Source organism: Bufo gargarizans, chromosome 1 (assembly GCF_014858855.1).
Source record: "Bufo gargarizans isolate SCDJY-AF-19 chromosome 1, ASM1485885v1, whole genome shotgun sequence".
Classification (NCBI taxonomy): Eukaryota; Metazoa; Chordata; class Amphibia; order Anura; family Bufonidae; genus Bufo; species Bufo gargarizans.
Genome location: NC_058080.1, coordinates 383,075,346 through 383,147,434, shown reverse-complemented (window position 1 = coordinate 383,147,434; position 72,089 = coordinate 383,075,346). Strand labels below are relative to the sequence as shown.

Sequence of the window (72,089 nt, the reverse complement as noted above, 5' to 3'; positions counted from 1 at the left end):
ACTGGCATTCACATCAGTCGCCGGGATCCACATTCTCTCCTCCGGACCGTAACCCTTCCAATGAACGAGGTATTGAAGGGAACCCCGAAGGACACGAGAGTCAAGAACTCTGAAAATTTGAAACTCCAGATTCACGTCAACCAAAACAGGTGGAGGTGGCAAGGAAGATGGTACAGCAGGTTCCACATAAGTCTTTAACAAAGATTTATGGAAGACATTATGGATCTTCCAAGCTTGCGGAAGTTCAAGGCGATAAGAAACCGGATTAATAATGGCAGAGATCTTGCATGGGCAAATACATCTTGGACCTAACTTCCAGGATGGCACCTTCAACTTAATGTTCTTAGTGGACAACCACACCAAATCACCCACATTCAGGTCCGGACCAGACAAATGTTTCTTGTCAGCCATAAGTTTATAACTATCGCCCATCATTTTAAAATTGATTTGAATTTTACGCCAGATAGATGATAAGGAAGAAGCAAATCTCTCCTCATCAGGTATACCAGAGGAACTATTCCCAGAGAACGTACCAAACTGAGGGTGAAACCCATATGCACCAAAAAATGGTGACTTATCAGTGGACTCCTGACGACAGTTATTCAAAGCAAATTCTGCCAAAGACAAGGAGGACCACTCCTCCTGATTCTCAGCAACAAATCACCTCAAATATGTCTCCGGATTCTGGTTGGTGCATTCAGTTTGTCAGTTCGACTGAGGGTGAAAAGCCGAAGAGAAGGACAAACGAATCCCCAGGCGAGTACAGAAATACTTCCAGAATCTGGACACAAATTGAGTCCCTCTATCAGACACGACATCAGAGGGAATGCCGTGTAATTTCACAATATTATCAACAAATGTCCGAGCCAGAGTTTTGGCATTGGGTAAATCAGAAAATGGAATTAAGTGTGCCATCTTACTGAAGCAGTTGACCACCACCAAAATCACCGTTATCCCCGAAGAACTGGGCAAATCGGTGATAAAGTCCATGGACAAGTGTGTCCAGGGCTGGTGCAAGGATTTTTGCCACCCTAGGCAAAGATCCATTTTGCCACCCTCTCATGTCACTCATTCACTGACAGACAGACACACACTGACAGACAGACACACACTCAGACACTCACTGAATGACGTACACAGAAACTCACTGACTGACAGACACACACACACTGACAGACAGACACACACTCAGACACTCACTGAATGACGTACACAGAAACTCACTGACTGACAGACACACACACACTGACAGACAGACACACACTCAGACACTCACTGAATGACGTACACAGAAACTCACTGACAGACACACATACACTCACTGACAGACATTCACTCATTCAGACACTCACAGACATACAGCTATCCACTGAAACACACACACACAGAAACTCACTGACAGACACTCACTCACTGGCAGACAAACACACACATATACACTCACACAGACACTCACTGACAAACATCCACACACTCACTGACAAACACACAGACACTTACTGACCGACAGACATCCACACTCACTGACATACACACACAGACACTCAATGACAGACACACATAGATTTTTTAAACTTGCTTTATTGAAAAATGGTAAGCAAGTTATGTAACAGTGTTACATTCGAGAATTATTGCATTGAACAAAGTCGTACAGTGTTTTAAAGAGAATATTGCAAGATTATACAGTTCTCATCATTACAGAAAGTAATAAACAGGACCCATTATCCATAGTACATCATTTTGACTGTCGTCTTTAGGCCAAGCATTACAGTTCGTGCCGTGATTCATTTCATTCAAGCAAATCGCGTCAATAGAACCTGATAACGCATAGTTGGACGGGTACACCCCTCAATCCATCGAATGTAGATGGGCCGTCGTAGCAGGACACACATAGATTTACAGATAGGCAGACATACACTCACTCACTGACATACATACACAGGTATACACTCACTCAGTCAAACACTTAAACACTCACCTCCCTGGGGTCCAGTGTGGTGCAGCTCCTCAGTCCTCCAGTGCGCCGTTTAGTATGCCGGGGCCGGAATGACGTCATATTCCGGTATCACAAAGGGCGCGCAAGGGAGAAGTGGGGAGCTGCTAGAACAGCCTCCCTTACCACCCGCCTCCTCTCCTCTGGTAATTTACTGGCAGAGCAGGCACCTGCCTTTAGGGTAAGCAGATGCCTGCTCTGCCATATTTAAGAAGGACTTCCGTCTCCTGGCCCCCCCTGTAACGGCGCTGGGGGAGGCTCTTGAGCCGCTCGCCCAGGGCTGCAGCCACAGACAGGGGGAGCCCACCAGGGCACCCCCAGCAGGCCGGCGCCATAGGCGAATGCCTAGTTTGCCTAATGGTGGCACCGGCCCTGAGTGCGTCCAGGGATGGGATGGACAAAGGAAGAAAAGATTCTTAGGGCCAAGTATGAGTCACCTTGGCACGTGCACAGGTCTCACAAACTGCCACATAGCCCTCAACACTTACATAAACCCGGCCACCAGAATCTTCGAGAAATAAGATCAACATGGATCTGCTCCCAGAGTGTCCAGCAAGGACAGTATCACGATTGTGATGGACTGAACCGTCACTGGGGCTGCTGGAGAAGCCTGAGGGCCAGCCTCCTTCCTACAGACTATAACGCACATTAACCACCTGCCTTGGTTTATAATGTCAATTAAATTTTTTTCGTTGATCAGCTCCTGTATAACAAAATAAGCGTCGTAACGACCGGCATTCTGTGCTATCAACGTGTAGCCGCAAAACTTTCTGTCGATAAAAAAGCGTACAAGATCACGCGTACAGGATTTACCGCTAAATTGCCAGGAATTATGGCCGTATAATGTAGTCGCGTAAATGTAATTGGGTATATGTATGCCTGTTTCTTGCATGCACTCAAAGTCGTAAAAGATGTACTTGTCAGTCGCTTGTTTGGGGTTGTAAGACTGCATGTAACAGACGTGGTCGTCAAATTTGCCAACCAGCCCGCTGCAGACACTACATTTTAGACCGCTACACTTGTGCTCAGCGCCCCAGTCTCTATATCTGTAACAAAAACCGCAAAAGTTTTTTTTCTTACAAAACGCGTTATCGCTAAGTGATGGTTACTATGCCTTTCAAAGCACAACCCTGAACGACAAAGCACCAGGCATATCGGGCACCGTACATTATCGTCCTGATCAACTCGGGCACCGTACATTATCGTCCTGATCAACGCAATCCGACCGCTGACACGCTTTTCAAAACTGTATACAGCCGTGTTGGTGTTTACTGTTGTATACAGAGCGGCACCGGACGCATAAATATTTGGCTCTGATAAAAGCTTTTCGATTTTTAATGCCGTAATAATGATTTTCATGATGCATTATATAAACAGTCTTTTCTTTAGCGGTATTACCTGCATGATAATAATGCCGCTGGCCCTTATTGTGATACAATGTTATGTTATGTTTAAATATTTTTTCAAACTCAACAATTTTGCTAAAAGATACCAAATGCCCTTTGGGTATTTGTAAATCGCGATACAGTTGTTGGGCTTTCGCTAACAACACGGCGTCGCTCAAAATAGCGTAAACACTAGCGGCCATGCAAACGTTATTATCGTAATTGTTAAAGTAGTATAAATGTTTTTTTTGCGTTCAATAATACGGCTATACGCTACGCCGCCCAAACGACTTCGGGCACCACCGCGACGGTCCCTGACAATGATGACGACTAGTTTAAGTAAATTACCGGCTATGCACTCCGCGTTGCTCTGTAAAGTGTTAGTGATATTGTTCAAAAATGTTTCGGCGCTAAATTCATCTCTAGAATATCTATTTGAAAAAACGGAGTCAAACGTCTCGCCATCGTCTAAGCGCAGTTGGTTATAATCACACGGCTCAGCGGCCTGTAAAACTATCTAATAAAGATTGTATAGCAGCGTGTATAGCATCAAGAGCGTCGACAAATGTCGCGCTGTTGATGGAATACACGTTCTAGATAAACAGTTCTAACGTTGACGTATGGTTACAAACTCAACAACGGTAAAACTGTATTTAAGGTTAAGGGTATAACGCTCAACGTCGCTAACGCCCGACTTGTTAATTTTGACAGTTTAAAACACCTTGTACCGGACTACTCACACAACTCCGATCCCGAGACGCAGAAAACAATAGGTATCGAGCAAAACTCAATTTACAGAAACAGAAAACATTAGACCGTAGAGAAAAGACCGTTACGTAAAACGCAAAAGTGTGTCTACCACACAAAGAGACGTCTGACTGACGACTTTACAACGCTACCTTTCGGCTATTAAGCATGGCGGCTTAATTTCAACATCCTTTTTCATGTATTTTAGCAGGCCCCTCAAATTCCGTAAAGAGTTTTTAGTGAAACGTTTGTTAATACAAGCGGATACTTTAATGGCGCACAAACCTGATAACGTCATTTGGTTTTACACTTGCTGGCAGAAATTGCACGATGAACTAACCCGTTTGTTTACAAATATCAGGTTTGTCGAGGTAATACCGCAAAATTGTACAGCCGCTGATCTATTCCCGCCGGACAAGGTAAATTTGACAGTCGTTGATGATTTAATGGTGGCGGCTTGTGAAAATCTTGAAATGCAAAACGCATTCACCAAATACGTACACCACAGAAACTTGACCATTATGTATCTTGTTCCAAATTTTTTTTTGTCAGGGTAAGAAAAGCTGAACCATAAATTTAAACACTAAATACATGGTCCTTTTTAAGAACCCTTGTGATAAATTACAGATTATTACGTTGGCGTGGCAAATGTACCCCGGTAAAACATGTTTCTTTTTAGAAGCTTTTGAAGATGCTACACTTTTGAATGTATATAAAATTTATTTGTATGTAACGCATTATGAATATAAGGTAATGTCGCACTCGTATGAGGTGGGAATCCAAACAGAGGTGCTCCCACTATCAGACAACACCCAGTCTGAAAATGTGGAATAAATAAATAAGATTAAAGTGGGGCACACTCTTTAAAGTAAAGGGATCTTTAATGGTCTATACAATAATACACAGTAGGTTGATAATACAATGATGGATAAAAAAGAAGATAGTGACCTTATAAGACTAAAATAAAATCAAATTAAATTACAATAAATAAGACATAAATCCCATTAAATATGCTATAAAAATTCATATAATATTCAGAAAATAATCGGTGTAAGATGTGTATTGGCAATAAAATCTTACACTGATATTTATAAGTGCATCTGAGAAAAATGAATCTTGATTGAAACCAGTCTTTTGTATCTCTATTGGAAATAAAGCGAAGTCTTTCCTAATATAGATAGTTTGTGTGTGATAGGTTAATAAAGTCGCAACATTGTAGCGATACACTTGTGTGTATTTGATCAAATTCAGAGCATGTAGCTTTCAACAGTTCGGATTGCAGCGTATAGCTACAGAATCATACAGCGGCGTCCCGCTGTGTTTGAAGAGAGCGATCGCTTGTGTGGGATCAATGCAGCCTTACCCGGAGGTCTTGGTACCTGACAGTGAGTCCTCGACTCGGTACAATCGACTTGTAGTATCCCGGTCTCAAGGGCTGTTACTGAGCTGGCGTCAATCAGGTTGTGTTCCACGCGGTCTTTGGCGTCTCCAATGACGCAGTGAGTTAGCTCTTCTTGTAACACTGTCCAGACCTTTACCGGGGGTTGCAGTGTCCTTGCTGTCCTTTAGGGCTAAAGGACAGCAAGGACACTGCAACCCCCGGTAAAGGTCTGGACAGTGTTACAAGAAGAGCTAACTCACTGCGTCATTGGAGACGCCAAAGACCGCGTGGAACACAACCTGATTGACGCCAGCTCAGTAACAGCCCTTGAGACCGGGATACTACAAGTCGATTGTACCGAGTCGAGGACTCACTGTCAGGTACCAAGACCTCCGGGTAAGGCTGCATTGATCCCACACAAGCGATCGCTCTCTTCAAACACAGCGGGACGCCGCTGTATGATTCTGTAGCTATACGCTGCAATCCGAACTGTTGAAAGCTACATGCTCTGAATTTGATCAAATACACACAAGTGTATCGCTACAATGTTGCGACTTTATTAACCTATCACACACAAACTATCTATATTAGGAAAGACTTCGCTTTATTTCCAATAGAGATACAAAAGACTGGTTTCAATCAAGATTCATTTTTCTCAGATGCACTTATAAATATCAGTGTAAGATTTTATTGCCAATACACATCTTACACCGATTATTTTCTGAATATTATATGAATTTTTATAGCATATTTAATGGGATTTATGTCTTATTTATTGTAATTTAATTTGATTTTATTTTAGTCTTATAAGGTCACTATCTTCTTTTTTATCCATCATTGTATTATCAACCTACTGTGTATTATTGTATAGACCATTAAAGATCCCTTTACTTTAAAGAGTGTGCCCCACTTTAATCTTATTTATGTAACGCATTATAATGTTTTTATTTGTTTTACATCATTTTTTTTACTTTGAATGTATATAAAATGTGTCTTGTAATGTTTTTATTAGTTTTACATAAACAGTTTTTTTTATAAAATGTAGCCTGCTTTTTTCTTTTTACAATAAATCCACTATCTTGTTTAGTTAAAATTGTGTAAACAGTTGGGTTGCATTGTTTGATAGACGCTGCTTAAAAACGTTGCTAAAATGACTGGTATTGCTGAGATATTGTGAAAACAGTACAACACGCCGAAAGCTGTCGTCTCTTATGGCAGCGTAGAGCCCTTATTCAGATGAGTACGAAAATTTGTTTGCATATCTTTTTCTGGGGAACATACCGAGAACAGTAATACTAACGTTTGTGGACAACAAGTCATTTTCAGGTCATTACCAAAGAAATTCTTCTTCAACCGTTATAATGCGAATTATGCGGCCTTATATTTGGACAGGGGCAACAGATACCCGCAAAATCGTTTCAACCTAATTTCCAAGACGAATCAGCAGTTCGAGAATATATGTTGTTTGTGCATATTTTCGGGCAAGCATAAGGCTGACAACGCTTTATCCGCGGACCGGTCCGAATTTTTAAACGGCTACACATTGTTCGCTTTTTATTTATCGCCGGATCAAGAACCCGGCGGTCATTTCTCGCTAGTAAAAAGCGGAAATCTCAGAGCTGAATTGTAAACACTATTAACATGATTGTGTATTCAGTTCATGAAAACATTATTGAAATAAATAATAGAAGGGAAGTTTTATATCCTTCTCAATAAAAATGAATAATTATGAAATTAGACGTGTTATTAAAACCGACTTTCATGCCCGTCGCATATTTAAAGGTATTTCCGTTCGATTTATTACCTAAAAATAAAATCATAGACCGCTCGACGGCCTACATTGTAAATACGGACAATTCGTATAAGCAGGGGCGACACTGGATTTTAATTATATTACAGCCCGACGACTTATCTATATTTTTTGATAGTTATGGATTATCGCCGTCGTGTGAGCTATTTCCTGCTGAATTTATAAAAAATGTTTACAAAAATTCTAAGACTATAAGGTATCTAAACAGACAAATCCAGGACATCGCTAGTTCGGTCTGCGGCCATTACTGCATCTATATCTTACATTGTTAAAGGAATACCTTTTGAAAGTGTATTAAAAATGTTTACAAGTGATTTTAGAAACAATTTTCGTGTTGTGCGCTCCTTTTTTTTTTTTTGGTTTTTTTTTCTTTTTTTTTTGTTATAATACAAAACTTTATATCCATATTACTTTGCAATATTATGAAATTCATAAGCCCGTCAGTTCTGGTCTATGAACATGAGTGACATTGATTTCACACCAATGTCGAGAATTATATAAACCTAGAAGAAAAACAAAAACAAATGGAGATCTCTAGCTGGTAAGATCGATAGGATCTACCCGACATCCTGAGCTTACTAAAGGGGATGAGGTAAGCATCCTCTTAAAATTATTATTATTTCATTATTTAATGCCGGGGGGTCCTGCCATCCTCCAGTGTTCCTAGAGATGCTCCAATATAACTTCATATTCTACTCCTTTGTAGCGAAGCGCATGTAACAATTATGTATACGCTGTTGTAATTACACACAAACTTGTGGTTGTTAAAAATGTAAGTTGACATGTTGTAAATAAAGAAAAATTAATAAAAAAATTTAAAATGATTAAAATCTGGTCATCCTTGATTTTTTATCGTTGCTATTATAATTAAAAGACGCCCGGCCATGTACATGTCTTTTGGACATGTTCGGGCATGCCAATATATAAAAAGGCATATCAAAATTATATCAAAGATATATCAAATCACAAAATGACATAAAAGTGGTATAAAACTGTATCAAAATGTTATAAATGGGGTATAAAGTGTTAATAAAAGCTTATCATTTGATAAGAACTTATAAAGTGATATGTAAAGCTTATAATTTGATATAAAATTTATATTAAGCCATTTTTCTTACCATTAGCATATGCAATAGGTGGTGGCGTTAATACGGCCAATCACAATCATTTTGTTTCCTGAACAAAGATGCTCTAAAAATATGGATAGATACTGCATAGTGTTTGCCTCAGCTGTTTAAACGATAACAATAGTTTATGTGTTAACTCTGCAATAGACAGGTCCCGAGAAAATTAACACCTCTAAAGTTGTCACAGCTGCTACCTGAAACTTATGTGTGGGGTCTTGTAGGAAATGAAAAGTTTGATGTTAGGATGTATATGGACCGTGAGTTTCAGGTAACAGTTTAGCAGGAATGTGACATTTCAGGCTTTTAATTCAAATTCAGTGTGCTGTCCAGTGTGGTGGGATTTAAATTACACTCATGTATAAGAGCCTGCATACACTGTAAGCTTGGGAGCTGCAGTTATAAGAGTGCTTTTAATTTACATGGTACAGCATTATAATTAAATTAATAAAACTTTTTAAAATAATAAAAATTCTGTCATCCTTGATTTTTTTGCGTTGCTATTATAATTAAAAGATGCCCGGCTGTGTAGCATACATCTTTTGGACATGTCCTGGCATGCCAATATATAAAAGGCATATCAAAGTGATATCAAATCACAAAATGACATAAAAGTGGTATAAAACTGTATCAAAAGGGCATGCCAATATATAAAAGGCATATCAAAATGATATCAAAGTGATATCAAATCACAAAATGACATAAAAGTGGTATATACCCGTATCAAAATGTTATAAATGGGATATAAAGTGTTAATAAAAGCTTATCATTTGATAAGGACTTATAAAGTGATATAAAAAGCTTATCATTTGATATAAAATTTATATTAAACCATATAAAATTATAGGAAAATCATATCAAAGTGGGAGGCATTTAGGCGTGGTTTTGGGCGGCGAGGGGAGAGAACTGGGTGGATCTGGGCAGGGTTAGGGTGTTTCTGGGAGGGGTTATAGTGCGAAAAAGGGGCAGGGCACCTGTCACTTTGAGTTTGACGAGACATGTCCCACTATACTACTGCCATAGGTGACTTAGATGGTCTGATGTGTCCCTTTGCCAAACTCCCAGTAATATACTTTCGCAAAGCAACTCTTTTGGGTTCAGAAAGATTATACAACCGAGACTTTAGCAACTTAGCTCCGGGAATCAGATTGACCGGGCAATCATATTCTGTATGAGGGAGCATCTCCTGATCCACACTCTCGGTGAACACATCAGAAAAATCTGAGAGAAATGGGGGTAACATCTTAGTGGATATCCCAGCAAGAGATGTGACGAGACAGTTGTCCATACAGTAATCACTCCAGCCCTTGATCTGTCTCGCTTGCAAATCAATGGTAGGGTTATGTTTGGTCAACCATGGCAACCCTAGCACCAGAAGAGACGGCAGACCCTTCATTATAAAACAAGAAATACCCTCAACACGAGAGTCAAAGATTTTTGAGAAAGGAGGCAGAATCAATAGCGAACACTGAGATATGTTTGTTCGGTGCATTAGATTTAAAACCATGCATCAGGACAAACTGATAATCCACAAGGTTAACCCCTCCCCTGCTGTCCAAAAATACCTCCACATCAATATTTTTGGAATCTAGCGCCACCCTGGCAGGCAGGAGAAAACGAGTACTACCAGTAAAAGACAAGAGCATGTTCTCAGATTTCCCAACTACTCCGCCAAGAGTTAGAGAACAAAACTTATTGATAACTCCTTTTTCTTTTATTTATTCTCGCCATGATATTTTACATAGGGACAAACATTAACAAAATGACCGTCTTTACCACAAAAAAAACAAAGTCTCTTTTTAGCCCTGAAGTTCTTATCACCAGGGTCTGGAGAGACCTGTCCTTATTGCATAGGTTCATCTCCAAACATGGGCTTAGGTGTCTCAGTACCCTGGGTGTCCGAAGAGACCGACCTCCCTTCAGGTCATACATTCCGAGAGAACGGAGTCTTGCACCTTTCCCTCAGACGTCTATCAATTCATACCGCAAGAGACATGGCAGCTTCTAATGAAACAGGATTTTCATGGAGTGCTAGGGCATCTTTTAGTCTCTCAGATATCCCCTGTCTAGTGTAGGTGCTCATTTTTTTCGGGATGAGAGGACGGTTTGATTGGTACTATTATAGGGTGCATATGACTTTTTGATCACTTGCTATTACACTTCTTGTGATGTAAGGTGACAAAAAAATAGCTTTTTTTTTACACCAATTTTTTAATGGTATTCACCTGAGGGGTTAGGTCATATGATATTTTTATAGAGCAGGTTATTATGGACGCGGCGATACCTAATATGTCCACTTTTTTTATTTATGAAAGTTTTACACAATAATATCATTTTTGAAACAAAAAATAAATCATGTTTTAGTGTCTCCATATTCTGAGAGCCATAGTTTTTTCAGTTTTTGGGCAATTGTCTTAGGTAGGGTTTTATTTTTGCGGGATGAGATGACTGTTTGGCACTATTTTGGGGTGCATATGGCTTTTTGATCGCTTGCTATTACACTTTTTGTGATGTGGGGTGACCCAAAAATATATATTTTTTTACACCGTTTTTATTTTATTTTATGGTGGTCACCTAAGGGGTTAGGTCATGTGGTATTTTTATAGAGCAGGTTGTTATGGACGCGGCAATACCTAACACGTATACTTTTTTTATTTACTTAAGTTTTACACAATAACAGCATTTGTTAAGCCAAAAAAATGATGTTTTAGTGTCTCTATATTCTGAGCCATAGTTATACGCCTTTTTGATCGCTTGGTGATGCACTTTTAGTGATGTAAGGGGACCCAAAAATTGTTTATTTAGCACATTTATTTTATTTATTTTTTGATGGTGTTCACCTGAGGGGTTAGGTCATGTGTTAGTTTTATAGAGCCAGTCGATATGGACGCGATGATACCTAATATTTTTTTTCACTATATATTTTTTAAAAATTCCCCTTTATTTTGGCAATATCATTTTTATTTTTACTTGAAACTTTACAGTTTTTTGGGGAAAACTATTTTTTTTAACTTTTAACTTAATTTTTTGTCCCACTCTGGGACTTCAACTTTTGGGGGTCTGATCCCCTTTACAATGCATTCCAATACTTCTGTATTGGAATGCATTGACTGTAAGTGTAATACAGTGTGTATTACACATACAGCTTCCTGCCTGTGAGATCCAGGGGGCTGTATCTCACGGGCTCTCCCCTAGAAGGCAGCCCCGATGCCACAGCAGCACAGAGACCCGATGGCAGCTCCAATACCCGCGAGGACATCGCATGTGATGCGGTCAGCGCTGACTGTGGCACATCAAGGGTTAATGTGCCGGCATCTGTGATTTCACCGATGCCGGCGCATGCAGCAGGGGTCCAGCTATCAGTGACTGCCTGACCCCTGCCACGGATCGGGCAGCGCTGTACATGTACAGCACGGGTCCTTAAGTCACGGACATCTGCGCTGTACATGTAAGGCGCGGGTCCTCTACAGGTTAAAAAAGTGAATAAAGCTCAAAATGCTTCTAATAGCTTTTATTTCCATACACACACATGCATTGGGAACACTACACATTCTATTCCAAATCAAAACATGAAGAAAAATATATGAAATTTGTGTAATATGAATATTAGACTGTTAAAAAAAAGCTGTGTTTGTATTCTTCTTTACAAACTCAAACATTCACTATATAAATTGAAAAATGTTTGAAGATTTTGCTTTCCTTCGAATCACTTAAAAAGGGGTAAATGTGCTGACAGACTCCCTTTAACAGTTCCCATAGCGCTGTAGCCGCAACACAGATGATTTAAACGGTACCTTTATATGCTTTTGTGGACTTTCAAAACTGCCAAAAACGAACTTTGATGCATATGTAAATCAGGGCTCGCAAGTGCCCAGGGCGGCGTCCACCGCGTTGGAGTCCAGGCAGCTCTGCCTCTTCGGCTCTTATCCCCGCCCAGCCTCTTCCTCTGCCCGCCCATCTGTTTTCTCTCCCCCTCAGCGAGATCCCGAGCCTACGCGATGACTTCCTTGGCCGGGGCATACGCACTGCGATGTCCATTGCTGGCACGGCATCGCAGTAGCTTATGCGCATGCCCCGACCAAGGAAGTCATTGCGTAGGCGCGGGATCTCGCTGAGGGGGAGGGGGGAGAGAAAACAGATGGGCGGGCAGAGGAAGAGGCTGGGCGGAGATAAGAGCCGAAGAGGCAGAGCTGCCTGGGCTCCAACGCGGTGGACGCCGCCCTGGGCACTTGCGAGCCCTCATTTACATATGCATCAAAGTTCGTTTTTTAAAAGTCCAAAAAAGCATATAAAGGTACCGTTTAAATCATCTGTGTTGCGGCTACAGCGCTATGGGAACTGTTAAAAAGGGGTAAATGTGCTGACAGACTCCCTTTAACTAATATTTAGTTGTATAACCACTGTTTCTGAGAACTGCTGTACATGTGTGTTGCATGGAGTCAACCAACTTCTGGCCCCTGTGAACAGGTATTCCAGCCCAGGATGATTGGACTACATTCCACAGTTCTTCTCTATTTCTTGGTTTTGCCTCAGAAACTGCATTTTTAATGTCACCCCACAAGTTTTCTATTGGATTAAGATCTGGGGATTGGACTGGCCACTCCATAATGTCAATCTTGTTGGTCTGGAGCCAAGATGTTTACTGGTGTGTTTCAGGTCGTTGTCTTGTTGGAACACCCATTTCAAGGGCATTTCCTCTTTAGCATAAGGCAGCATGACCTCTTCAAGTATTCTGATGTATTCAAACGGATCTATGATCCCTGTTATGCGATAAATAGGCCCAACACCTTAGTATGAGAAAAATTATATGATGCTTGCGCCACCATGCTTCACTGTCTTCACAGTGTACTGTGGCTTGAATTCACTTTGGGGGTCATCTGACAAACTGTCTCCGGCCACTAGCCCCAAAAAGAACAATCTTACTTTCATAAATCCACAAACTGTCTCTTTAGGCCAGTCAATGTGCTCTTTGGCAAACTGTAACCTCTTCAGCTCATTTTTTCAACATTAGGAATTTGCGGGGACTTCTTGCAGATAGCTTGGCTTCACATAGGTCGTCTTCTAATTGTAACAGTACTCACAGGTAACTTTAGACCTTCTTTGATTTTCCTGGAGCTGATTGTTGGCTGAGTCCTTGCCATTTTGGCTATTCTTCTATCCATTTGAATAGTAGTTTTTCGCTTTCTTCCACGTCTTTCAGGTTTTGGTTGCCATTTTAAAGCATTTGCGATCATTTTAGCTGAGCAGCCTATCATTTTCTGCACTTCTTTATATGTTTTCCTCTCTCCAATCAACTTTTTAATCAAGATACGCTGTTCTTCTGAACAATGTCTGGAGCGACCCAATTTCCTCAGAATTTCAGAGAGAAATGCACTGTAACCAGCATGTACAACATTTGCTGCCTTCCTTCCTTAAATAAGGGCAATAATTGCCACCTGTTTTTCAAAAAAATGAATGACCTCACTCATTGAACTCTACACTGCTATTATTTTGAACATGCCTCTTTCAATAAATGATTGAATTACAGAGAATCAGCAGCATGCATGTCATGACTGTTGGGTTTCTATTACTCTACTACACCTGCTAGAAAATTATTTGCCATGTAGAAATATCATTTCTATCAAAAACAGTCATTGATGAGGTTAGTGTTGTCTGACTACTATTATTTTAAACACAACTGTACCAATATGCCCAGCTCCTCCTGCTCTATAACATACTGCCTGCAGCTTACGTTGCATTTTCAGGGTGACAGGTTCCCTTTAAACCAAAACATGCACAATCTGAAGGATGCTAGTAATTGATCGCCAAATAATATCTACCAACCAAGCTAGAGGAAAGTTGAAGTCTATAGCAGTGATAATAAGTGCACTAATTAAGGCAACGGGTAAGGCTACTTTCACAGTTGTGTTTTTAAATCCGGCAGAGGTACAGCCTGCCGGATTTCACCGTATCTGGCATAGCCAGATACTCCTTTTCACCCCCAGATTCCAATGACCATAATTGAATCTGGCTGTTTTCTGGCATGAGTGCCGGGTTTCGGCCTTACACAGGCAGATAATCGATAATGAGCGTTCCTACGAACGCTTGTTGGCAGTGATTCTGCCCAACCCTTGACCAGTGAAATACAGGCAAATGTACACAGTGGTACAAATGTATAAGTGGTACTACAGGACCACCACATGTGAAAATAGAGCCCTTATTACCACATCCCCTCCAGCAAAGATCTGGTTTAGAAGTCTGCACTGGAGTGAGGTACCATCTAAGCAGTATTTTCCTAGTCCATTTCATGCTGATACACCCCTTATAGAATATTTTTGGCTAGTGTACCTAAACCTCTATGTAGTCTTTAATAAAAACTGTTGTAAATGCCATGAAATACGTTTTTCTAATATACTTTATTTATATATTTTTTTGTGCCTATTGTGCTTCAGGTAATGTAAGTATGGACTCACCTGTAGCTGTAATGAGCACTGTACAGGCTGGGACATCTATGCTCCTGCCTGTACCAGTGCTACCCTGCCAAGGCCTGGCATAGCAGGCTTTAGCAGAGTGGGCACAGGCAGAGTGTCTTATGTGATCTCTTTCCCTGTGCTCAATCTGCTCTAGTAGCTGCACAGCCTATTAACAGGGCAGAGTGAGCTGGTGCTGGGCAGGAGCTCACACAAGTCATCACTTTTCTGCTTGTGCCCACTCTGCGCAAGCCTGACATAGCCAATTTGTGCCAAACTTTAGCCAACAGTGCTGGTATAGGCAGGAGCAGTAATGCTCCGTCCTGTACAGTGCTCAGTATGCCCGCAGGGGAGTCCGTACTCCCATACATTGCTGCAATAGGTACCTGAACTTCAGGTGCCTATTGCGCTGGGAAAATGTAAAAAAATAAATAAAGCATATTAGAAAAATTTTGGAGGGTACTATCTCTTCATGTTATGTCTCAAGGCCTATTTAAAGGGACAACTTATAGGATAGCTGCCATACATCTAGAGGCATCAGAGGCGAGCTTCTTAAGAGCTCATTTGCATCCCTTGAGTAGCATGTATGGCCTATAAGGCTGGGTTCACACAAGTGTTGCGGGTGCGTTGGGGGAACATGCGCGATTTTTCGCCACGAGTGCAAAGCATTTTAATGCGTTTTGCACGTGCGTGAGAAAAATCGGCATGCTTGGTACCCAAATCCAAAAGAACACAGTGGATGAGGTGAGTTAAATTTATTTTTATTTTTTTAACCCCTCCAGCCCTATTTTAATAAGCATTCTGTACATAACTAGGTTATAAGGGAAAATAATAATGATCAGGTCCACATGCCGATCATCTCCTAGCGATTTTTACGCAGCCCAATTCACTTCTATGGGGCCTGCGTTGCATGAAAAACGCACAATATAGAGCATGCCGTGATTTTCACGCAACGATCAAGTGATGCGTGAAAATCACCGCTCATGTGCACAACCCCATAGAAATGAATGGGTCCGGATTCAGTGCGGGTGCAATGCGTTCATCCTCACGCCGATTAAGGCACTCTCCCCCAAGGAGGGATAGAACCCCCCAAATCCAGACTTAGGCCTCTCACCCAGTTAAGGCTACTTTCACACTAGCGTTCGGGCGGATCCGTTCTGAACGGATCCGCTCATAATAATGCAGACGGAGGCTCCGTTCAGAACGGATCCGTCTGCATTATTTTTAGCATAGAACAGCTAAGTGTGAAAATAGCCTAGTACGGATCCGTCCAGACTTTCAATGTAAAGTCAATGGGGGACGGATCCGCTTGAAGATTGAGCCACATTGTGGCATCTTCAAACGGATCCGTCCCCATTGACTTACATTGAAAGTCTGGACGGATCCGCACGGATCCGCACGGCCAGGCGGACACCCGAACGCTGCAAGCAGCGTTCAGCTGTCCGCCTGTCCGTGCGGAGGCGAGCGGAGCGGAGGCTGAACGCCGCCAGACTGATGCAGTCTGAGCGGATCCGCCTCCATTCAGACTGCATCAGGGCTGGACGGCTGCGTTCGGGTCCGCTCGTGAGCTCCTTCAAACGGAGCTCACGAGCGGACCAGCGAACGCTAGTGTGAAAGCAGCCTAAGCCGGTACTCTCTACTCTGCACTGATGAGGGGGAAGTCAACCCGAAACAGCTGTCTGCAGATGAGGTGCTGGCTTATTTAATATCGGAGTCATGTCTCAAGGCCTATTTAAAGGGTCAAACATTGAATTATAGGATAGCTGCCTTACATCTGATGGTATCAGAGGTAGAGATTGTTAAGAGCGGATTTCATCCCTTTCTTCCCAGAAAAATGTATTACATTGCATTTACAACAGTTTATTTTTTTATTTTTATAAAGAACATATAAAGTTTTAGGTACACTTTAACTTCTCTCTTCCAGTTGGAAGTACAAAAGACACATTCAGGTCTTTCTCCCATTTTAACATGTGAGACTCTTTAAGCAAACTCAGGTTGGGATATAAGTGAAGAATAAAATAATTAAATGAAAGGATGTTGAAGAACAGGTTCTAGGCGGTTCACAAGAATGTGTCCCTGAGGTAAATAAACGCTTGAAATAGATCACCCTGTGTGTAATGAATCTATACGAATTTCACTTTTTTAATTGAAATACTGAAATAAATTAACTTTTTATTGAGATGCACCTGAAATGTGTCAGATGTTCAACTGTTCTAGTCATAATTGAATGGATAACCTAGCTTCATATTGAAGAAGTTGCAATAGGTCAGTTGTAATCTAGTAGTCAAAGTTCAGGGTACATATGCAAGGATGAACTGAAAGTTCTTTGAAGTTTTCTTCTGGCTTGATAGCAAATTACTGCTCTAATGAAAAGAGCAAGACAACTTTGGATATAGGCCTAATGAAATATTTGGAGCCACCTTGTTTTGCAATAGTAATTCCAACCGTTTGAACCTTGCTGTCTTTACTAGTAAAGATCTTTAAGATAAATCCCATGGGCCATGCATTTCATTCCAGTATCTAGTCTTTTATGAGAACAAGATCTCCTACTTTTAAGTTCAGTTTGACATGCTGCCATTTTCTTTGTCCTTAAAGAAAGCACTGTCTTCTTTTCCTATCTACTCCAGAAACAGCCAGATGTTAAACCCTGTCTCTGATAGGTTACCAGATGTAGACTCTTCAGGTGGGCTAGGAACAGTTCCAAGTTTCTGAGTGTGAAGAGTCACTGGAGTGAGAATAACTAGAGATTCTGGATCCATGGATTTAGGAACAAGAGGCCCCGAGTTTAAAATAGTGGACATCTCAGCTAAGAAGGTAGTGTGATCAAGCATGGAGAAACTCAAATCCATGAGCATAGAATACAGTAACCTACGAGTGATGCCCATCATCCTCTCCCATGATCTGCCAATATGAGAAACATGGGGGGTAAATACCCATATCTAACCATTGTCAGCCATGTAATCCTGGACTGATTTAGAGATAATTTGCAATTCTCGATAGGGCCCTGTGAAGTTTGTGCCACAGTTAGATCTTAATTGTTTTACTGGTCCCCTGATGGTGAGAAATTGTCTTAAGGCTTATTGATGAAAAAGGAAGTGTCCATGAAGTATGTTGTTGTTGTACCTCTGTATGTATAGCACATACATATGCATGTAAACACTTCCCATTGTTTGCTCTCTTGGTTCTACATGCAGTCACTACCCAAGGTCTAACAACATCTAGGCTGACGTAAGTAAATGGTACTTGTCCCATCTGTAGGCAAATCAGACATTTGCTGTTGTTGCAATTTTCCCCTTGATTTTCGACACTGAATGCAATAGTAAATTAGGTGGGAAATCTCTCTTTTTGTTCCTACTATCCAAAGGCCTACAGTTCTTAAAGCACCCTCAATAAATTGTCTATCTTGGTGCTTGACCCTTTTGTGATAATGCTGTATCGCTAGTATAGTAACATGATGACAGCCAGAAATAACGAGAGGATTCCTTTCTGAATTCTCCAACTTGTCCCTGTTTAAAGAGGACCTTTCACTACTGTCCTGATTTCTTGTAGGAGGCGTGTCCCTTGCTGCAGTGCTGGCCAATCGCAGCACACAGCTCATAGCCTGGCTATGAGCTGTGCGCTGCGATTGGCCAGCAGTGCAGCAAGGGACACGCCTCCTACAAGAAATCAGTCAGAGGGAGCGCAGACACCGGAGCCTATACCAGGCGAACGGAGCGGCGCCCAGGCATACTAGTAAGTGCAGGGGGACCCCTGGGCGCCGCTCTGCCCAATGATCTAGTTAGTTTTTAGTTTATACAGTAGTGAAAGGTCCTCTTTAAGTGATCACCAGCCCCTAGCATGCCATAACTGTCAATTACTGGTTTTAGGTTGGCGATGGTGCCGTTTGTTTTTTTGGACTACCTTGCTTATCACATATACATTTCTGTTCTATGTCAAAAACACTGTGCTGTACATTATGTCTCACAATCAATTCACTTAGGGAAATGTCCTCTGCAGAGAAAGGCTTATGACTAGTGTTGAACCAACTTGCGATTTGCTAAGAATTCCGTAATGGATTCTGTTACCACAGACCAGTGGTGTGCAAACTTTGTCAACTGAGCCAAATATCGCCAAAACCACGATTGAAATTTCTTTCAAGAGCCACATTTTTAAAACTTAAAATATTGCATCAACAGCACCAGTGAGGACTATTAGGGCTCATGCACACGACCATGTGCCCGCCGTTGCCATATTGCAGGCCGCATACGTCAGGTCCGCAATACACAGGCACTGGCCGTGTGTAGCCCGCATCAAGGACCCATTCACTTCAATGGGTCCAGGATCCGGGATATGAGTGCTACAGAGTGCTTCCGGCTGTGCCTCCGCACCGCAAAAAAGTAGCACATGCACTACTTTTTTGTGTGCAGCCCGCATCATGGACCCATTCACTTCAGCATGTGCTACTTTTTTGCAGATCGCGAACCCCATTCAAGTGAATGGGTCCACGATCCTCAGGCAGCTGCCGCATGGTCTGTGTCCATGCATTGCGGACCGCTATTTGCGGTCCGCAGCACAGGCACGGCGCCCTTACATTCGTGGGCATGAGCCCAGAGTGTTTTTACATACTTTTATATGTACTTTCTTTTATTTGGATCTTGATTATTATTTCATTTTATCTTTATCATTTTTTACTTTTATTAACCACCTCCGGACCGCCTAACGCAGATGTGCGGTCCGGAGGTGGCAGGGCTGCGCACAGTCACGCATATACGCGTCATCTCGCGAGACGCGAGATGACGCGAGTATGCGCCCGCGCATGCGCAGTTCGCGCCGGCATTTCATCGAGAAGTATTTCGTCAGCAACCTGCCAGCCAATGATCGTGGCTGGCAGGTTGCTGATTTTTAAAAAATCCAATCAAAGTGCCAGATAGCAGATCATATTAGTAAATATGATCTGTTATATGGCTGCCTGCTCCTCTGCTGGTTCTTTTCGTCGGTTGGATCCAGCAGAGGAGCAGGCTTCACAGTGAGTACACCAAACACTACACAATAGCCCCTGATCACCCCCCTGAACCCCAATTAACCCTTTGATCAACCCTTTGATCACCCCTTTGATCACCCCTGTCAATCACAAGTGAAAAGAAAAAAGTGATCAGTGCAAACTGTCACTTTTTTTTTTCACTGTTATTGACCGTTAGGTTTTAGGTATAGTTTAGGTCCCTTGGTTAGGTAGTTAGCGATCAGTTAGCACCCAGCCCACCGCACCGCAGTCAGTTATTCGCTGATTAGCGTATCGCTAATCAGCATTTGTACTTTTATAGTATCTGGAAGTGATCAAAACTGATCACGGTCAGATCTATAATAGTACTAGTGTCACTTTAGTTCGCCCTCCACCCAAAACGCAGTGTTTGCCCGATCAGGCCTGATCGGTCGCCCACGCCCGCCCCACCGCAGTGACAACATTTTTTTATTTTTTTGATCACTGCACATTCACTTTACACGCACTGCGGCGATAAAAAAATCAGTTTTGATATTTTTTATCAACCGCAGCGGCCTCCGGTACTTCGCTAGCCTCCCCTTTGTAAGACAGGCTTGCTTTTTTTTTCTTGGGTAGTCTCAGGGAATACCCCTAAATTTAGTTGCCCACATGTCTAACAGGGGGTATTCTTCTGAAGAGGCCTACAGGCTTCTGACCCAGTCGGATGAGGAGTGGGAACCCTCATCTGATGAATCCAGCGGGTCAGAATACGAACCTGTAGAAAGCAGTGGCTCTCTGACCCAAAGTTCGGACGAGGAGGCTGAGGTCCCTGATACCACCAGGCGTACCCGGCCCCGTGTCGCTAGACCGCAGGTTGCGCAGGATCCGCTTCAAGAGCAGCAGAGTGGGGCTGGTGCTGTCGGATTACGTGGTGAGGCATACACCAGCAGCCCAGCCCTCCCTGGACCTAGTACCAGCACTGCCGTACAACCTGGTGAAGTAGCGAGCACCAGAAGGGCAGTTGAAGCTGGTACGGTGGCACGTGCAGTAGTGACCCCGTCGCAGCCACCGCAAAGACGTGCCCGTAGAGCCCCTAGAATCCCAGAGGTGCTGGCAAACCCTGATTGGCAGTCCCCAACTTCAGCCGCACCTGTAGTTTTCCCTTTCACTGCCCAGTCTGGAGTTCGGGTTGAGACGGCTCAGATCGGTTCGGCCCTGGGATTTTTTGAGCTGTTCTTGACTGCGGAGCTTTTAGACATAGTTGTGGCCGAAACAAACAGGTATGCCACACAATTTATCACCGCTAACCCGGGAAGCTTTTATGCCCAGCCTTTCCGGTGGAAACCAGTCCAAGTTTCCGAACTTAAAACTTTTCTGGGCCTCCTCCTCAACATGGGCCTGACAAAAAAGCATGAATTGCGGTCATATTGGTCCACGAACCCGATTCATCACATGCCCATGTTCTCTGCTGCCATGTCCAGGGCACGTTTTGAGGCCATCCTGCGGTTCCTGCACTTTAGTGACAACACCGCCTCCCGTCCCAGGGGCCACCCTGCTTTTGACCGGCTCCACAAAATTCGGCCCCTCATAGACCATTTCAACCAGAAATTTGCAGATATTTATACCCCAGAGCAAAACATCTGCATAGACGAGTCCCTGATACATTTTACCGGGCGCCTTGGCTTCAAACAATACATCCCAAGCAAGCGCGCCCGGTATGGGGTCAAATTGTATAAGCTCTGTGAAAGGGCCACAGGCTATACCCACAAATTTCGGGTCTATGAGGGAAAAGATCAGACCCTGGAGCCAGTCGGTTGCCCTGACTACCTGGGGAGCAGTGGGAAGACAGTTTGGGACTTGGTGTCACCCTTATTCGGCAAGGGGTACCATCTTTATGTGGACAATTTTTACACAAGTGTGGCCCTCTTTAGGCATTTGTTTCTAGAACAGATTGGCGCCTGTGGTACCGCGCGAACTAGTCGCGCGGGCTTCCCCCAACGGCTCGTTACCACCCGTCTTGCAAGGGGGCAGAGGGCCACACTGTGTAACGAAGAACTGCTCGCGGTGAAATGGAGAGACAAGCGTGACGTTTACATGCTCTCCTCCATTCACGCAGACACGACAATACAAATTGAGCGAGCAACCCGTGTCATTGAAAAGCCCCTCTCAGTCCACGACTATAACCTCCACATGGGAGGGGTCGACTTCAATGACCAGATGTTGTCTCCGTATTTAGTTTCCCGACGCACCAGACGCTGGTATAAGAAGGTGTCTGTATATTTAATTCAATTGGCTCTGTACAATAGTTTTGTTCTCTACAGTAAGGCTGGGAGAACTGGATCCTTCCTCAAATTTCAGGAAGAGATCATCGAGAACCTCCTGTATCCAGGAGGTTCCGTGGCCCCAACCACCAGTGTAGTTAGCCGTCTACACGAGCGACATTTCCCCAATGTCGTTCCTGGTACCTCAACCCAACAGTCACCCCGAAAAAGATGTCGTGTCTGTAGCAGGAGTGGAATAAGGCGTGACACCCGCTATTTCTGTCCCGACTGTCCGGACCACCCTGCCCTATGCTTTGGAGAGTGTTTCCGGAAGTACCACTCACAGGTACACTATTAGCATAGGGATCATCTCACCAGGACAGGCACACAGGGCTATTAGGGCCCATTCACTCACTGCTGCTGCAAACGTCTCCTTTCACATGGGACAAAGTGCATAACGCACTTCGCCACATCTTTGGGCGATTTGCGCTTTGCACATTGACCCATGGGGAAGGAGAGGTTTGTTCTATAAAGGTAAAAAAAAAACAAAAAAAACAACAACAAAAAACACACCAGTAAGCAAACACGTTAATGTTCAGTTAAAAAAAGTTAAAGTTACATGTTCGGTTGCAAAGTTAATAAAATTATTGCGTTGCGGCCTGTTTTTTTCTTTTTTTTACCTTCCAGGTGGACCAACCGATTGACTAGCTGCAGCACCGATGTGCATTCTGACAGAAGCATTGCGCTGCTGTCAGATTACACGCAAGTCGGTGTATGCGGCGCTGCAAGATGGGATTTTCTCCTCTGCAGTGACAGATACGTTTGCCGAGGCATACGAGCTGAGGAGGAGGCGGCGTTCCTATGCTTTGGCAAGGTGTGTGTGTGTGTGTGTGTGTGTGTGTGTGTGTGTGTGTGTGTGTGTGTGTGTGTGTGTGTGTGTGTGTGTGTGTGTGTGTGTGTGTGTATATATATAAAAAATCCCGGCAATGATTTATTCATCCACATCGATTGATGTGAATGGAGAAATCTGGTTTGCCAGGGCATACGAGCTAAGTGGGTATGGATGTAGGGCGGAGCTCCTATGTCCTGGCAGACGCCTTTCCCCTCCATTTTTTTTTGGCAGAGATTTTTTCATCCACATTGATCGATGTGAATGAAGAAATCTGTGCCGTTCATTTTTTTCTTTCAGCCCAGAGGCTGAACGGAAAAAAAAATCTCATTACCTGTATGCTCAATATAAGGAGAATAGCAGAAACTCCTAATGCTGGCCATACATGTAATGATTGCGGAGACCCTCAAATGCCAAGGCAGTACAAACACCCCACAACTGACCCCATTTTGGAAAGAAGACACCCCAAGGTATTTGCTGAGGGGCATATTGAGTCCATGAAAGATTTAAATTTTTGTCCTAAGTTAGCGGAAAGTGAGACTTTGTGAGAAAAAAAATAATAATCAATTTCCGCTAACTTATGCAAAAAAAATAAAAATTCTATGAACTTGCCAGGCCCCTCATTGGATACCTTGGGGTGTCTTCTTTCCAAAGTGGGGTCACATGTGGGGTATTTATACTGCCCTGGCTTTTTAGGGGCCCTAAAGCGTGAGAAGAAGTCTGGGATCCAAATGTCTAAAAATGCCCTCCTAAAAGGAATTTGGGCCCCTTTGCGCATCTAGGCTGCAAAAAAGTGTGACACATCTGGTATCGCCGTACTCAGGAGAAGTTGGGGAATGTGTTTTGGGGTGTCATTTTACATATACCCATGCTGGGTGAGAAAAATATCTTGGTCAAATGCCAACTTTGTATAAAAAAATGGGAAAAGTTGTCTTTTGCCAAGATATTTCTCTCACCCAGCATGGGTATATGTAAAATGACACCCCAAAACACATTCCCCAACTTCTCCTGAGTACGGCGATACCAGATGTGTGACACTTTTTTGATGCCAAGGTGGGCAAAGGGGCACATATTCCAAAGTGCACCTTTCGGATTTCACCGGTCATTTTTTACAGATTTTGATTGCAAAGTACTTCTCACACATATGGGCCCCTAAATTGCCAGGGCAGTATAACTACGCCACAAGTGACCCCATTTTGGAAAGAAGACACCCCAAGGTATTCCGTGAGGGGCATGGCGAGTTCCTAGAATTTTTTATTTTTTGTCGCAAGTTAGTGGAATATGAGACTTTGTAAGGAAAAAAAGAGAAGAAAAAAAAAAAAAAAAAATCATCATTTTCCGCTAACTTGTGACAAAAAATAAAAAATTCTAGGAACTCGCAGTGCCCCTCACGGAATACCTTGGGGTGTCTTCTTTCCAAAATGGGGTCACTTGTGGCGTAGTTATACTGCCCTGGCAATTTAGGGGCCCATATGTGTGAGAAGTACCTTGCAATCAAAATGTGTAAAAAATGGCCTGCAAAATCTGAAAGGTGCACTTTGGAATATGTGCCCCTTTGCCCACCTTGGCAGCAAAAAAGTGTGACACATCTGGTATCGCCGTACTCAGGAGAAGTTGGGGAATGTGTTTTGGGGTGTCATTTTACATATACCCATGCTGGATGAGAGAAATATCTTGGCAAAAGACAACTTTTCCCATTTTTTTATACAAAGTTGGCATTTGACCAAGATATTTTTCTCACCCAGCATGGGTATATGTAAAATGACACCCCAAAACACATTCCCCAACTTCTCCTGAGTACGGCGATACCAGATGTGTCACACTTTTTTGCTGCCAAGGTGGGCAAAGGGGCACATATTCCAAAGTGCACCTTTTGGATTTCACCGGTCATTTTTTACACATTTTGATTGCAAAGTTCTTCTCACACATTTGGGCCCCTAAATTGCCAGGGCAGTATAACTACGCCACAAGTGACCCCATTTTGGAAAGAAGACACCCCAAGGTATTCTGTGAGGGGCATGGTGAATTTTTTATTTTTTGTCGCAAGTTAGTGGAATATGAGACTTTGTAAGAAAAAAATAAAAAAATAAAAATCATCATTTTCCGCTAACTTGTGACAAAAAATAAAAAGTTCTATGAACTCACTATGCCCATCAGCGAATACCTTAGGGTGTCTACTTTCCGAAATGGGGTCATTTGTGGGGTTTTTCTACTGTTTGGGCATTGTAGAACCTCAGGAAACATGACAGGTGCTCAGAAAGTCAGAGCTGTTTCAAAAAGCGGAAATTCACATTTTTGTACCATAGTTTGTAAATGCTATAACTTTTACCCAAACTATTTTTTTTTTGCCCAAACATTGTTTTTTTTATCAAAGACATGTAGAACAATAAATTTGGCGAAAAATTTATATATGGATGTCGTTTTTTTTTGCAAAATTTTACAGCTGAAAGTGAAAAATGTCATTTTTTTGCAAAAAAATCGTTACATTTTGATTAATAACAAAAAAAGTAAAAATGCCAGCAGCAATAAAATACCACCAAATGAAAGCTCTATTAGTGAGAAGAAAAGGAGGTAAAATTCATTTGTATGGTAAGTTGCATGACCGAGCGATAAACGGTGAAAGTAGTGTAGTGCCGAAGTGTAAAAAGTGCTCTGGTCATGAAGGGGGTTTCACCTAGCGGGGCTGAAGTGGTTAAACTTGTCTGCAGATGTGGATGTAACGTGGATGACGCACTTATGGGGGATATCTGTGGATGACACATATATAGCATAAGATGCTATATATGTGTCATCCACAGATATCCCCCATAAGTGCCTTCTAGTAAGTAAAGTAATGTATTAGTGGGGGGAAGGGAGGAGGCAGGGACACTTGCAGCAGGGCCGGTGCAGAGCCCGGTGCTGTGCACACACCGGGGTCAGCTCCTACCTTTCTGCTGCAGGACATTTCACTCCTCCTGAGCGGCGGCCTCTTCACCACTCCTCACATGGCCGGCAGTGGGCAGCCAAACTAAAGCGCCGCTGCCCGCCCTTCTGCTGATGTGCGCAGCGTGACATCTCTACCTCCGTCATGCGCCTCCTGCCCCGCCTGCCTGATTCATAAAGTGGAAGGAGCAGGCAGACAGATGGGGCAGGAGGCTCATGACGGACATTTTGAAAGCAGCTTGAGTGGCGCAATATGGCTGCGCGACCGCCCACCCGCATTAAAGAGCCGCACTTTGCCGACCACTGCCACAGACCATAACAGAATTCTATGACTGCATGCACCACGGAAGCCTCTAAGAGGCATTCCGTCATAATAGAAGTCTATGCTGGCCAAAGACTTCTATTATGACAGAATGCAATAAGGAATCCTAGATTCAAAGTCTATTCCAGGGGTGGCCAACCTTACATACACAAAGAGCCAAAAAACAACAACGTATGACTACCAGGAGCCACAAGCTATACATTTACACACGAGTCACCGTATTTTTCACCCTACAAGATGCACCTAGGTTTTAACAAAGAAAAATAAGATAAAAAAATATTTTTCATCCGATCTGAGGTCTGCTAAAAATATTTTTTTCTTAATTTTCATTAGCAGAGAAAAAAATAATAATATTTTTCATGAGACCTTAGATCAGACTCCTAAATCATATCCCCAATCCTCATCTGACCTCCAAAATAAGACCCCCAATGCTCGGATCAGACAACACAAAAAAGACTCCCAGTTTCAGACCCTCAGTGCTCAGATCCCCCCCCCCCCCCCCCCATGCTCAGACCTGACCAACCCATGCTAAAATCTGAACCCTCATGCTCAGATCTTCCCACTCATGCTCAGATCAGACCCCCATGCTCAGATCAGGACCCCCCCTCCCATGCTCAGATCAGAACTCCCATGCTAAGATCAGACCACCATGCTCAATTCTATCATTTAAAAAAATCTTTTCCCTCTCCTGATCAGGCACTGGGCTCCTGCTCGGGCACCTGCTACTCTGCAGGTCTGACACTCTCCCCACTGTGACCTGACGAGCACAACGTAAGGTCATAGTGCGTATCTCCACATACTACGTTCTCACACTGTGTGCATCAGGACGTAGTGGAGAGTGAGCTGGAGCTGCAAAGTAGTAACAGGGCCTGATCAGGAAAAGAGATCTGAGCATGGGGTGGAGAGTGAGCCGGCCTGACTGCTTCCCGGCTCCACAGCTAGAGCCGCACTTGAAGAATCAAAGAGCCGCATGTGGCTCAAGAGCCACAGGTTGGCCACCCCTGGTCTATTCGCTCAAAACTGTATGGGCTCCGGCGAGGTGAACAGAGTTATAACTTCGACCATCGATTTTTAAACTTTAAAGAGTAACTAAATTTTTAATTACTTATTTTAATTTTTTAAATGTCCCAAATGCCCTAATACTTTTTCTTCTCCTTACAGTATTAATCCGAAGTTATGAACAAAGCGACTTCGGATGTAACATCCAAAGCTCGCTTAGCTTACTATTGCAGGCTGTCAGGCCATGCCTCAGACTCTACTTCACAGGCAGTTCGCTACAATAGGCCTGGAAGCCTTTACAAGCAACTATTCAGAGCCACACAATTTTGCAGTTGGGGCTGTGGAGTCCATAAGGAGCCCCCTTCCCTCTGTCTAACCCCCACAGATGCTGTGGTCACTACTGACAGCAGCGTCTGAGCTGTTAAATGAGCAAGATCAGAGTCGACTCCTTTCCCAGTCACTGCTGCGGGTACCTGCTTTATTATACAGCCGTCACATGCAGTGTATGGAGTGAGCCCAACGCGTGAACCCACTCCATACAATCCCTTCATTCCAAATGACAAATGATCGTGATCATGCATTAAGTGGGTTAAAGGAAATGAATGTGTCATCTGAAAGTGACCCTTTCTTGAAATAAAGCTTTTATGGTAAACTTTTTGGGGGGATTTTTGGAGATTTTTTTTTTTTTACAAATTTTTGTCTCTATTAAAAAAAAATATATAAAAATTCCTAAAATCCTGCAGTTTTCACACTGACCATTAGACCTAAAATATGTCAAGACTCCCTGCTCTTCGAGAGCAGCCACCATGGGCAGAATTGAGAGGAACTGACCCCACTGACTTCGCTTGGAGTTTTCCAGACCTGCACTGTGCCCTGTGAAGAGGTCAGGAGGAGTACCTAAACTTTAACATCACCTATTGTGAATGGTGGATCCTGTTTTATCAATACAAAGGTGATAACTGTCATTGTAATTCTATATTAGAATGAGATGGCTACTGAAAAGTCACCTGTACAGAACAGGAAACGTTGACGGATTTTAGACACAGTGGTTTGTGCAAAAACCCTTCGATCTTAGAAAAAAAAAAAATTATATTATAATTTATATATATATATATATATATATATATATATATATATATATATATATATATATATATATATATATATATATATCCGGACTGCACTCCAAAATAAATGTGAAATAAATGATTTATTCACCCATAAAAATAGCAAAACTTGCGACGTTTCGAGCCTTCCTCAAGAGAGATATATATATATATATATATATATATATATATATATATATATATATATATATATATATATATATATATATATATATATATATATATATATTTTTTTTTTTTTTAAGGGTACTTTCACACTAGATTTTTCTCTCTTCCAGTATTGAGTTCCGTCCTAGGGGCTCAATACCGGGAAAAAACAGATCAGTTTTATCCTAATGCATTCTGAATGGAAAGCATTCCGTTCAGTATGCATCAGGATGTATCAGTTCAGTCCCTCTTACGTTTTTTGGCCGGAGACAATACTGCAGCATTCTGTATTTTTTTTCTCCGGCCAAAAAGCCTGAATACTTGCCGGAATGCCGGATCCGGCATTCATTTCCATTGACATGTATTAGTGCCGCAGTGTATTAAAATTGCCGCATTGACGGATCTGTTCTTCCGGTCCCCGCATGTGCAGACCTTCAAAGAGAAAAAAAAATAAACACCGGTTCCGTTTTTCCGGATGACACCGATCCTGTATTTCAATGCATTTGTCAGACGGATCCGCATCTGGATCCGTCTGACAAATGCCATAAGTTTGCGTCCGAAATGCCGGATAGATGGTGTCATAAAAATAAATAAAAAATTCTAAAAAGTGATTTAGACAATAGGTACTGGTAACCTCCTTACGACACATGAATATGTTAAGAAGTTTTATTGTAAATCTCCCAACCTACAACATAAAAAAAGAAACAAAATGCAATAAATGATGAGGGAGGAGAGAAAAAAAAAGGCCCTGCATCCAGAGTAAAATGTGCATCAGTTATGTTTTTATTTCCTTTGTCAGGATGCAACCCATGAACATAGTAAAAAATAAACACCCAATAAACAGCTTCTCCCAAAATTAATGGCAACCCTCCCACAAAGACAAACCAACCACGCTCATTTTATACAGTCTGAGATGGTCAATCACAGCACACATAGGTTTACTAAAAGGCTTCATTCTCTTCTGTAGGACACATATAATGATCATATATACATTCAGTTTTAGCATTTTATATACATACTCTGCCAATAAATAGGATCATTCTAAATATAAAGCCAGTGTCTTACTTTGTCCAGGAGATGACAGGATGAACATAAGAGGTACAAGTAGTGAAGGCCCCGTATATTGCATGCAGGTATGAACCTTCAGGATGTATTATTACTATTGCTGCCATTGAAACAACTCATATCATTTCCCTTATTTTAGGTAGACATATTTCATTTATAAACCAAATTGTATTTGGCAAGGATTTAACATGAGAACAGATAGGCCAGTGCTGACAAAATCATGGCACCACCACAACAGATCCTCCAGAAATAAGTGCCTCTGGCAAAGCCAGGTCTTCCTAAAGGAAAATCAGAAAGATAATTGTGGAACTGTGTAGGTTGTTAAAATGACACGTTCATGATCTATTTGTACGTTAAGGCAATGTAGAAAGTAGTCAATTACATTTCTCTTTCACAGGTGAAACAGGTTTTAAAAAAAGTTTGACCTGTGAAAACCAAATCCTCAATAAATCACATTACCATGCACCATAATATCGAAACGCGTGAACTAAGCCTAAAACAGAAAAGTTTTGCAACTAGAACTGAAACTGTTACATGATCTGGCCTTTCGCAGGGTTCACGCAAGAGCAGACAGATAGCCAAATGCACTTTTCAATGTATTCAATATAGACATGCGTTTTGCTACTGGTGCTTTGATATTACCACATATCAGCAGGACTATGTACACTGGAATTTCACATTTATTTCATTAGGCCTTCTTCAGACACACATTTTTTGTGAAGCTTTTTGAGGGACTTGAACCCCCCCCCCCAAAAAAAAAAGCATGTTTGTAATGCTTTACGAGATGCCTATAGACTTACAGCCAACATCTGGACATGGCATTTTTTTCCATAATAAAATGCAGGAAAAAACAATAACCCCCCACCACAAAAAAGTAAAACTAGGCTTAAAGTTATTTAAAAAAAAATAGGACTGACCTCTAAAGTACAGTGAACTACCATACTCTTTGTGGGGATTCAGAAATTCTGTTTGGTGTATTATTTGCTTGCAGTTTTGGGAAAATCTTTAACATTTATTTTAGGGTATGCCCACGAGAGTACTCATCCGCAAAACACAAACACATGAGCATCGATGCTGGAACAGAAGGGGTTGGGGAAAAAAAAAACATTTTAATAGCTCCCCCCAAAAAAGTTTCAACTATGATAATAAGGCCTCACACACAGCAAATATCATAGATCAGTACTTTACAGATCTGTAATACTGCTCGGGGTTCTTACTGTATCTCAGAGTAAAAAATGGTGGCATGCTCCATGACATGCCATATAGTAGCGATGATCTGCCCTAGGAGCATTGCTCCCAGTGGACATTACCATAGTTTATAGACAGATCTCAGACAGCTTCACAGTAGAACCATATGTACCTCAATTTTCTAGCATTCAAATAGGATTAGAGTTTATTGTAGCTCCCTCAGTTGGTGCCGAAATGCATATCTGCAGATGTCTACCCTGACCAGATCTGTGCACAGTCTTATAGAACTGCTCCATAGAGAGAAAGTCTGCACACACAAAATATGGGAACAGGGGCTGGTCAGGGTTATATCTTGTCCAAAGCAGCTTAGAACTAACTGTGGGTGCTTTAACCCCAACTTAAAGGAGAATTCTATTCTACAAAAGGACATAACTGTAAAAACTCTCCAAGCTTTTTATATGCCGTTATGTTTGAAATACATTGCCTTAAAAAGGCTCATTCAGACGACCGTAGCAGTTTTTGCGGTCCACAAAACACGGATACCGGCAGGGTTGCCAACCAGATTTTTTCTGGAAAAACGTATCCCTAAATCACGGACAGCCAACATTTTTTATGGACAAATTGGAAAACCAAGGAATGTAATATTATTAGTAATACATGTATATAGCTCAATATACCGATAAACATTATTACCAGCATTTGCTGTCAGATGTAAAATGATGATAATTAGCACCAAAATGATCAAGAACCACCAGGCTTACAAAAAAAATCACGGATGCATCTATTTTTTTTTTTTTCACAGGCACAGGAAAAAAAGTTGCCTATTTTTACGGACTGCTCAGAAATTTCTGGAGGGTTGGCAACCCTGGATACCAGCCGCACGCCTCCCCTTTCGCGAAATGGAAAGGCAGCCCATTGCCTTCCACTAGCAATTGCGGACAAGAATAGGACATATTCCATCTTTTTTTTCCGGGCCACGGAACGGAAGAACGGATGCGGACAGCACACTGTGTGCTGTCCGCATCTTTTTTACGGCCCCATTGAAATGAACGGGTCCGCATCCGACCTGCAAAATTGCAGAATGGATGCGGACTTAAATATACGGTCCTGAATGGGCCCTTGAATGTACGTAATTAAAGTTTACAGTCAATATTCAAAACCTACTTTTGGCCAGCACCCCAATTGGACAGTTCCTTACTAGGTCAAACAATTTACTTTAGAGCTGTACATTATACTCATCTGTATGTACATAAAAAATGACACCTGTTTGGATCTCATACAAAAGCACATGCACACTTATTAGTAAACCGTAGGATAAGCAGATCCACCTCGCCTACACAACCCCAAGCAATGCTGCAGCAGCATGCTCTACTAGCACAGTGATGGTATTTGTTGAAGGCTGACCTGTTCATCACCACAAATACGGTTGTCATGGTCATACCGCATGGTGTCAAATGCATTACATCCTGTCACAAATCAAGGGTCACACACAAAGCCCTACTAGGATTAGAGGAGATTTATCAAAATTGGTTCAAAGGAAAACGGGCTTAGCTGCCCATAGCAACCCCCTTTTAGAGCTCCTTTGGAAAATGAAAGGTGGAAATCGGATTACTATGGGCAACTAAGCCAGTTCTACTTTACACCAATTTTGACAAATCCCCCCCATTATATTTCAATTACACTACACTGGATTGGTAAAATAACTGAATATAGATGGCGGTCATAGAAACCTTATACCAGTGCTTGCAGCCTACATAGGTGGGAACATCACTGATCAGAGACCCCTTTGGCAAGTTCTATGAAACCAAGACGTTTAACCACATTGATTTCACCAGTGTCAAACAGGTTCCTGCCCAAACAATATTACAAATTATAGAATTTTAACATTCACCTTCCTCAACGTATTTTTTTTGTTGGTTACCAAATATAAAGGTTGTTACTTGAAAAAACAGCTTCAGTTTTTTTAAAGTCTTATTTCTATAGTTTTCTAGGTAAAAATGAAGAACACTATCTGAAGATTAGAGCTGTGTTCACACTAGCGGCATAGTTCATACGGGAGCCATGACTGTTATTGCCTATCAGTTTTCAAATGGACTTCATGGGCCCGTTTACACAGCGGACGTTACCACTGAAAAATTTGCTGTCTATTCTGCGGCACTAACCAATGCTTTTACTTTGAATGTCACGGTCTTGCGCATGATTTAGATGCACTGAATGGTGCCAAACTAAAAACGGACACCCGTTATGGCTTCCAGCGGCATCTGTACAGACACCAGGCCCAGAACTCGCAGCTATAAAATGCCAGCTGCGCGAACAGCTGTGCACCACCGGAATTTTGGCAAAGAATCAGAAAGCACATTGGGTTGGCACGCATGGGTTCCACAGTGCGTAAAATGACAAGCACCAAACCGAATAACTAACCCATTAGGCCAGACACACACAAGCGAGTAAACTGCGATAAACTTGCAGAGTGTGTCAGTGAGAGGTCCCGTTCTGACCTCTGACAGGATCACACAGAATGATAATGATTTCTAAGGCTACTTTCACACTAGCGTTCGGGCGGATCCATTCTGAACGGATCCGCTCATAATAATGCAGACGGAGGCTCCGTTCAGAACGGATCCGTCTGCATTAAAATGGCAAAAAAAAAAGCTAAGTGTGAAAATAGCCTCGGACGGATCCGTCCAGACTTTCAATGTAAAGTCAATGGGGGACGGATCCGCTTGAAGATTGAGCCACATTGTGGCATCTTCAAACGGATCCGTCCCCATTGACTTACATTGTAAGTCTGGACGGATCCGCACGGCCAGGCGGACACCCGAACGCTGCAAGCAGCATTCAGCTGTCCGCCTGTCCGTGCGGAGGCGAGCGGAGCGGAGGCTGAACGCCGCCAGACTGATGCAGTCTGAGCGGATCCGCTCCATTCAGACTGCATCAGGGCTGGACGGCTGCGTTCGGGTCCGCTCGTGAGCTCCTTCAAACGGAGCTCACAAGCGGACACCCGAACGCTAGTGTGAAAGTAGCCTAATGCTGTATAACCTGTGGGTCATGGAATGGATGGCATCACACGGACAGCATTAGGTCAGTGTAATTCAGTAGATTTCAGGACTCTAAGAGACCTCGTACTGACACACGCTGCAAGTTTATCCCATTGAACTCGCTCGTGTGCGATGCCGTTGCACAGAGCCCAGGCTCCTACTGTACTCAACATAGCAGGAAATGGCTGGCAATGCCACTCAGCCAATCACTAGCCAATTCCTGCTGTGTCGAGATCAGTACGTTGAGTGCAGCAGGGACCTGGGCGCTGTCAGAATGGCTATAGCTGGAATACCTCTTTAACAGATTCACAGAAAACACAAGCAAAACGTAAACTCACAAGATTAAAATTGCTTGTGTGCAAGAACCCTTAAAGGAGACGTCACCAGAGACACCCAGCGCATTCAGGCAGGTTTTAATGTGCAGTTACCAGTAATCTATTTAGGACTTTCGCCAGCAGGAGAATACTGGTGACTGCCTCGTCACTGCACAAAAGCACTGATATCTTGCAGCCTCCTCAATCAGCATCTTGAGAAGTCATTTCGTGGATGCAAGTATGGCCATTAGATCATTAGAAGATGCAATACCGTAGAGGGCTGGTCTGCGGCAGGTTACCTTTATAATACTGGCCCATGCTTGTTACATAGCTTTTAATTAATTGTTCCATTATTACCTGCACTGCCACTTTGGCCTGGTCAGAACTTCACTTACACATAATATCTAGTCTTAAAAAGTGCAAGCAGAAGGCGCTCAATATTTGCATGAAATTCTTATGTAAACCTTACAATAGTACATGTAAAACCAGACTATATTGTACATACTGCTCCACAGGCGAGACGAGAAGGAATTCTTCTCTCCTGAGCACTTACTATATCAAAATCTAAAGTGGACCTCTCATCAAGAAATCCTAAATACCACCGATTGGGTCAGGGAAGCCCCAACAAACCGTACTCGCGCAATAAATGGTGGCTGCCTTTCTCTGTAGGTCTAATAGGACTAATAAACCTTCTAAACCTTTGCCATTTTTTCTTAACTTCTTTCTTCATGCTGAGGGAGTTTAATAGCTAATAAAGGGGATGTCCAGGATTAGAAGTCTTCCACAAATAGCGCCACATCTGTCCACAGATACTGTATGGTATTACAGCTCATCCCTATTCAATTTAGTGGAGTAGAGCTGCAACGCCAGTCACAACCCATGGATAGGTGTGGCCCTGAAAGCAGCCATGTTTATCTAACCCTGAACAACCCTTGAAAGGGGTGTCCCGTTAAGACACGTTATTTCCAATCACAGGACAGGGGATAAGCATCAGATCACTGGGGCCACCAACAATCACAAGAACAGGGGCCCGTGGTCTTGAATGGAGTGTATGTGTGCGACTTCTCTCAATTCAAACAGAGGAGCATGGGCTCCTGTTCTTGTGATTGGCGGCGGCCCACTGCCCATTAGGCATTTCTCCCCTATCCTGTGGATGAGGGTGTACCCTTTAACTTCTGTTGATGAATTACATAGCCCTAAGAGTTTACTTAACAATAGGAACCCAAGTCAAATTGGCTTGCAACAGCTGTTTAATGATGGGATTTTGTCAATGACAGGCCCAGTTTAAAAGGGATTTATTTACACACTATGAACATATTTATTGTGCGATGTACAGTATGTGTATGCTTCCTATCTTACATTTGTAAAGTGTTCTTATTTTACAAGGGGGACATCTGCAAGAACTATTTACTAGGTTGTTTGGGGACTGTAATCTTCTACTTTTTACAAAATAAAAGTCAGTTTTAATAAATACTAGGTTAAGGAACATAAAAAATATTTGGAAATATACCTTACGTATTTACAATAGCGCAGCATTTGTCCATAGCGGCTAACCAGACTGCACAGGCTGGAAAACACTAGGAGTGATCCGAATTGATGCTATGGGCTCATGCACACAACTGTATATTGCATCCACGTCTGATCCTTATTTTTTGTGGAGCGCACACGGACCCATTCATTTCTATGGGTCCTGTGCTGTCTGCATCGGTATGTCCATTCCTGTAAATTATAGAACATGTCCTATTCTTGTCCGTGGATGAGAATAGTCATTTCTAGTGATAGGAGTGAGCAAAATGCGGAGTCGGAGTGCACACGGAAGGTATCTGTAGTTTGCAGACTGCAATACGGACATGGTCATGTGCATGTGGCCTATTTGATACTATAGTCAACTGAGGGTCAGTATTTTAAGGTCTATGGGGGCCATTTACTATCAGAAATACACCTATAGTAAGCATATTTCTGGGGCAGATTGTGGAGCAAAGGTTATTTGCGCCACAACCTACGACTTTTCTCCAGCTCACACCAGGTCCAAAAAAGTGGGTGTGGGCCGTGAAGGGGACAGGCCAACAGGCCCATCTCTCATCATTTTCTATGCCTATTTTAGTCGTACAAAATAGTCTAAATTTAAGCGGTCTTACATTTAGACTGGCGGTGGATACTTGCCTTAATGGTTTACTTCTCCAAAAATCACATTTTTACTACAGGTCACAACACAGTTGTGCCAGTTCTATGTTTACATCCTATAACCATTATTCTGATGCAACAATTGTGCTGTTTTATGTGCAAAATGTTTTAGGTGTGTAGTAAACTGTGCAAAAACCAACTCCTAGCAATCAGATTTGTTTCCTACATACAGCTACTTCTTTACTCTTCATCAATGGCCTCTTCTTGCTTATCAGAGAAAAATACCCTCAATATAGAGAGCATCCATTTCAACTATCCCTTCTAAATCTGAAGAAATGGGTAAGGTATACTCACAACTATTTTACACTCCAATGTACAATTCTAAAATCCAAGAATGAGCCACATTTGGCATCAAGTCTTTTTATACATTTGATTTGCTAGGGGGGGAAAATAAAAAATAAAAAAAGGCTTACAAGGAAAAACAAAAAACGTATTCCACTCCTTAAAAAGTCACAGAATTGCATGCAGCAGCCTTGATACTTCTGAAGATGTGGGAGGAACGGAATAATTCAATTGATGATTGGATCACATTTGACCATGGCCGATAGAGTTCCTCGTCGTCATTCCTCTGCTTCCAGTGAGCAAACAACACGTCATATTCTAAAACGAGACATTGATCGGCGAGTTGGCCAACGGTGCAGAACACAATCTGCCTTGCTGCATTCGGAAAAAGGGGAATGTGAAGCTGGGATAAGGAGGGACTGCTTGTTAGGAAAGATGCTTCAGACATCATATCTGTTGTGTGTGTTGGGATGATTCTGTCGACTGTACTGAAAGTGATCAGTCAGTACACTGGTCCGACCATACTGATAGTCCCTTCCAGGGGAAAAGGAGGGCATTCCATTCTGCAGCTTTTCAGGAAGATCTCGGTGGTGATCCAGTCCCTGAATTTCTGAACTTTCAAGAGGAAGTAACTGCTTCTTTGCCTCTTTGTTAGCATCATACTTGGCCTGAAACAAGCACACAAAGTAACTGATCAACATAAATGATTAATAGCAGCTAATAATAATATTCACAAATACATTGAAGGGGGCCGTAAAAGGTACTGCAGCGCTGCTCATATTTAAAGGGAGTCTGTCATCAGGTTTCACCATGCTAAACTGCTGACAGCAGTAGTCAGGGCATGGGGAGAGCAGTACAAGGAGACCTTTTGTGAAGCTTTTCTTACCAAAAGTAGCGTAAATATAAAGTTTTATTCTGCCAAAAATCGGCCCTCTCAAGTGCCCAAGGCAGGGCTTCACTGTTAAAGGGAACCTGTCACCGGGATTTTGTGTATAGAGCAGAGGACATGAGTTTCTAGATGGCCGCTAGCACATCCGCAATACCCAGCCCCCATAGCTCTATGTGCATTTTAACGTGTAAAAAATAATAATAATTTGATACATATGCAAATTAACCTGACTCCTCTCACATACAGGACTCATCTCAGGTTAATTTGCATTTGCCATCTAGCAACCCATGTCCTCAGCTCTATTCACAAAATCCTGGTGACAGATTCCCTTTAATTACACCCTGCATTGAGCTGACTCACAGCCCCCCTCTGCTCCGAGTTACAGCCATATTGATCTCCTGGCTGGATACTAGAACTGTCACTCAGATCAGAGGGGACGGCTGTCAAGCAGCTAAATGTAGAGGGCACTTTGTGGTAAAGCCCTGCCCTGAGCAGAACTTCATATTCACACTACTTTTGGTGAAAAAAGGACCATAAAAGATACGTTTATGCGCTCTCCACAGGCCCCCTACCTAGTGCTGTCGACAGTTTAGTATGGTCAAAAGTGGTGACAGACTCCTTTTAAGTGAATAGGAGCAGTACTGTAGTGCCATGAACAGCCCCTACCCAGTATATGGACCTACAATGTTCTGTGCCCGTTACACAGTGCAGCAGCCCACTAAATGGCCAACTGGGTGCTGGGAGTAGGAACCCAACTGATCTGATATGACTTAAAGGGACACTGACAGGCCCAATAAGCATATTTAGCGCTATATATATATATATATATATATATATATATATATACACACATACATACAGGCATAGGTCTAATAAGTATAACCCCTGTCCACCTTGTCAATACAGCAAAATCATGTTTGATAACCTGATGTAAATCGCTCTTCTTTCTGCCCAATGGGTGGCGTTTCAGCACTTTATTTTCAGAACTTTTTCCACCTTTAATGCGACCTATAAACTGTACAACTCAATTTAAAAACAAACTGAAACCTTTTAGGTAGAGGGTAGAAAAAAAAATATAATAATAATGTGGTTGCATAAGTGTGCACACCCTCTTATAACTGGGGATGTAGCTGTGTTCAGAATTAAGCAATCACATTGAAAATCATGTTAAATAGGAGTCAGCATACACCTTGCCATCATTTAAAGTGCCTCTGATTAACCCCAGATAAAGTTCAGCTGCTCTAGTTGGTCTTTCCTGAAATTTTCTTAGTCGCATCCCACAGCAAAAGCCATGGTCCACAGAGAGCTTCCAAAGCACCATAGGGATCTCACTGTTAAAAGGTATCAGTCAGGAGAAGGGTACAAAAGAATTTCCAAGGCATTAGATATACCATGGAACACAGTGAAGACAGTCATCATCAAGTGGAGAAAATATGGCACAACAGTGACATTACCAAGAGCTGGACGTCCCTCCAAAATTGCTGAAAAGACGAGAAGAAAAGGGGTCTGGGAGGCTACCAAGAGGCCTACAGCAACATTAAAGGAGCTGCAGGAATATCTGGCAAGTACTGGCTGTGTGGTATATGTGACAACAATCTCCCGTATTCTTCATATGTCTGGGCTATGGGGTAGAGTGGCAAGACGAAAGCCTTTCCTTACGAAGAAAAACATCCAGGCCAGGCGACATTTTGCAAAAACACATTGGAATTCTCCCAAAAGCATGTGGGAAAAGGTGTTATGGTCTGATGAAACCAAGGTTGAACTTTTTGGCCATAATTCCAAAAGATATGTTTTGCTCAAAAACAACACTGCACATCACCAAAAGAACACCATACCCACAGTGAAGCATGGTGGTGGCAGCATCATGCCAAGGGGCTGTTTTTCTTCAGCTGGAACTGGGGCCTTAGTTAAGCTAGAGAGAATTATGAACAGTTCCAAATACCAGTCAATATTGGCACAAAACCTTCAGGCTTCTGCTAGAAAGCTGAACATGAAGAGGAACTTCATCTTTTAGCATGACAACGACCCAAAGCATACATCCAAATCAACAAAGGAATGGCTTCACCAGAAGAAGATTAAAGTTTTGGAATGGCCCAGCCAAAGCCCAGACCTAATTCCGATTGGAAATCTGTGGGGTGAACTGAAGAGGGCTGTGCACAGGAGATGCCCTCGCAATCTGACAGATTTGGAGTGTTTTTGCAAAGAAGAGTGGGCAAATCTTGCCAAGTCAAAATGTGCCATGCTGATAGACTCGTACCCAAAAAGACTGAGTGCTGTAATAAAATCAAAAGGTGCTTCAACAAAGTATTAGTTTAAGGGTGTGCACACTTATGCAACCATATGTTTTGTTTTCTTCCCTCCACCTAAAAGATTTCAGTTTGTTTTTCAATTCAGTGGTACAGTTTATAGGTCACAATAAAAGGTGGAAAAAGTTCTGAAATGATTTATCTTTGTCTCATTTTTTTACATCACAGAAACCTGACATTTTAACAGGGGTGTGTAGACTTTTTATATCCACTGTAGATAGAATCTAGATTATATACTGTGTGATAACATCTATGAGTGCCCGTAACCATATATATCCAATAGCTACACTTTATATGGAAATATATGCTTCAGTATAACAAATATTCATATAGATATCAACTACTGAAGCATACATAACAGCGATATTGATACAGCCATATTGGATATGGATAGAGAGGAGTATCTAATATTGAAGTTGATATTATTGTTTTTTATTTTTCAAATTGTGTATAGATCATGTTTTAAAATGATTTTAGATTATATGTAATAGGAGAGATATTTTTGGGATATTTTATTTTGTTTTAGGTTATTCTGTTTAGTGGGATATCTAATAAATAACTTTAGAATATTGTGGTCTCTGGGTTATTCCAGATGAAGTGTGCCTGTCTATCATATTAAGTATGAAAGCCATACTTTTGTTCTCCACTCACCTTGTTATAAAGAAATACTCCAAGAATTGCAGTCAACATTCCAAGAACATTGGTTAAAGTCACAGGATTACGAAGCAAAATGAGAGAGACTGTGATGACCATGATCCTTTTGGTGGCATTTGCCACAGAATAACTGAGCGGACTAATAAGGTTCAAAATGCTGAAAGCAATGAGATTCTGGGCAAAGTTGCATGTTCCACTGATCACGAGGAGGAGGAGTGTCCATGACCATTGGGAAACAGAAGCCTGAAGATGAAAAACAGAAGAGAATGGCAAAAATGACAAATTAATAAACCTAAATATTGACTTAATTTACCCAGGTCTTCATTTCTGATGAATCTGCTTCTTGGAACTAAAAGGTCCCCTGAAAAGTAGTCAGTGACAAGCACAGGTTGATATAGTGTTAGCCAAGAGCACCTACTGCAGAGCGGACACTTTTGAGGCGATGCCATTTCTGATATCAAGATTTGGTCATGTGGGAAGAAGGGCTCAAGGAGGGTTTTGTAACAATGAACAGCTTCCTGCTACAACTGTTCTAAGTGTCATAAAGTGAGCGATTTTACCCCAAACTAGTTTAGGTCTTTTAGCGGCTAAAATTTCTAGTGCATCTCCCATCATTTCAAATGAATAATTAAAGGCGTTGTCCACACTTTAAGGAAGTTGGCTACAGAGCACTGTCAACATTGCAGTGGACTGTGCACATCACTGCAGTGCTTCTCCCATTGACTTCAATAGTGCAGTCCACTACAATGTTGACTGTGCAGTGTAATCCCAGTGCTGACTACACCAAAACAGCTGATCAGTGGGGGTGTATGGTATCTGAGTGGTGATGGCTTAGCCTGAGGAAAGACAACCCCCTTTAATGTCATCTTACAATGTTTTCTTTTGGGAGTAGTCAATGTAATGTGAATTACTATTGAGGGTTAACATGCACTTTACTGAAAATTAGGTAAAAATGAGGCAAAGTTGCATGCCTCCAAGTCTCTGAGCAATCATTGCTTATGTGTATTCATGCCATGACAAACCATTAAAAAGTATGGACAAGGATGGCAGAGGACTCTTATTTAATAAAAAAAAAAAGTGAAATTCAGGAGATTTACAAGGTACAATAACCAGTCATCACATGGTGCAAATACAGTATTTTTCGCCCCATAAGACAACCTTTTTTCCCCCCAAAGTGGGGGAAAACGTCACTGCGTCTTATAGGGTGAATACTAATGAGTGCTTCCATTATGGAAGCGCTCATTAGTACCAAAGGGCAGGGAAGCGGTGAAGCCCCTGTCCTCTCCGCTTCCTGGTCCTCGGCTGTACTGTGGCTACGCACAGTGTGAGGGCGCTCTGTGCGTCGGGTCAAAGTACAGCCGCAGCATGAAGATAGACAGCATGCTGGAGGTATGGAGCGGCGCCATTACAGAGCAGGAGAGGTAAGTGGATTTTTTATTTTGTGATCTGAGGCTGGGGGCTGCACAAACATGGCTGAGAGCTGCTCATATATGACTGAGGCTACTTTCACACTAGCGTTGGCTTTCCGTTTGTGAGATCCGTCATGGGCTCTCATAAGCGGTCCAAAATGGATCAGTTTTGCCCTAATGCATTCTGAATGGAAAAGGTTCCACTCAGAATGCATCAGTTTGCCTCCGTTCAGTCACCATTCCGCTCTGGAGGCGGACACCAAAACGCTGCCTTCAACGTTTTGCTGTCCACCTGACGAAGCGGAGCCAAACGGATCCGTCCTGACACACAATGTAAGTCAGTCTGATAGGTGGGTGGTCTGATCTGAGGTTTAATGAAAAATATTTTTTTTTCTTATTGTTATCCTCTAAAACCTAGGTCCGCCTTATGGGCCGGTGCGTCTTATAGTACGAAAAATACGGTATATTTATTAGATTAGTACAAAATGATTTCTGTAAAGACATTTTGATAACAGAGGTGTTCTAATCACACACATATTGGTTTTAAGTATATTATACTGCTATATTACTAATCACAGATATTAGTTTGTTCACAGTACTTCTTAGCTGCCAAAATAAAGGATAGCTCGTCATAAACTCATGTATTATAGTATATATTCTTTAAATGTCAGTGAAATGCTCAGCAAATACACATCAACTCACCAGATCATTATCCACTAAAAAGGATGACAGGTCTAATAACACCCATGTGGGGATCATGAAAAACACAGCATGACAACCTAGGAGGTTGAGTAAGCGCAGGTGATGAATACGAGAGTCTCGGAGCACCTGTAGAAATAAGAGAACTTCTTACATAAGCAGTATTGACATTTTCATGACTACACTAGCAAACATCATAATCAGTTGTTTAAGCACCAAATTACCCAATAACCGTTTACATCTTTTCTATGTCTAGTTGCTCCTCAATGCAGAGCTACGTTTACCGTACTGCTATATAGCTATTCCATGATGAGTTGTTCCTTTGGACACCAGGTACTGTACAGTATCCCTGAAGTCGCTCCTATCCAGTTAGGGAGCAACTGGTACTGAAAGAAGTGGGTGAAGATGCTGCTATCCCCACCTAGTAGTAATGAGACCCCATCAATTAAGAGGCTCAGTGGTTTACAGATACTTACACTGGCAACTTTGTTACAGACCCCCATCCAGTAGCATACTGGACCTCCTTTGCCCTTCAGAACCTCAGCAAATCACTGTGGCATATACTCTACTACGTGTTGTTCTGCAAGAATATTGGCCCATGTGGATAGGATACCATCTTGCAGGTGCTCTGAACAGCCTGTTCTACCTCATCCCAGAGATGCTCTATAGGACTAAGATCTGGGGGCTGTGAAGGCCAGAAAAGCGAGGAAAATGTCAAATGTTCCTGGAACCAATCCAGGACCATGTGACTCCTGTGGCATGACCATTGTACTGCTGAATATGTTTCTTCCATATGGAAAAAAACAGCTGCCATGAAGTGAATTTGGCTGGTCACAATGCCTAAAACAAGCTCTAAAGTCCAGAACTCTTTCCACAGATAGAGGACCAAGGATTTGCTACATGAAACATCTGAAGTCAATTCGCATAAAACTTCGTTCCAATACTCCGTACAGTATTAGAATGTATTGGCTTATATGTGCCAAAGTTATTGCTTCACAAAGTCTCGCGAGATTTCATGTAATAGCTTCATTAATTAATTTGTACTGTAAAAAAAAAAAACATTTCCCGAACTCAGGTTCGGTTCCAAGTTGTACCTTGGAACCTAACCAGAGTTCGGGAAATGCTTTTTTACAGTAGAAAATCATTTATGAAATTACACGAAGGCTCGCGAGACTTCGTGAAGCAATAACTTCGGCTCATCTAAACCAATACATTCTAATACTGTATGGAGCTCCTGCTCCGTACAGTATTGGAACGATGTTTCATGTGAATCGACTTCGGATGTTTCATCCGAAGTCGATTTGCTCATCCCTAGTTGACACCATGTGGACCCAATTACTTAAAATAAAGGCTGATTGGTTTCCCCAAGGTGTCTGGTGTTTGATATAAAGAAGTTATACTGCATGTAGCATTATTTTTCTTGTTAAGCCCCGAGCACAGATGTGAACAGAGCCTAAATTATAAAGTCACCGACACCAACCTTTTTGGAGAAGATGTTCTGCAGAGAAAAGCAGAGCGTTGCAGCCAATGCACTGATCAGACCCCACATGTCAAAGGAGATCTCTGTAACGGTGGCCAGCAGGACCCCTCCTATGATTGGAATCAGGGAGACGTACACCTGTAATAAAGGAGCCAGACATGTTAAACGCGCTATAGACATACAGTATCTACTCAGTAATGTAGAGTCCAGTCAATACTGACCTTCGTAGTCTGTTTTTCCTTCATTATTATCCTTGAAAGAAGCACCACCCATATTGGCATAGTGGCCTTCACTGAAATGAAAGAGCAAAAATAATAGCATTGAAATAACAAAAGCCACCACAAGACGCCAGAAAAAGTTCATTCTATGGGCAGTGGTAAATACGTATAAAGGGGGGTTGCCCATATTAAATAAAAAATGACAGGAAATCTACTACAATAATATAAAAATGTTATACTCCCCATTGTGAACACCCTCTGTTCCAGTGCCACCGCTCAAATCCTCCTCACCGCTGCAACTGCTCATATAACACAACACATGTGACTGCTGCAGCCAATTACTAGCCTTAGAGGTATATGGTACAAGACTGCTGAGGCCAGCAACTGGCTGCAGTGGTCACATGTGGTATATGGGTATGTTACCACTGTAGTCAAGGAATCAAAACCCATCAGGGAGGATGGAGCAATGGTGCCAGAATGTTGAAAGTTCAAGACAGACTATAAATTTGTTTTATTTTATTTCAATAAAATGCATAAGCAGGTCATAGATTTTCAGCAAATGAAATGTATACATTGTATAATGAAAGGCTTGTTCTGTGCTTTCTGCAGAAACTCCTCATGATTAAAGGGAGTCTTTCACCTAACAATCACCATTATAGGACACTAACATCAGGATTTCCATTACATTCCCCATATTAGAATGCTACCTTCCATATTGCTGTCCATTGCCGATTTTCTCAGAAAAACACTTTTAGCCTCTGAAGGTGCCCAGGGGCGGCGTTCATGCGGCCGTTGCCCAGGGCCCTCGTCGCTTTTCATATGAAACCCATCCCCTTTCACCCCTTTGGCTCGCCCTCTTCTCTTAGTGAGAAATCCAGCGTCATTCAACAGATTCGCCTACGCACTTCATTCCCATTATGGGCAGAGGCACAAGGCTGGCTAGATCGGGATGTACGGGCCGGCACATGAGCATTAAACGCTCTTGTGCCTCTGCCCATAATGGGGAATGAAGTGCGCAGGCGCGGTAAATCTGTTGAACGGCGCTGGATTTCTCACTAAGAGGAGGAAATGATCAGAAGAACCTAGGGTGGGCCGGAGGGGTGAAAGGGGAGGGGTTCTGTATGAAAAGCAATGAGGGGCCTGGGCAACGGCCGCATGAACGCCACCCCTGGGCACCTACAGAAGCTAATTAAACATACTGAATAAAAGTGCTTCTCTGAGAAAAATTGTCGATGGACAGCAATATGGAAGGTAGCATTCTAATATGGGGAATGTAATGGAGATCATGATGTTAGTGTTCTATAATGGTGATTTTAGGTGAAAGACTCCCTTTAAAAGATCCTTATTGTTTGTTCCAGGGATAACATCTGTTGTGGTCACTTTAATGGCACAAAGGTGTACGGCCTGGGATTGGAAGAGTTGATGTTGGTTGCTTACTATGTGTGTCCAGTGTGGGGTGACTGCGCCATTCATCTGAATTCCCCACCACTGACGTCCTCATGTCCTTAGCCACTCACTTGCTGAGTTAGGTCTCTGAGTGGAGTTCTCCAGTGTGTCAAGCTAGGACCAGAAAGCAGATTAGCGGGGACCACACAGCTGTTAGACCACAGAGAAGGGGAACTGGTGAGGGCAAGTACTGCTTTTTTTTTGTTCTTTATCCTATTCTGCCCCTTAATTAAAAAAAGAACACCCCTTTAATGTTAGACACTTCCAGAGTGAAATGTCATCACTGCTGCCCAGGGCGGTGGAGTCAGTAAGCCAAAGTTCTGACTCCAACTTCTCCATGTTTTGCTGATAAGAGCAAGACTTCAGCTTCGGAGAGACTCTTAACTGAACTACAGCTTCACTTCAAAGGAAGGTTTATAAAGGATTGAGTTAACATCATTTGACAGCGACATCAGCTGGGATGCCCTTTCAGCAAAAGTAGTCAGAGTTAGGGTTGCAACGATTACTTGATGTAATCGACACAAAAAATCCTCTATGCAGTTTTCCTGCATCGAGGATTCATTTTGATCATGTGACCACGGAGAGCGAGTGAAGTGAAGCCGGCTATCACTCAACGATCCGTGGTCTCCTGTCGGCACCGCGCTGCACTGTCCTGGGTCTGCATGCACACATTGTCAGCGTGCACTGCCTGACGCTGTGTGACATCAGGTCCCAGGGCATGTTGGGAAGAAGATGCTGCGGTCCTTCTCCTGCAGACTCCATATTGGCCAGCCGCGCACCCTGCCAGGAAAAGGTAAGTATTACAGGGGTAGGGGGGGCTGATGGCACTGGGGACATGGCACGGAGGGGCTGATGACACTGGGGGACACGGCACAGAGGGCCATGATGGCACTGGGGGGGGGAGCTGAGGGCACGGGATCTGATGATGTTTACATAACTGTGGAGACTTTCTCAACTCTGACTTATGTAAAACAGAAGACAGAGGAGCATTGCTAAGGCTCAAAATGGGCCACTTTAGTGCTATTTTTCTTAATAGAAATGTACAATGTACAAAAATAAAAAAAAAAGAATGACAGTTACACTTTAAAGGGTTTCTACCACCAGAAATACTGTTATGTAGCTGACTGACATTAGCGATGCGCCCATGTCAGCACTGCATAACAGTGTGTTTCTAACGTTAGTCCCTGCAGCCATTTTTGTTAAAAATTTACTTTTATAGATATGCTAATGAGCCCCTAGGTGCTATGTGGGCGTCATTACCACCTAGAGGGCTCCGTCCACTAACCATTTCAGCCGCCCATCGCGTCCCTCCAGCCCGCCCTGCTCCTGTTTATTGATGTGAAACTTCTCAGTATCGAGTACCAATTCCCGCACTGTGCGCTTCTGTATTCTCCCGGCGCTGGCTTCCTCACTGCGCCAACTACGTTACAATGAGGAAGCCGGCACTAGGAGCGCGGTATTCACTCACTGCGCCTGCGCCGAATACAGAAGCGCAAGGCGCGGGAATTGGTACTCGATACTGAGAAGTTTCATGTCAATCAACAGGAGCGGGGCAGGCTGGAGGGACGCGATGGGCGGCTGAAATGGTTAGTGGACGGAGCCCTCCAGGTGCTAATGACACCCACATAGCACCTAGAGGCTCATTAGCATATCTATAAAAGTAAGTTTTTAACAAAAACGGCTGCAGGAACTACTGTTAGAAACACACTTATGTAGTGCCGACATGGGCGCATCGCTAGTGTCAGTCAGCTACATAACAGTATTTCTGGTGGTAGAAGCCCTTTAAAGTACATGCAGCTGAATAGGAAAAGAAGTGGCTACATCTGATCAAGATGCAAGCAGAAGAGCCCGCAGAGAGCAGCAATGACAGCGGCATTGGCGTAGCCAGGGACAGTTAAGTACTATCTAAAAGATCTTCCTTCCACACGTAAGTAATAACTACAGATTAAAGAGGACCTTTCACGTTTTATTTTTTTATTCTAGATAAATACCTTTACTTGTGGTATCCCCCCCGCTGACGCTGCCACCCTGCTTTTTTTTTTTTTTTTTAATATCACTCCTGCACCCCGCTGTGCCCTGTATTTTTCCTGCTCAGTATATTAATATTGAGCATCGGTACAGGGAGAAGACGCCAGGGTTTATCAATGGGCGTCTCCTTCCTGGCCGTGCCGCGATCCAATCACAGCAGAGAGCGTCACAGCCAAATCACAGCACAGCCAGGGAGAAGGAGACGCCCATTGAGAAACCCTGGTGTCTCCTCCTCCCTGTACCGACGCTCGGTATTAGCATACCGAGCGAGAAAAATACAGGGGGGCGAGGGGGGAACAGTAGGGGCATAGGAGCGATATTTAAAAAATAAAAAATTGCATCAGCGGGGGTACCCTGCAAGTAAAGGAATTTATCTAGAATAAAAAATAAATAAAAAACACATGAAAGGACCTCTAAGTATAATGCCTGAAGAAGATATATCTCACACACAAAGATCACTACTACCACCACCATCCTGAGCTGCTTTTTAAAGGGAGTACCTCGCTTCTATACAGGGCAATACAATCAGCTTTGTATAATATACTATATAGGAAATGGATATTAAAGAACTTCCACCACCTCGAGTTGCTTCCAAAGGGAGTACCAGTGGTTTCCCAACATTCATTTAAAAAAAACAACCATACAATGTAGCGGCATATAGCGCTATATAGGTAGATACCAGTACATTATGTATGTGAAGAATACTATGGAGGTTTTTAGTCAGTGGAAATCCTTTCTGCCTTCCATATAACCGTTCATGGGTTTGAAATCCAGCAGTGACAATCCAAATAAAAAGTTAGATATACAGGGGTATCCCCAAACACTGTCAGAATGCAAAGCCCCCTGTAGAGCACCCCCTTCATTGTCAGAGAGCTGATTGGGACTCCACAGCACTGAGGTAGAACTCCTAGTCAGAGCAAAATGGCTGTCCTTGGGCTCTGCACGGCTTAGCATTGAAAGCCGGAATTAGTACTTGCCGGTAATTCATTTTCCATGAGATCACCACGACGGCCATACAAGATTGACCCCTGACCTCTGTAGGGGCAGGAAGCAGAGAAAGGTTTAAATGCTCCCCTCCCACCACCAAACACCAGTGCTTCCAAAATATCAGAGTAAAGGGTGGTGGATACACACGTGAAAGAATAAGCAAACAGGAGAAGATATTACATCATATCAACCCCCGGATAGACAATGGGGAGGGAAATACGGGCCGTCGTGGTGATCTCATGGAAAATGAATTACCGGTAAGTACTAATTCCGGCTTTCCATATCATCACCACGACGGCCATACAAGGAGGTATATCAAATATGAATCTATGGGTGGGACACAGACTGAAGGACTTTTTGTCCGAATGCCATATCAGTCTTTTTAAAGAGGTCCAACCTATGTTTGGCAAAGGTATGGATACTGGACCACGTGGCAGCCTTACAGATCTCCTCTAGGGAGACACCTGCTCTTTCTGCCTGAGAAGAAGACATTGCCCTGGTAGAGTGGGCTTTGATATTGCCCGGGCCCGAAAGATTCTGTAAGGAATAACAGGAAGTGATGGTAGCTTTGATCCATCTGGCAATGGAGGACTTGGAAACTTTCTGACCCTTGTTTCTTCCTCCAAACTGGATAAAGAGGCAATCTGATTTCCTAAAGTTTTTAGTGGTCTCTAAATAATCCAGTACTGCCCATCTGACATCGAGTGAATGAAGGGTAGATTCCCGATCATTGGATGGGTTGTCAAATAGGGAAGGAAGGGTGATCTCCTGGTCCTTATGAAATTTCAAGACTACCTTTGGTAGAAAACACGGGTCTAATTTTAGGACTATCCTGTCATCCAGGACCTGTAAGTAAGGCTCTCTAATTGAAAGAGCCTGTAATTCACTTATCCTTCTGGCTGAAGTGATGGCAACCAGGAATGCAGTCTTGTAGGATTTGTGCTTCAAGGAGCAGTCACTCAGAGGTTCAAACGGAGGATGAGATAGTCCCCTAAGGACGATGTCCAGATCCCAGGAGGGTACATGAGGTCTTAGGGTCGGACGTAGCCTTGTTGTTGCCTTCATGAAGCGTTTTATCCACCTATGACCTGCCAGCTCTGTGTCGTAGAAGCAACCAAGAGCTGATATTTGTACCTTGAGTGTGGACGGTCTTAATCCCATGTCGAAACCTCTTTGTAGAAAATCCAGAATCATTTGGATGTTTGGGGCCGAGGTATTTGGTGAAGGCGAACCTGACCACGAGCAGAAACGCTTCCAGATCTTTAGGTAAATTGAAAAGGTCACCACCTTCTTGGAAGCCTTTAGGGTTGAGATTACTGCATCTGATAGACCCTGACGCTTTAGGATCTGGGTCTCAGGATCCAGGCTGCTAGGTTGAGGAAGTCCGGGTCTGGGTGTAGGATCGGACCTTGGTGCAGTATGTCTAGTCTCTTTGGCAGGATCCAAGGGTCTTCGCTGGCAAGGTTCCACAGGATTGGGAACCAGCTCCTCTTTGGCCAGTAGGGTGTCACCAGTATGACTGCAGTACTGTCTTGTACGATCTTCTGTACCACCCTCGGTGTTAAGGGAAGAGGAGGGAAAGAATAAAGGAGACCTCGGTTCCATCTGAAAGAGAAGGCGTCCAGAAACCTCAGGCTGTCTCTGGGGTGTAGGGAACAAAAAACTGGCAACTTTGAGTTTACCAGAGTGGCAAAAAGATCTATTGTAGGACTCCCCCACTTGCCTACTATCATCCGGAAGACGTCCTCGTTTAAGGACCATTCCGAGTGATCTATTCTCGCCCGGCTTAGGTAGTCTGCCTCTACGTTTAGAGACCCCTTCAGGTGGACTGCAGATACTGACTGGACGTTCGCTTCGGCCCAGGCGAATATTTTTGTCGACAACTCCAGTAGGCTGCCCAAACCTGTGCCCCCCTGATGGTTTAAATATCTTATCACTGTCGTATTGTCCGACAGGACTCTTACGTGATGGCCCTGAAGATGAATCTTTGCCTGCTTTAGAGTTTTCCAGACTGCCATCAATTCTCGGAGATTTGATGACTGAAGGCTGAAAGATTTGGACCAGACTCCCTGGTAATAAGCTTCTCCGACCTTTGCTCCCCAACCGTACTGGCTTGCGTCTGTGGTGATCTGGGCATAGGGATTCCTTGACCACTGCACCCCCTTGGAGATTTTTAGCTTGTCCTTCCACCAAAGAAGGGAGGTCTTTACTCTTTGAGGGATGATCACCTTTTGGTCTAAGGAAGATTCTCTTCTGTCCCAAACCCTGAGGATCCACATCTGTAAGGTTCGAAAGTGGATCTGACACCACTGAACGGACGGAATGCAGGATGTGAGGATCCCCAGTAGACTCATTGAGTCTCTGATGGAATAGAGATTCCTTGAGCTGAAGATGGAGATCTTCCTCTGGATGTCCTGTATCTTGATCTGAGGTAAGCAGGTTATCTGTTTCTGTGAATCCAGAATAACCCCCAGGAACTGGATCTTTGTTGTCGGATCTAACTGAGATTTTTTTATGTTGATCAGCCAACCCAGACCCTCTAGGGTTTGACGGAAGAAACTTAGATCTTTCAGCAGGAGATGAGCGGAGCCGTTTGAGATCAGGAAGTCGTCTAAGTACGGAAAAAACGTCAGACCTTTCTTTCTTAGATAAGCCACTACCTCGATCATTAGCTTTGTAAAAACTCGAGGGGCTGAAGATATGCCGAAGGGGAGAGAGGTAAATTGGTAATGAAGAATCTTGCCCTGATGGTCTTTGACCGCGAACCTTAAGAACCGCTGAGAGCTGGGATGTATTGGTACATGATAGTAGGCGTCGGTCAGATCGACCGAGCACATTACTGAGTTGCTCTGGAGCAAAGGGACTATAGATCTTAGGGTCTCCATCCTGAACTTCTGGTAGGTGATGTATCTGTTCAGGCGCTTTAAGTTTATTATGGTGCGGTAGGAACCTTCCTTCTTCACTAGGAATAGGTTTGAGTAGAAACCCCCTCCCCTTACGGATTGAGGTACTTCCGTCACTACCCCTTTTGCGAGTAATTCCCGGATGCCCATGTACATGGGACGATTGGAGTCTGGGATTGCCACCTTGGTGACTAGAAACCTCTTTGGGGGAGGATCCGAGAACTGTATTCTGTAACCCGACCTTACAATCCTCAGAGCCCAGGAATTTGAGGATATTTCCTCCCAGCGGGGAAAAAACATCCTCAATCTCCCCCCCACCCCAATGTCATTGGTTTCCATTTCCTTTTTGGGGGACAGAAGCGGGAGCCCTACCTCTCCCCCCCTTGGGGTAACTGAAACGGCCCAACTTGCCTTTACCGGTGTATTGACTACCCTGGTTGGAAGGGGCACGAAAGGGATACTTCCTTTTATAGACCTTTTCCTCCGGAAAACCCTTCTTTTTGTCGGAGGCCCTTTCTAGGATTTTCTCTAGTTCAGGTCCGAAGATATGCTCTCCAGAAAAAGGGATACCACATAGTCTGGACTTTGATACTTTGTCCCCCGACCAGCACTTCACCCACAAGGCACGGCGAGCTGCATTGGACAGACCCGCATCCTTTGCTGAAAACCGTACCGACTCCGCGGAGGCGTCTGCCAAAAAAGCTGTAGCGGATTTTAACAGGGGAATGGCGCTCACAAATTCATCTGTTGAGGGATCACTGGTGGCCCTATTCTCTAACTCAGAGAGCCAGATGAACATAGATCTAGCAAATGATGTGGCTGCTATGTTCGATTTAAGCGTGAGCATAGCTGCTTCCCAGGATCTTCTCAGCAGGCCGTCGGCCTTTCTATCCAGAGGGTCTCTGAGCTGAGAAGCATCCTCGAATGGTAGGCTGGTTTTCTTATTGACCCTAGCTACCTGGGCGTCAATCTTAGGAATGGTATTAAATGTTCTAGCTTCTTCCTGATCAAAGAGAAGCCGGTTTTGGAAAGATCTGGCGACACCTAGCCGCTTCTCCGGATCTGCCCATTCATCCAAAATCATCCCTTTGATGTTTTCGTTAATGGGGAAGACTCTGGATTTCTTTACCCTGAGGCCCCCAAACATTTCATCCTGTACTGATGGCGTAGAAGCCACTTCCTCTACTCCCATGGTAGCTCTGACGGCTTAAGAGCTCGGGCATATCTTCAGAGGAAAAATAAAATTTTCTTCTGTTTTCAGAAAAATCCCGCTCAGAGAGCTTGTCTTCATCCTCCATATGTTTAGAGGAGGAAGCTGAACCCCCATAAACCTCAGAGTCGGATGAGACGTCATCGTCCGGTTTGTGGCGTTTGGCGGGGGGCTCTGGGACCACAGGACAGGGCCGCTCCACAGGTTTCTCTCTTTGAAGAGAGGAAAAGGTCGCAAAAGAAGACTTAATCTCTTCCTGCATCATGGACCTAATCTCGTCCATGAGGGACGGTTGTTCCTCCCGGACAACTTTAGCAATGCAGTCCCTGCATAGTTTCTTAGGGTAGTCATCAGGAAGTCGTTTGAGGCAAGAAACGCACTTTAATGACTTCTTGGGTTTTCTCAGAGGATCTTTTGCAGTCTGGAAAAGCCAAGAGAACCCTCATTAATAATAAGCCCTGGTGAGAGAGGAAGAAAAACTCTCCCCTATGGGGAACTTACAGACGGTAGAGTAGAGGCCTCTGTATGGTCCGATGCAGACATCCTGAACACAGCCCAGAATAGGGAATGTACTCACCGCAGGACGCTGTGGTAGGAGAATCTATTTGAATTCTCCCGCCTCCTGAGACCGGCCCCCTCCGTCCGCGTCACTTCCGGAAATGTCCGGCTACCCGGAAGTGACGAATTTATATAGCGCCGCCCGGCGCTGGGCGCACAGCCGGCATGGTTTCAATGAACCAGCGGGCGTTCCGTGCACCGGGAGCAGGCCCCAGATGAAACCGGAGGCGAGTCTCTCCCTCCCCCCCCCCCCCCTGTCCGGCGTTGGTACGGGACCGCGGGCTGACAGGAGGGGGCCCCGCTGAAGCAGGTACGCGACTCCCACTTCTGGATCTTCATCTCCACGGCAGCTGCCTGCGGAGACCTTTCTCCGCCCCTGTCCTCTGTAGGGACAGGAAACACTGGTGTTTGGTGGTGGGAGGGGAGCATTTAAACCTTTCTCTGCTTCCTGCCCCTACAGAGGTCAGGGGTCAATCTCCTTGTATGGCCGTCGTGGTGATGATATGGAAATACTGGCAATATCAGTACTGAACCGGTAGAGGCATCAAAGTTTTCATGCAACCCTAGTACTAACCACTGCAAACACACTATGGCTAAGAGATATGTCACGTGGACCTGTGGCATCTGAAAATTACTGTCTGTAGAAGAGTGGCAAACACCAGGGGTATGTGTTGGGAGTACTGTGGAACAATACATCACAACTAACAGAGGCTTCTTAAAAAGGACAACACATGGCTTTCCCAAATTCAATCAGAGCATTAGGTTATAGGATGTCTGAACTAGCATTCCTGGAAGAAGACCTTGTCTGAAAGCACAGACTGGTTACAGGACAGTGCAGGTTTCTGTGGGCCACACTGGAGGAGAAGAACATGGCTCTTAGCAAAACTGGGCTTGTGCAGAGTCAGAATTTTGACGACCTATCCTTTTAAACACTTTAAGCTAGGGGTGCACAACCTTTTCTGGTTGGGGGCCACATTGTCAACCTGAAACAATTCCAAGGGCCGAAAATAATCTTTAAAAGGGGTATTACCAAGTGAAATACTATATTTATGGCATATTGAACATACAGTATATATTCTAAATGTCTAGTTACACTTCTAGTACTCCCATCTAATGGGACAATACATGAAAGATTCATGTAAGCAGCCACAAGACACAGACATACATGTCTGCTACCAGATGGCTGGGGCCGCATAGAATGGTAGAGGGCCGCAGGTTGTGCACCCCTGCTTTAAGCCAAAGCCACGAGTGGATTTATCAAGAGTAGAAGACTCAGTATATCCATTATACTTGACTTTGAAAAATCTGATTATGGAAACCCGGCACTAAGTGTCTGTAGCAGTGTCAATAAATGGTGGAAGTGTACCGGGATTCACTTGCCACTATTATCTAGGACCTTGAGAAATCTGCTCCTGTGTGTACAGGTTTATCATAAGTAGAGATGAATGTTTTTCCCAAAATATGTTTGGGGTCCAATTTTAATGAATTAGCCATGAGATTTGATTTGGTCTGAATAAATATGACCTGAAACGAACGTGCCCCAACTGCTCGGAAAAGTTGTGTAGGACACTGAAGTCTCCTAGGACTGTATTCAACCAAGACGTCAATAGTAATCAAAAAGGCGACAGCTCGTTTAAAAACCTCTATACTGTCAGATTTGTAATACCTTTTAAAAGTAAAAAACATCCAAAAAATTACACCGGCAGATGCCTGCCGGTGTTTATACACTCACGGTGGTATCAGAGGCAGCAATGACTTGTTTTGAACTTTGACATAGTTTTGTAGAAAAAAAAAAAAAAAAAAAAAGAAGATCAGCCTTCAGTATAATATATGGCGACTGTGACGCAGACAATGGCTACTTTCACATGTGCGCTACAGCCTTACAGCAGGCTGTTCCAGCATAGTATTAGCGGTTCCTTTCTGGCCAATTCTTGCCATATTTGCAATGCCAGATCCAGAGAACTCAAACTCAGACAGGCTGACTTTTTAAAGAAACTTTGCAATATTTAAAGGGGTTCTGCACTTTCATTTCACTGATGATCTATCCTCTGGATAGATCATCAGCTTCTGATCGGCGGGGGTCCGACACACGGGACCCCCGCCGATCAGCTGTTTGAGAAGGCAGCGGCGCTCCAGGAGCGCCGCTGCCTTCTCACTGTTTACCGCCGGGCCGCCCGCCCACTGACGTCACGACTTGTATCAACTAGAGTGGGCGCGGCTAAACTCCATTCAAGTGAACAGAGCTTAGCCGCGCCCACTCTAGTTGATACAAGTCGTGACGTCAGAGGGCGGGCGGCCCGGCGGTAAACAGTGAGAAGCGCCGCTGCCTTCTCAAACAGCTGATCGGCGGGGGTCCCGGGTGTCGGACCCCTGCCGATCAGAAGCTGATGATCTATCCAAAGGATAGATCATCAGTGAAATGAAAGTGCAGAACCCCTTTAAAACAATGTATTTGGACAGAGTTCAGTACAATACACGGCAAAGGTGATGCTAAAAAATTAGTCAGGAATATACAATGAGCACTAGGGTTAAAGGGGCTGTGTGACGCAAGGGGGACAGGTCAACAGCTTGACCTGCTATTGGCCGCACCCCCCTTGTCAACAGATGTTGTGATCTGCACTGCCGGGGAGATGCAGCGATGGCCGTGGCATCCGGAAGGACACAGGGATCAGGTAAGTATTATCTGCATGAGGAGCCCGGGCATTGTGGGTGGGTTTTTCAGGTTTGGATAATGTGAAAAATCTTTATCTGTGAATTATGAGATATGCATTGATCAAAAAAATAATAAAAATGCATGCAGGAGCATGCTGCGATTTTCACGCAACGCACAAGTGATGCGTGAAAATCACTGCTCATGTGCACAGCCCCATAGAAATGAATGGGCCCGGATTGAGTGCGGGTCCAATGCGTTCACCTCACGCATCGCACCCGCGTGGAAATCTCGCCCATGTGAAAGGGGCCTTACACACAACTCTGGTGAGATTTGTCAGATTTCCCGTCAGGCTACTCAGCCATAATGGCATATCATAGGTGGGATCACACCATTACATCTGTAGTAGAGCGGTGTACTGAGGTCCTGCCCCCTGGGCAGCTCTGTAAGTGGAGGCAACATTCCTGGACAGGTTGCTGGCTGTCATTTCAAATCATTCCAAGTGAACCCCTTTAAAGGGAATGTGTCACCTATAATTATTTCTGATAGCTAAAACTGGATAGTGACAAATCTATTTTGTTTTCTAATCTGTTTCTATTTTCCGATTGTAGATTCTTTTTACATTCTATGTCCTCACGATATATATGTAGGTGGCCATCTTGCCTGAGCTGTTTACAGCATTCCGAGATATGCTTTACAGTAGCCATATGGGCCATAGACACAGACAGGAGGGGACCTCATTGACTTCTACAGGAGTTTTCTAGCCATATTCTGTGACCTGTGCAGAGGTCAGGAGGGAGAAGATGAGCTGTAATATCACCAGTTGTGAATGGTGGACGCTGTTTTACCCATCTGTGATATCTGTCATTCTAATCCTGCCTGTGATAATGAGATGACTGCTGGAAAGTAATCTGTACAGACCAAGTAGTGGAACCTGTTATTAGGCTAGTTTCACACCAGCGTCCGGGAGATCCGGCAGGCTGCTCTGGCTATCAGTATGGAACACACGTAGACTAAGCAAATATTAATTTTCCATTAGGCAGCTTGTGGGAAGTATACCGCTGACTTCCAGGTGCAGAAGTTATCAGGGCTCTTCCTCTAGTGAATGTCTTTTATGGAAGGGCTTGTGTACAGGGCACTACAGTGTGCACGCATGGTACGGAGAGGGCCTACTGACGCTGTGCGTGCTGTTGTACGGTATATTTATTACACGCATATACCCTGCACATGTAGAGGCACTTTGGATTTTTTTTCACATTTAGTACAAGACTACTGATTTGCCTGCTCTTGACATGTGCTCTTTTTACATTAAAATATAACTTTTATTAGTTGTTTTATAAACTTAGTGATACCTTATTTCTATCTAACCTACTATTAAAACTATCTGCTGGGCCCTCTAGTGTGCTGTTTGATTTAGCTGTGCTTGGATTATGATAGCCTGGTGGCGGCGCTCTTGCTCCAATAGCTATCCAATATTTGTCTCGGTGTCAGTGTGATAGTAGGCAGACGCCAAGACAAATATTACCGTAGATAGCTATTGGAGCAAGAGCGCTGCCACCAGGCTATCATAATCCAAGCACAGCTAAATCAAACAGCACACTAGAGGGCCCAGCAGATATGCTGTTGTATGGTGGCTCAGTTAGGACAACTTGGTAACATAGCATGCATGGCAGAGTGGTTTGTGAGATTTTCCACACCGAATCCACGTGTTACTTGCAGATTTGCCCCAGATCTCACCCTCCAATTGACATGCTTTGGATTTAAAAATCTGCACCGCATGTCGATTTCTGACAGGAAAATCTCAACTACTTAGCTGGTACTGTATTACGCTGCAGATTTCCGCATTAAAATCCACACCATGTGCATATACCCTACAGGTAGAGCATGGACCTATGAAGTCTAATGGCGCTGTATTAGGTACAGATGCCCAACATACGCAGGCCTCTTACACATTTCTGTCTAAACTGCCATTCACTAAAGATGGATTTGGGTGATTGACAAATTCCTGGAAATGAGGGACTTGACACAGCAGAATGACCTCCGCAGTTGAAACAAACCAGTCAAAGACGTAAGGATTTTTTCGGTGTAATCTGAACACTGGCGAGGGAGCGGAGGGCATATTGACCATACCGTTTCAATGGCAGCACTTTTATATTGTGACATGTCCAATGCCAGATGTCTTTAAAAACAGTCAGTCCTTCCAGGAGAACCGCGCATGCTACATTGCTTCAAGGGGGACCATTAGAGGGGTTGTCTGAGAAGAAATGCCCCTGACATAGTCACCTCTTTCTCCACCAACTGGTCTGGTCCTTCTCCCGCTATTTGCAGAATGCAGCGGTTAGAGATGAGTGAATTTTAGGTTATGAAATTCGTTGACGCTTCATTGACTGGTAAAAGGTGAATTGCGTTATGGATTCTGTTACCACGGACCATAACGCAATTCTGTAACGGAATGCCTTTAGAGGCATTCCGTCATAATAGAAGTCTATGGGCTGCAAAATGGATCTGTCCCGTTTCCGTTATGAAGGAGATGACTCCCCTGTATAACGGAAACGGGACAGATCCGCTTTGCAGCCCATAGACTTCTATTATGACAAAATGAATAACGGAATGCCTCTAAAGGCATTCCGTTACAGAATTGCGTTATGGTCCGTGGTAACGGAATCAATAACGCAATTTACCTTTTACCAGTAAACAAAGAGTCAACAAATTTCAAAATATGAAATTCGCTCATCTCTAGCAGCAGTCATACTCTTTATACCGGCACCTCACAGACAGTGGGAATGGGACTGGACCAGCGGCACGGGGGAAAAAGGGGACTGGACCAGCGGCACGGGGGAAAAAGGGGACTGGACCAGCGGCACGGGGGAAAAAGGGGACTGGACCAGCGGCACGGGGGAAAAAGGGGACTGGACCAGCGGCACGGGGGAAAAAGGGGACTGGACCAGCGGCACGGGGGAAAAAGGGGACTGGACCAGCGGCACGGGGGAAAAAGGGGACTGGACCAGCGGCACGGGGGAAAAAGGGGACTGGACCAGCGGCACGGGGGAAAAAGGGGACTGGACCAGCGGCACAGGGGAAAAAGGGGACTGGACCAGCGGCACAGGGGGAAAAAGGGGACTGGACCAGCGGCACAGGGGGAAAAAGGGGACTGGACCAGCGGCACGGGGGAAAAAGGGGACTGGACCAGCGGCACGGGGGAAAAAGGGGACTATGTCGTCTTTTTATTTTTATAGCATTGCTAGAATTTTAGATTTTCTCAGACAACGGCCCACATTTTGCGTGTCTGGCGCAAGTTGTGCCTCAAATCAGACAAATGGATTATTCATTTGTTCCTAAAAATAGATGTGGGCGCCTTGCTAGACATCTTTCAGAAGTGACTAAAACAAGGGGCTTAGTTTGAAAAAAAAAAAATAATGCACCAAATTTCTGACACAAAATAATGGCCTAAAACTCAGGTCAGCCATTGTGAAACTACAACTACCAGCATGCACAATTTACTTCTATGGGACTTCTAAGCAAGTGTGCCTTCTGGTAGGATGATGTGAACAATTGGAGTGCCGGAGGTTGCTCACCCCTGGACTAAAGTAAGCCATTTCGCTACTTTCACACTCGCGTTTGGTGCGAGTCCGTCATGGATCTGCACAGACGGATCCGTTCAGATAATACAACCGTCTGCATCCATTCAGAACTGATCCGTTTGTATTATCTTTACCATTGCCAAAACTGATCCATTGAAAGTCTATGGGGGACGGAACAGTTTTCTATTGCACCATATTGTGTCAGTGAAAACTGATCCGTCCCTATTGACTTACATTGTGTGTCAGGACGGATCCGTTTGCTGCAGGCAGCGTTTTGGTGTCCGCCTCCAAAGCGGAATGGAGACTGAATTGAGCCAAACTGATGCATTCTGAGCGGATCATTTTCCATTCAGAAAGCATTAGGGCAAAACTGATCCATTTTGGACCGCCTGTAAGAGTCCTGAGCGGCTCCCACAAACGGAAACCAAAACGCCAGTGTGAAAGTAGCTAAGAGTTGGCATTACTGCATGCAAGACGTGCTAAATCTATCATACAGCGGGCACCACTGTGATAAATTTGGAGCATCTTGGGACTACTTTGATTAAAGGGGTTAACCGGTAAAATGAAACGCCAGGGGCAGAAAGAGGTGTGTGGAAAAAAAAAAAAGCATTTAAAAACGCTGCCCGCTTCGGCGCTGCAGTCCCCACTGGACCAGAAGTGATGGGGACCTATTCTTGGTCACGAGACTGCTGCAGCCACTCACTGACCTCAGTGGTCACATGTGCAGATGTGGTACGTCATAGCACACATGTAACCACTGAGGGCCCCCATCACTTCTGGTTGGCAAGGACAACCAAGTGCCATGGTGTTGGAACGGAGAGCAAAAGGCAAGGGTTTTGTTTGTTTTTTATACCCCACCTGCCCCTATAATTTCAGTCATATTTGCACTGACCATTAGGATAAGTAAACGTGGGCCAATGGCTTGTGGGTGGCAAGGGGTGGGCACCAGATATGTCCACTGTACACACCCATGTTCTAGCCAATAGAGCTGACTGCAGTTGCCTAGACAGGACAGTACACTGACGTGGAGAAATTGTGAGCCATATTCGGCCCATTCCTAACACCTATACAGACCCTGTCGGTGTCTCAGCACAATGCAGACAGAGCAGTCCCCAACAACCAATCAGATCACTGCAAATATACTCACCAGCAGTGGGGAAAAATGAAAGCTGAAATCTGATAGGTCACTGATGGAAGTGGGTAACTCATCAGGGGGTCTGCAGCTGCCCGGGCAGAAGATAGTGGGCTCTCCACCAGTGCCTGCCACTGCACGGTCCTATGGACTACTCACCGGTATGTGCATAAGACACGGGCACTTTCCAGATGCTGAAATGCGCGGACACTGAGGCGAAGTACTTCCCGAAGGCCAGCGGGATTATGTACCAGCGGTAGTATCGGGCGGGCAGCTGGGTGTGCGGGACCCCCCATGCCCGGAGCATCGGTGGGAGGAAGCAGCAGATAGCCAGGATGTGGAAGAGGGACACAGTCACTGGGTATGGGAAGCCGTTCAGTATGATCTTGTTCACCACGTTGCCACCAGAGCTCACCGAGTACCAGAGAATGCATAGCACGGCTATCCGGGCCCCATCTCGTACGTTAGCTGGCGCCACTGGTCCGCCGCCCCCTGCTCCGGACACCACCGCCATGACCCCGATCCTCCTCCTCCTTCCCCCCGGGGAAGCTGCACACCTCACCGGGACACACACACAAGAGAGACGTGGAAGCAGAGACGTCAGGAGAATGGGTGGTGATAGAGCATTTTCACAATGACCTCACTTCCGCTGCTCACTGCTGTCATTTCCGGTGTAGACGTTGACTACCTGGTTTGCTGTTCCTTCTGGTTGGGCTTGAATATGAGTATAGCTTGCACCTTTAGTGCACCGGTTACTCCAACCAATCAAATTATAGCTTCTTCTTTTTTTTTTTTTAAGTAGAATTTAAACTATGGAAGAACTGACTCATTTGGTCTTTCACAAGGGGTAACAGGGCAAAAAGCACACCACAATGTTATACATTTTCTCCTGAATACAGCAACACCTCATATGTAGTAAGGAAGAACTGCCATTGGCTTTTGGAGGGCAGGTTTCACTGGAATGGTTTTCGGGTGCCACTTCACATTTGTAGCCTCTGAGGTACCAGTACAGTGTAAATTGACACATGAAATAAAAAAATACATTATGAAGACTTTGCCTCATATTTCAAAGATACAAAATCCGCGAAAGCTTCAAACTACCTCGACTTCCCCCCTACACAGCTGTCCAGTGCTTTTCCTACATAACCCAGTTTACCACAAAAGAAAACCTTTCCAACTTAATCTCCAAGTCACACCTCACCACTTGTGCCCTTGACCCAATCCCATCCCACCTCACCCCTAACCTAACCACTATAGTTATCCCTGCCCTAACCCACCTCTTTAACCTATCGCTAACCACTGGTGTCTTCCCTTCCACTTTTAAGTATGCAACCATCACACCCATCCTCAAGAAGCCCTCCCTGGACCCATTCTTCTTATCCAGCTTTTGCCCCATCTCACTACTCCCATTCGCATCAAAAACTCATAGAACAACATGTCCATCTCCAACTATCCTCCCTCCTCTCATTCCACTCAGTTTTTGATCAGCTGCAAACCGGCTTTAGACCCAATCATTCCACTGAAACTGCCCTAACCAAAGTCGCCAACAATCTGCTAATTTCAAAAGCTAAACATGCTCCTCCTCCTTGACCTTTCCTCTACCTTTGATACTGTTGACCATTCTTTCCTGTTACAAATCCTCTCTTCCCTCAGCATCAAAGACCTGACCCTCTCCTGGATCTCCTCGTACCCCACCAACAGAACCATCAGTGTTTCCCATTCATCCACCACCTCCTCATTATGCCCCCCTCTCTTTTGGTGTCCCTCAAGGCTCTGTTCTGGGTCCTCTACTTTTTTCCATGTATACATTCGGCCTGGGACAGCTCATAGAGTCTCATAGCTTCCAATACCACCTCTATGCTGATGTCACTTTCCTGATATCCAGAATATCAGCATGTCTGTCAGTTATATCTTCATTCTTCTCCCGCTTCCTAAAACTCAACATGGAGAAAACCAAATTCATCATCTTTCCCCCATGTCACTCTGTCCCCCTACCTGACCTGTCCATCACAGTTAATAGCACAACACTGTCTCCAGTCTCGCAGGCCTGCTGCCTGGGCAGTGGCGTGCCTAGGGTGTTTGGCACCTGGGGCAGGTCCTTTCTCTGCCCCCCCAATACTTAAAAAAATTGTACCCCCTCACAGTAGTATTGCCTTCATTGTACAACCTTCGCAGTAGTTTTGTCCAGTTACGTGTCCCCTCACGGTAGTTATGCCAATATTGTGCCCCTTCACAGTATTTGTGCCCTCACTGTACAACTTTCACAGTACTTATCCCTTCATTGTGCCCCCTTAATGTACTTATCCCTTCATTGTGCCCCTTTCTCAGTAGTTATGCCCACATTGTGCCCCCCTCACAGTAGTTATACCCTCACTGTACAATCTTCACATTAGTTATGCCCACATTGTACCCCCTTAAATACTTATCCCTTCATTGTGCCCCTTCACAGTAGTTATGCCCACATTGTGCCCCCTCAGAGTAGTTATGCCCTCACTGTGCCCCCTTCACAGTAATAATGCCATCTGTGCCCCATCACAGTAGTAATGGCCATTGTGCCCCCTTCATAGTAGTAACGCCCTCTGTGCCCCTTTGTAGTAGAAATGCGCTTTGTGCCCCTTTTTAGTAGTATTGTCCTTTGTGCCCCCTATGCAGTAGTATTGCCCTCTGTGCCCCCTTTGTAATAGTAAAGCCCTCTGTGCCCTCTTTGTAGTAGTAATGCCCTCTCTGCTCCCTTTGTAGTAGTAATGCCCTCTGTGCCCCCTCCATGGTAGAAATGCCCTCTGTGCCCCCTGCATGGTAGATATGCCCTTTGTGCCCCCTCTGTTAAATTAAAAAAAAAAACAAACACAGTAACAACTCACCTTGTCTTGTTCCTGAAGCTCAGATCCAGTTCTCCTCTGCATCCACAGATTGCTCTTCAGCACTGTGTGGGAGGAGCTTAGGCAGATTCCCAGGCTGCAGGCTCCTCCCACACAGGCCGGCAGCGCAATCTGTGTCTGCAGGCTGAATGGTGGAGCAGGTAGAAGTCTTGCTGCTTCACCATTGAGAGCTGGAGAAACGGAGCGCGGGGAGCTGAGTGGTCAGTGAGTGACAGGATAGCAGCTCCCGGTGCTCCAGCAATGAGCGCTTCCTTCTGTACTGATGGAAGCGCTCCCCCCCCCCCCTCCCCAACTGGTTACCACCCCTCAGTACTCTTACTGAAGGTAATAGCAATTCATTCAACACTTCTAGCAGGAATAATAAAGGAATGGCACAACCTACAGACATAAGAATAGAGGCTCCAGAAGTGTTATTACATGGGGGGTGCATAAAGCTATTAAACCAGGCATGTCTGGAGAGGGGACGGGTCCACTTTAGGCCACACATCCAAACCCTCACCTCCACCTGCCGCTTTTAAATTAAGAACATCTCTCGTATTCGCTCCTTCCTCACCCCTGAGTCAACTAAAATGCTAGTGCACACCCTTGTTACAGTCTCCTCTGTGGCCTTCCATCTTGCACTCTTGCTCCCCTCCAATCCACTCTCAACTCTGCTGCCCAGTTAGTCCACCCCTCCCCTTGTTCCTCCTCTGACTCTCCTCTCTGCCAGTCTCTTCACTGGGTCCCCATTGCCCAGCAAATTCAGTTTAAAATACAACTACATACAGGTCCTTCTAAAAAAATTAGCATATTGTGATAAAGTTCATTATTTTCTGTAATGTACTGATAAACATTAGACTTTCATATATTTTAGATTCATTACACACCAACTGAAGTAGTTCAAGCCTTTTATTGTTTTAATATTGATGATTTTGGCATACAGCTCATGAAAACCCCAAATTCCTATCTAAAAAAATTAGCATATCATGAAAAGGTTCTCTAAACGAGCTAGTAACCTAATCATCTGAATCAACTAATTAACTCTAAACACCTGCAAAAGATTCCTGAGGCTTTTAAAAACTCCCAGCCTGGTTCATTACTCAAAACCGCAATCATGGGTAAGACTGCCGACCTGACTGCTGTCCAGAAGGCCATCATTGACACCCTCAAGCAAGAGGGTAAGACACAGGAAAGAAATTTCTGAACGAATAGGCTGTTCCCAGAGTGCTGTATCAAGGCACCTCAGTGGGAAGTCTGTGGGAAGGAAAAAGTGTGGCAGAAAACGCTGCACAACGAGAAGAGGTGACCGGACCCTGAGGAAGATTGTGGAGAAGGACCGATTCCAGACCTTGGGGGAGCTGCAGAAGCAGTGGACTGAGTCTGGAGTAGAAACATCCAGAGCCACCGTGTACAGGCATGTGCAGGAAATGAGCTACAGGTGCCGCATTCCCCAGGTCAAGCCACTTTTGAACCAGAAACAGTGGCAGAAGCGCCTGACCTGGGCTACAGAGAAGCAGCACTGGACTGTTGCATGTCATTCGGAAATCAAGGTGCCAGAGTCTGGAGGAAGACTGGGGAGAGGGAAATGCCAAAATGCCTGAAGTCCAGTGTCAAGTACCCACAGTCAGTGATGGTCTGGGGTGCCATGTCAGCTGCTGGTGTTGGTCCACTGTGTTTTATCAAGGGCAGGGTCAATGCAGCTAGCTATCAGGAGATTTTGGAGCACTTCATGCTTCCATCTGCTGAAAAGCTTTATGGAGATGAAGATTTCATTTTTCAGCACGACCTGGCACCTGCTCACAGTGCCAAAACCACTGGTAAATGGTTTACTGACCATGGTATTACTGTGCTCAATTGGCCTGCCAACTCTCCTGACCTGAACCCCATAGAGAATCTGTGGGATAATGGAAAGAGAAAGTTGAGAGACGCAAGACCCAACACTCTGGATGAGCTTAAGGCCGCTATCGAAGCATCCTGGGCCTCCATAACACCTCAGCAGTGCCACAGGCTGATTGCCTCCATGCCACGCCGCATTGAAGCAGTCATTTCTGCAAAAGGATTCCCGACCAAGTATTGAGTGCAGAACTGAACATAATTATTTAAAGGTTGACTTTTTTTGTATTAAAAACACTTTTCTTTTATTGGTCGGATGAAATATGCTAATTTTTTGAGATAGGAAATTTGGGTTTTCATGAGCTATATGCCAAAATCATCAATATTAAAACAATAAAAGGCTTGAACTACTTCAGTTGGTGTGTAATGAATCTAAAATATATGAAAGTCTAATGTTTATCAGTACATTACAGAAAATAATGAACTTTATCACAATATGCTAATTTTTTGAGAAGGACCTGTATAAGGTCATCTACAACTAGTCTTCTCCTTATATCTCTGACCTGCTTTCTCGATACATCCCCACAATCTCAGATCCTCACAGGATCTCCTTCTCTGTTCTTCACACAGTCGACTACAAGATTTCGTATGTGCATCTCCCGTACTTTGGAACTCAGTAGCCCAGCAGATCAGACGCTCCCCAAACTTCCAAAACTCCCCCAAAAACCCACCTCTTCAGGAAAGCCTACCATCTGCAATAAACATGCTGCCACATGAGTAGCATTAACCCAACCTACTGTGTTCTTCACCCTTCCCTTGTAGATTGCAATCTTTTGCGGGCACGGTCCTCTCCCCATCTGTACCAGTCTTTCAATAGTTCTCTGTTTATTGTGGTTTTATATTATGTTTGTGTAACCCCCTCTTGATGTACACAGCCGTGGAATTAATGGTGTTTTCAGTATACCATATGTAGTTTTAGCCTCAAATATATGGGATGAAATAAAAAAGGGAGCCCCTGAGAAGTGAACCCATTCTGGCAACTCTGCCGCTCAAGGTATTAAGGAGTGGAGTGAGCATTTGGACACCACAAGTATTTTGCAGAAATGAATGCAGTGCGGACCATGCAAAATGAAAATTGCAAGTTTTCCACAGAATACGATAATCAATTTTTTTTCCCCTGCTTCTGCCATCTGAGCCACATCACGTCCCTTAAATTGTCAGGCGGGTTCTGCTGGCTGCTGAAATGCCATAAATGTAAAGTGCTATTTGGTAAGGGGAAGGGCCGCCTTTTGGCTTTTGCAGTGAATATTTTGATAGATTGGTTTTACAGGAGTCATTTCGCCTTTGAACAGCCTCTGGAGACCAGTACAGCCATTTTCTGCCAACCATACATTTTTTTTTCTTTTGATGAAGCTGTGTGAAGGCTTAATTTTTGCAGGATGGGTTATCATTATTATTGGTACTATTTTGGGGTACATACAACTTTTTAATAGCTTTTTAAGGAAAAGGAAGCAATTCTGCCATTGATTTTTGGGGTTTGTCATTCTGGCATACACCGTGCAGGAAAAAAAAACTTTATTGTGGTGGTCAGTACGATTACTGAGATTATTTTATATAGGTGTTTTTTTTAAGCTTTGCAACTTTTACACATTTAAAGCATTATTTTTTTAAAATCCTGTTTTTGTTTTGCCATTTTCTGAAAGCCATATTATTATTATTTTTTCTGGCAATGGTCTTGTGTGAGGGCTTGTGTTTTGCGGGATAGGCTGACTTTCCACTGGTATTATTTTTAGGGAACTAAAGATTTTCTGATCATTTGATATTATGTTTTTTGTGAGGCATAGTTTTTATTTATATTTTTACAGCATTCAACTGAAGGGGTAGATTATGTGATATTTTTATAGTCCGTCATGGACACTGTGATGTCTTTTTTTGCAGTTTTTTTTTTTAATATTGTTTTTGTGTCACCAGCAATATTTTTATTTTATTTTACTTTTCATTTTTGTCCCAACTTTTGAGAGCCTGATCACTGCTTCAATTCAGTACAATACTCGCTGTATTGTACTACATTGAACCTGTCAGTTTCACACTGACAGTTGCCTAGGAGACCCAGCCTGGGGGCTTCATAGCTGCCATAGCAAACATCTGCACCCCATGATCACATCGCAGGGAGTCAATGGATTGAGAGGGGGTGCTCCCTCTCTCTGTAAACCCCTTGGTTGCCGCAGTAAGCATTGACTGCGGCATCTAATGGATTAATCTGCTGGCATCTGAGTTGTCAGAGATGCCGGCGGATACAATAGGAGCCTGGCTGTTAGCAACAGCCGGGCCCCTGATTGTGTGGGCATAGTTCCGCTGCCTGCCTGTGCAGTAAATGTACGGCGCTGATCAGGAACTCACTTCCCGCTGTGCTGTACATGTATGGTGCATATCGTAAAGGAGTTAAATGTTACAATCATTGGGGGGAAAAATGCACCCAGATAGACATATGATATTGCTGCAAAACCTGACATGCAGATTTGTCTCAGGCAGGTATGTAAATGATTACAGGTGTGGTCTGATCAGACACTGGGTCTTGCCACAAGAGGGCATTTAAGTTCTTCCCCCACTCCCCTATGAAAAGGCTCTCAGAGGCTATTTTTGGGTAGTGTACCTCCTTGTGAGCATTTATTGACTTCCAGACAGGCCTGTACGATGCAATTGAACACATTTTTCCCAGTTGACAAACTTTGAGAGAGGGCGCATCAGTGGACAGAGAGAACCAGCATGGTCGTTTCACCTAATTGCCCACCAGCTAGGCCATTCTGTCCCAGCTGTTAGGTGTGGAGAACAGTGGTTACGTGAGGGCGCACACATGGCAAACAGGCTCTGGATGGCCACCAGCAGAGAGGATCGTTTGATTCACCAAAAAGCACAAGTAGCTCCCATAGTTTCATTGTCCACCATCCAGACACAAGTGGCACTTTCATTACACACCCCTGTCTTTGCCTGGGCCATTTCCAGGTGCGTAGCAGAAGGAAATTTGGTGTTATGGTGCCTATTAAGTTTCCTGCCATTAACAGCCAGCCACTGTTGCCTTCGTTTACTTTGGTGTCATGAACGAGAAACCAGGACTTCTATGGACTGGAAACATATCATCTTTAGCAATGAATCTAGGTTCTGTTTGGGTTCAAGTATGGAGGCCCAGGGTGAGCACTAATCCTGTCTTTGCTATGAAGTGACACATTGTCCCAACTGCTGGTGTGATGTTATGATGGACAGTTGGTCTCCCCTAGTAGTGATATGAAGGACACTAACAGCTCAGCGATATGTGCAGGACATCCATGTGTTGCCTTTCATGGCAGGGCTTCCAATTGGCATTTTTCTGCAGGATAATGTTCACCCACACACATTAGGGATTTCTCAGGAATGTCTCCATCAGATTCCAACATTACCTTGTCTTGCACGGTCGCAAGATTTATCACCAGTCGACCATTTATGGGGCCAGCTTCAGCAACCTACAAGTGTTCAGGATCTACAGTCCCAGCTGCCATATCTGTGGGCAAATGTGCTGCAGGCATACCTTCCAACTAGTCTCGTCAAGGGAAAATAATCAATGGTAGTTGTAGAGTCACCTGTACCTCCGAGAGTCATATTAGTTAATTGTATCATTTAACCTGATTTCATTGCTAAGGGACCAATTGAAGGTAGGCTGGATTGGGTCACATGGTAGGCTGCGCAGTTCAGGATTGGTTAATAACATCAGGGACCGCCCCTTAGTGGCTTTAAAAGGAGGTGGGTTTGAATGAACTAATTGGAGCTACATCATTTTTGCCCCCTGGAGCCCCTCAAGCCAGACATCCCTGGTCTGTGATCAGGAACTGGAAGTTCGTCACCAGATAAGTACCATACTGGTCCTCTTCTATTCAGCCCATTGGCTACACGTATATTGTGATACCCCTCGCTGACAAGTACTGGCTTGGGGGTTCTACAGTTTTGTTTTGGTTGTGTTTATCTGTGACACACATTTATACCCCCTGACGAACCTTTTTTTAATTGAAAGGGGAAACGCGTCGGGACAAGTGATGTGATATCAAGTTTTGTATGTGTCATTTATTAGTAATCAGTATATACAAGGACCCTGACATCCATATGGGTTAGTATACCGATAGCAAGGGCATTATAAGGACAGGCAGCCGAGGCACGTGGACAGAGTGCTCCTACCATCCAGGTGCATCTCTGGGCTGAGGATAGTTCGAGGGACACCTTAGGGACAGACGCCAGATACCCATACGTGTTGCCCCTTTCCTCCTCCGTCAGCATCAGTCCTCTGCTTGGTCCTTAGTTGCTCTTTTCCGTGTTTTTCCAAATGGGGTGGAATTTGAAAAAAACGCAATTCTGCCAGTTTTATTGTTTTTTTTTTTCTTACGGTGTTCCCTATGCAGTAAAATTTACCTGTTGCTTTCATTACAACAATACCAAACTTGTATAGTTTTTCTTGCATTTTAACCCCTTAGTGACCACCAATACACCTTTTAACGGCAGTCACTGGGGGGGCCTTAGGCTGGGCTGCCGCCTTTTCACGGCAGTCCATTCTAAGGGCAGGTCACATGAGAGACACACTACTGCTCTAACAGCCTGGACCTACAGGAGTGCCAATCCGGACGGCTCAACCCCTTACATGCTGCAGACCTCTTACTCCCATCAGCACCTCACAAATGCGATCATGGGGTGCCGATGTGTATAAAGGCTGGCTGGGGCCTGGGATAGGCCCAAAGACTGCCTTGAGTATTTTCCAGCAGGCTGAACGCAAGTGTGCACACAAGATCAGGCGAACACTGCGTTTTTTGTAGAGCCTATAGCACATGTCCTATTCTTGTCCGCAATTGCGGACAAGAAAAGGCATTTTCTATATAGTTCTGGCAATGTGCGGATCCGCAAAATGCGGAAAGCACATTGCCGGTGTTTTGCGGATCCGCGGTGTCCGTGTTTTGCGGATCAGTGGATCCGCAAAACACATACGGATGTCTAAATGGAGCCTTACAGGGGGGGTAATCAATGACAGGGGGGGTGATCAGGGAGTCTATATGGGGTGATCACCCCCCTGTCAGGCTCCATTCAGACGTCCGTATGTGTTTTGCGGATCCACAAAACACATACGGACGTCTGAATGGAGCCTTACAGGGGGGTGATCAGGGAATCTATATGGGGTGATCAGGGGTTAATAAGTGACGGGGGGGGGGGGGGTGTAGTGTAGTGGTGTTTGGTGCTACTTACAGAGCTGCCTGTGTCCTCTGGTGGTCGATCCAAGCAAAAGGGACCACCAGAGGACCAGGTAGCAGGTATATCAGACGCTGTTAACAAAACAGCGTCTGATATACCTTTCAAGGGTTAAAAAAAAATCGCATCTACAGCCTGCCAGCGAATGATCGCCGCTGGCAGGCTGTAGATCCACTGGTTTACTGTCCGATCCTGTGAACGCACGCTCCTGTGTGCGCGCGTTCACAGGAAATCTCGCCTCTCGCGAGATTACGCATCGGCGCGTCCAGGAGGAACAACAGGGCCGCCACCAGGACGCAATCCTGCGTGCGGCGGTCCTGAGAAGGTTAATCGGCGTAAGGAGATTTATAGGCCATACATGCTCCTCTGGAATTCTGGGAGGGAAGGGATGCAAATGAGCTCTTACCAAGCTCTGCCTCTAATGCCACCAGATGTAAGGCAGCTATCCTATAAGTCAGTGTTCGACCCTTTAAACAGGCCTTGAGACATGATTTAGAGCTTTTTACAGGGCGATCTGTACTTTTCAGTGATACCATTTTGAAGTGGCAAAAAATGTCAAATTGCCCATATATTTTTTTCCTTTACACCATTGTCCGTATGGGATAAATATTGTTATATTTTAATACTACGGGTGTTTTCGCACGTGGCGATGCCCATCATGTGTTTTTTTGTATTGATTATTTTGATTTGAAAGTGGGGTGATTTAAACTTTAATTTTATTTATTTTTTAGTCACCCTGAGTGACTATAAGTAACAATTATTAGATTGCCCATTGTTTTCTGTGATGGTTAAATAACCATCATAGAACACTTCATTATAGCACGGCTGTCACCACCAGACATCTGAGAAGCTCTGACAGACGTCCTTCAGAACCTCCTCCTTGAGGTTCCTTTTGTTTTGCTTTCCTTTTCTCATCTTGTTAGCCTCTCTCAGCTGTCATGTAGTTGCACTGATTGCATCCCTTTAAATCCCTTCCCATACTGCATCACTTTGCGGTTTATACAACCTCCTGGAGTGTGTGCATGCTGGATGCTACTACTGAGTCTTCTACAGATAAGTTTTGTTCATTCATTTGTGTTTTCCTGTTTGCTGGATCCCAGGTGACCCTGACTCCCTCCGTATCAAGTGTAGGGAGCCGGTGGTCGTGTCCTCTCACTATTATAGGGTGTTCAGGTGTTATACAGTCGAGGTACGAGGATATGCGATCATCTACCATTGAGATTTTTGCATAGGCTGAGCAGTTAGGGAGAGAGCCAGGCCTGTTGCAGGGCTCTCCCTTTTGTTCCTTAGTTTTGGATCCAGTCAGTCGGATCTAGTTTTCTATACACCTTCCGTGACATTATAAACCGCCAAAACAGTCTCAAGCATGGATCCGGTTTCACTTTTGACTGAACACATGCAGGGT

At 44.0% G+C, this 72,089-nt stretch overlaps 1 protein-coding gene across 1 annotated transcript; it reads right to left on the bottom strand.

The window, feature by feature from the left end:
• Positions 1-33,695: 33,695 nt before the first annotated feature.
• SLC35E1 (solute carrier family 35 member E1) lies at positions 33,696-61,353 on the bottom strand. Its single transcript, XM_044270365.1, has 6 exons — positions 60,894-61,353; positions 44,243-44,313; positions 44,022-44,159; positions 42,545-42,670; positions 40,431-40,676; positions 33,696-37,252 (listed from the first exon to the last, which is right to left on the bottom strand). Exons 1-6 carry the CDS (start codon positions 61,246-61,248, stop codon positions 37,025-37,027), a joined length of 1,164 nt encoding a protein of 387 aa, XP_044126300.1. The 5' UTR covers positions 61,249-61,353; the 3' UTR covers positions 33,696-37,024.
• Between the last annotated feature and the right edge of the window lie 10,736 nt (positions 61,354-72,089).

What these genes read in the sequence shown, in the direction of transcription:
- SLC35E1 (XM_044270365.1), bottom strand. Translation starts at nt 61,248, where the DNA reads ATGGCGGTGGTGTCCGGAGCAGGGGGCGGCGGACCAGTGGCGCCAGCT. An exon ending in AGAACATCTTCTCCAAAAAG is followed by an intron (nt 42,671 to 44,021) that starts GTTGGTGTCGGT and finishes TTATTTCTACAG; the next exon opens with GTGCTCCGAGACTCTCGTAT. An exon ending in GAGTATTTCTTTATAACAAG is followed by an intron (nt 37,253 to 40,430) that starts GTGAGTGGAGAA and finishes TGCTTGTTTCAG; the next exon opens with GCCAAGTATGATGCTAACAA.